This window comes from Ischnura elegans, chromosome 10 (assembly GCF_921293095.1).
Source record: "Ischnura elegans chromosome 10, ioIscEleg1.1, whole genome shotgun sequence".
NCBI classification, from domain to species: domain Eukaryota; kingdom Metazoa; phylum Arthropoda; class Insecta; order Odonata; family Coenagrionidae; genus Ischnura; species Ischnura elegans.
In genome coordinates, this window is record NC_060255.1 from 80,860,542 (window position 1) to 80,932,630 (window position 72,089).

A 72,089-nucleotide genomic window follows, 5' to 3' on the forward strand; every position below is an offset into this window, starting at 1 on the left:
TTCACTTTGGCTGTAATGAGTCCATAAAGGCGTATGAACGCATTCATCTCGCAAATATATTCCACCTATCGTACCATCGATCTATCCCCAAATATGTAAGTCATCGCGAAGATCCTTGAGGGACCGCATTACATATTGAGAAGCCGTCGGAGTCACGCACACGGAAAGGGAAACATGCACTTCATTTGTATGGAAAACAGTGCACTTCAGTGACCTCTTTTCCGCCTTAATTTGTATAACGGCTAAGAGAGGCGTTCTTCCGCCCGTTGGGGCCATAAAGTATGGGGAGACCCTCTGGGCGGGATTAACTCTTCCCTCCTTGTACGACTCTAATCAAAACATCCATCTTAATTCTTTGCCGTTTCTTAATGCCCAATTTTTGGAGTCCCGTCACTCATGAAATGACTCCCATTTTCGCTGCCATTGATTTACCTTTCGCGATTAGAGGGGTTTGTGCCTTAATGAAGCCGTCTCCTGGCAACCGTGGAGCGAGACGAGATAAATTTCCATTCCTTCGTGGATTCTGCGAGCGCCTCCTTATTGGACATTAAGGAGTTTATCCCTTCGATCAAAAGAGCCTCTTCCCTCTCTTCCTTCCCAATCGTTGGCCTCTCACCGCGCCATCTGGAATTTTGAGTTCCCATTCGGCTACGATGAAAGATTGGTTTCAAGGCTTTTTCAAATACCTACGCAAGAACATTAAGGGACTTACCTTCGAACCGAATAAGTATCAAAATATTTTTATCTTTTGCTTAATTTTGCCGTAATGATTTTCGTAGTCCCTAATTTTGGCTCCTAAATAACTCTACTCCTAATATGATTCCTGATCCGGATCAGCTGCGACTACGTACTTGTATAATTTCCAAGAAACATTTCCACAATAAAATTTTCCTCTTAGCAATATTCATTGCATTATGAAATAAGAAGCTCAAAGTTAATTTAAAAATCATGATTATCATCTTAAAAACTGGCTTCTCCTGTCTGTCACCTCATATGGAGTTTTAAATTCCCGTTCGGCTACGATGAAATATTGGTTTCAGGGTGTTACCGAATGTTTCATGCAAAATAATAAAAAGTCTGAATGAAGCACTCAAATGGAACATATATCGAATTTTTTAATCTTTTGTTTAAATTGGCATGACTATTTTCGTAGCTACTAACAACAACTCAATATTTTCGGATAAATTACTTTTCTCGGGGTTATATTTTTTTACCTCAATTTCCCGCTTGAAAATACATTCCAGCACGAAATGAGGCATTGCAAATGATTTAAAGCTCACAAGTGTTACTCTTAAAAATACTACTCCTGCAATTCTCGATGTAAGGGATGTAAAAATTGTGGTTTTTTGTCGTAAGACTTTAGCAAGTCCTTCTTCGTTAATGGTTCGGATATGGTTTAATCCATTCCTTTATTTCTCAGAAAGGAAATAGAGTAAAAACGTGATGTATGAAATGAATCATCTCCTCCTCATTTTTGCATGATTAATTTAATAAGTAATTTAGAAATGGATATGTTTACCATAAACATCACATTGAAACTTGAAAAAAGTTACTTACGGCAGTTGACTCTCATTTTATTTTATTGCGGGGGATACTTTTTCACTTGTCGTCCGAGTGGAACATCTGATATTACGCAAATTCTACGGGTAATAGTGCATAATAGGTTAGATTTAGGCATTTTTAGAGTTTTGATTAAAGATTTTGCTGCTTTTAGTAAATATAAACGCTCGAATTAACATTTTACTATCATTTTATTTTACGTATTGCGGCGGATACGTTTTCACTTGTCGTCCGAGTGGAGCGTCAGATATTGCGCAATTTTACGGGAAACAGTGCATGATATATAAGAGTTAGGTAGAGCTTTTTTTAAGCTAAAGGTAAAGATTTTGCTGCCAATAGCAAACATAAATGCTCTAACCAACATTTTCATTTTATTTTTATCCATTACTTACACCTAGAGATAAATTACGGCTACTTAAAACCTAAAGGGCAACCCATTGGTGTTTGCGACAATTTTTGTGTCTGCAAATCTTTTCACAGTTCTGGATATTCGGGTACATTATCGTCATCTTTAGAATATAATGGTGGGTACAGTTTTAAAGCAACGACACCTTTTTACATTTGGAAACTCGAGATATTTTTAAAATCAGTACTTTCATGAGAAAGCTAAGAATCTAAATGTCAGTATTTATTCTGCATTTCGGATTATATTTTTCTGTTCTTAAAAAGCTTTTAAACTTGGTAAATACAGCCTGATATTGTGAAAAAATGGTTCGAAAGTTCTTTCCAATGCCAAATGTCAACGTTGTCTTTCTCTGAAAACGGTGCCAGCGAGTCCATATCAGCCTTTCGTTTCCTAATGCAAGCATATGCTCATTTCCTCATATTTTATTAGCATCTTTTCCTCATATTTTATTAGCGTTGTAAAGACAGCGATTTATTATGATTATATAAAGCCTTATGTTCAATCAAATCATTTTGTCTTTTTTCAAACTCCTGAGGAAAATACAGAGAACCCGAAATAATATGTTCATTAATTTCAAATTTCTGTTCACAAATCGTTGCATTTGTTTTCCCATCATGTAATTGAGACTTAATACGCCGTTCTAACAAAAAAATTCTACAAAAGTCTCGCTCTCTCCAGGAGACTTAGTTCAAAGATTTAACGTGATTCAAACATGGAAAATATATAAGCTAAACTTCAAAAAAAAGCAAAACTATTTCTTATGTGTAGCAACGACCTTCTTCGTAATAAAAATATTCTCTTAATTGATATCCATATTTTCATTACGTGAATGAGCAAAATCTTTGGTCCGTTATAGATAAAACAGCTAAGCTCTGATATTTATCGAGGGTAATGATAGAAAAAAAAACTGTAACTCATATAAGATCTCTTTCATTGAAACGAAAGTCACTTCGATAATTATTTTTGGTCAAATTTGCAACCTTAGCATAGCATTTATATTATTTTTTATGCTTTAAAATTTTCACTGTCAGATGTCCCAAATAAAATTCCAGCAAAATTTCCAAACGGCCACTAATTAACTTCTCATCCTCGCAGTAGTAAGTTTCTAAAATTCTTTAATCATATTAGTTACCTGTACTGATGCCACTCGTGTTCTTTCCCATTTCATACCTTCCTCATTCTTCTATTTTTCGTTCACTTGATAAATTTCAGGCTTAAATTATTTTATCCAAAAGTTACCGGAATCTCCGTTCTTAGTGATGTGATGCATCTCCAATAAAACGGTCGGTCTGGAGAACTTCGGGCAACTTTCTAACGAGTGACCATGTTAAAGAAGAAGGAAGTCTACTACCGATTTCCTCTTTAACTTTTCTTGCATCGTCGATGAGTCTTACGTAAAATGCAATGAGGCATCCCGCGGCAATTCTTCTACATCAACCTTATTCTCTACTTCTTGAAGTTCTTAGAAGTGCTATCAATGACTTTAAAAGCAGCCAAAAATTTTTTATAGAAGTACCAAGCTTGAATCGAGAAGCGCCAACTTATAAGTTTTTTCATTGCTATAATTGCTCAGAAGGATTTATTTTTTTATACTTTCGGTCTACGTTTTTTTGTACGGGATCTCAGAAACTTTGTGCAGTTTGAATACGCTAAAATATTTTGAACTATGGTTATTGAACTTATATTGAACTGTTTGAGTGGCTTCTAGTTTTTCTACTCCTAATTATATCAAGCAAATCTGGTAATATTTTTTAGAAAATTTTACATTTATTTAATTTCTAATTAATTAATTTAGAATAAAATCATTTTTTGCCATTTAAAAAAGTCTTCTATTTGAACGTATTTTGATGTATTAATTTTTTTTATCTATATAACTTTAAAGTAGGTAAATTAAGTACCTTGTAACAGTAGGTATATATGGGATTTTTTGTATTCCGTTTTGACAATGGTGATTCATTTGTAATTAAATGAAATCAATTTTAATTTTTCTTCGCTTACCTAATCATAAAAGTGTGCTTCTTCCCTGAAATGTATGAAAAATATTATTGATGCTCTTAAAATGTTTCATAACTTGTCAAACTTGGGTAAATGCTTACAATTTATTCAAAGCTGCAAATAATAATAAAAAGGAAACTAACAGGAACAATGGAGAATACGGGGAAGGACTTTATTTAATTTTTGTTTAAGAACTTCAATTCGTGGGCGTTATCGTTATTTATATTCATAATTTCATATTCGTGCTTTTCCACTTAATTTTAAAATTTATGCAACATGTTTCGTCGCTTGATGATTAGCATTAAAGTTTAAAAAATTTCTTAAGCACCTTAAATTGAAATTTACAGGATTCTGGGAGGAATTATCAATGAGGAAATGTTTTATGGCAAGAATTTATGAGGAAGTAGGAAGAAGGTGTGTGTGCGTAGATTCAGGTGGCGTTTAATTGAATATAGGTGGAGTATAATTGAGTATAGAGGAAATTCTTTAGCTTCGAAATGCTATGAGAAGTGTAACCTACGCTGGGTATTTTAATAAAACTGCGTATGATAAAAATTTCTTCATTACTCAAAATGAGTGGAAATGAGGAATTTTACACGCATAACAACAAGGTGGCAATATTTATTTTGCTGCTGGGTTTGTTTTTAGCGATATAATTTATTTTGGCAACAGATACGTTATTTTGCGTCTCTTGGGGAATAAAATAACAAAATGTAAACTAATTACGGCGTGTAATAACTAATAAAGACTGTAGCTTGAGTCTACACTAACTAAGCGTTTTTGACGGCTATTTAATACTTTTAAATCGACTTTTATCTTATAAAACCATGGATTTTGAGTGAAAACTGTCCAAGACACGGATGATTCCTGACCAGTAATGATTTTGGCCCTCAATTCTCTTTCGTCACTTGAGAAACTCTCCGTTAGCAGTAAACATTTTAGAGATTTGATGGGTAACACATGTAAAAGGATAACCTCTCAATTTACCAACGGCACAAAATATTTTCGTAAAGAATAAATACACTAGCTTGCGACGATTCTGTTATTATTACCTTTTACGATTAACTCTCTTTCATATTGGTGCGCTGAACTTGAAAATGACTAAAGTTTAGTTCCATTACGTTATAATATAATGATAGTAATAATCTTATTTTGTAATTTTCAATGTGCCAAATGTGGTGCATCATGAAAAATATCACAAATGGGACCTAATATCGGATTGAAATTTATTTTTTATAAAACGTATTATTTTGCGGTTTATAATAACCAAACTAATACAATATAAAATTCATAATGTAAAATAAGTTGGAAAATGAATTTATGATAGAAATGTTACATGTATATAATATTTCTCATGCAACATAATACATAAATATATATTTTTTTTATATAATTTAACACGATTTTTATTTCATATATTCGTTTTAATTAATGAAAAAGGGTGCTTGAAAATTACCTCTATGGATCAAAACATGTCCTACCAAGAAAATAAATGAGTGGGAGTCAACGAAGTTGTCTTTTCATTTTTGAGAAAAAACTTACACCCCTTTAGTAGTTGTGTGGGCATCTCTTCGGACCAGCCATGATTTGTAGTAGACTTTTCCGTACATGTACTCTTCTGTGATAATCTCTACGCAACATCAAGCAGTATTCTCCCAAAGCAATTTCTTCTTCGTTAGTAACGCTTTTCCATTTCTTTGATGCCCTGATGAAATCTCACACCCATTTTTTCACTAACCGCAACAAGATTTTCAGGACAGAAGTCAAAATGTTTATGTAACAAGTGAACATTCAAACTTGGTCACTGTATTTTTAATGGTGAACCATCCTCCTTTCTCATCATTTCTAGAAGTCCTCATTCAGTGAGAGATTTTTGGAGCACATATGTTTAAATTCAGTTTCCAACGACAGTTGTTATGGCCATTCTCTCTTTTTTTCAATGGTTTTCCTTGTCTCTGCTTTTCCTTTCACTAAAAGAGAACATGGAAACTCAGTGAAGCCGCCTTGTTATCCGTTACTGAGAAGTACCTATGCAATAAAATCTTTTTTTCTGTATCTTTACCAGTAAAGCGAAGCACCAGTTGCAAGTGAATTATTTTCTTTAAGCCTTGAAATAAGCGACCCTGAAGCCTCTTTGGCAATATGTGAAACAGATCGTTCAGTTTACATTACGTGAATGATTGCGGTGCGGAATTTCCTTTTTAGTACCCCTCTTAGGTAATAGTAAAGCAAATTCGTGGAAAAGTGCTTCAAGCCATTTAATTCGATCAGATCTCAGAATCGCCTTCTAAGAATTTATAATTCCTTTTCAATATTTTTCTTAATAATATAGATTAATTTATTTATTCATTTAACTATGTACAAACAAGAAATAATGTTTATACAACAGTGTAAATTTACAAATGAAAACAAACATTCTGGTCCCGCTAAGCCGAAATTGGCTTGTCAGCAGGTGCCAACTTAAGCATTACAATTTGTGTCTTGTAAAAATTACTAAATTAACAATTTCACTAACAAACAAATTTTTACATGAAAAAACATTCTTAATAGCAATTAAGCATATCAATATATAAAATACTGTTACATTCCATTATCAACAACCAGACAATATCCATGTCTTAATTTTTCTTTTAACTTCACTCAAAGATTTTAACTCTTTAAATTCGCTCTTCAAATTATTGAACAGTTTAGGTACAACAACTTTCAATTGCCTACAACCCTTATGCGTATAACATCGCGGAATCTCATACATTCCTAAAGCCCTTAAATCGATATTACTATTAATATTTCTTTTCCTTTTGTATCTATTATTAAAATAATTATCAATTATTAATATGTACTGATACAATTTATCAAGTGGTAATGTACCAAGGTCTTTAAAATACGAGTCACCTGAATATCCACCATTTTCCTCAAAGTTAGTTTGATGAATCATTTTTAAAATCCTTTTTTGGTTGGACTTCAATCTTTTCATATTAGTCACACCACATGATCCCCACACAGTAAGGCCATATCTGAGAAGGCTCTCAAAAAGACCGTGATACATGATTTTGAGTACATTTTTCGTGACGCTGTCCTTCAGATAATAAAATTTGTACATAATGCATCTGAGCTTTTGGTTCAATTTTGATACATGAGAATTAAAAGTAAAATTACAATCAACAATCAAACCCAAATATTTATATTCGTTCACTTGTTCTAAAATATTACAGTTACAAGTTATCATGTTGGAATGTAGACATTCATGACCGTGAGATTTAATATTTATTGATTTAATATTAGAAGCAAGATAAGTGATGTGCATTGTTTTAGATTTTTTTTCATTTAAAATTAAATTATTGTCATGGGACCATTTTAACATATTATCGATATCATTCTGCATATTATTGACGGCATTTTTGAAGTTGACATGACTAGATATCAAGACTGTGTCGTCAGCATACAAAAGTAAATTACAATTTTTAATACATTCATGCATATCATTAACATAAATTAAATACAAAATTGGCCCCAGAATCGATCCTTGGGGCACTCCCATTTTTATGCTGGTAATATCACTAACAACATTTTGAACTTTCACTACCATCTTTCTATTAAATAAATAATCTTTAAACCAATCAAGCAACAACCCTCTCACTCCAATATTGTATAATTTTTTAAGCAACAAAGTGTGATCAACCATATCGAAAGCCTTTTTATAATCAATGTAAGTTATTACAACATTCTTTCCTCTATCTAAATTATTTCGAATATTCTCTGAAAAGTATTCTAAGGCATCCTTTGTACCTTTATTTTTTTGAAAACCATATTGATGCTCAAAAATTGCTCTATTTTTGTCCAAAACATTTAACAGCATGTCTGCCACATATTTTTCTAATATTTTACTCATACAAGGTAAGATAGATATGGGCCTATAGTTCTGTGTTTGAAGGTGATTTCCACTTTTATAAACCGGACGAACAATAGCTGTTTTCAATTCAACAGGAACAATGGAATTTTCTAAACTAGTGTTAATAAATTTTTTTTAAACCGGTATAAAGATGCTGTTAGATTTTAAGTCTTTAATTTTCATCCCATCAATTCCAGGTCCTTTATTTTCAATATTCTTAAGAATATTTTTAACATCTTTTTCAGTTGCATAATTTACCACTATACTATTATTTATTGTAACAGGACTGTACTCGTATAAAGCTTCTGAACAATTTATTCTAAGCTCTTCGTTATCTTTTGAGTACTGCTTTACAAAGAGATTGACCACAGATTTTAAATTCATCTTACCAGAGAAATATTTAACAATAGTATGATCAGGCCCCTTATTTTTATCTGCTCCAGTGATTAACTTAACTAGTTCCCAAATCTTTTTTGCATCATTACCTGCACGAATTATACTATGATAGTAAAAACTCTTTTTTGCTCGGCAGATTTCTTTATTAACTTGATTTCTAAAAGTTTGATACTCCCTTCTATAACTCAAATTCGAGGGACTATTTTTCCATCTCTTATAGAGGCAGTCTCTAATTTTAATTTTTTCAATTATTTCTTTATTAATCCAAGTTTTTTTATTATCTTTATTATCCTTCCGAGAACGTTTTTTCATGGCTTTACTGTATATTCCTTGAAACAGACGTGATAATTCTAGATATATATCATTAGGAGATTGCGAATCTAACATTTGAAGATCGTTTAAATCAAGGCTTGAAATCAGCTGTTTCACCGTTCTTTCACAAACATACGTTTCAGAAATTGTACTATTTAAAGTAGTCAATTTCAATGAGGGAAAATTATCTTTTTTAACCATACCAACTGCTACAGCATAATGATCCGATATGCAAGTCTGAAATATCACCCCATCACAAAGAAAGGCATTCCCTCGGTAGAGTATATGGTCAATGCACGAGGAAACTAAATTTCCATCTACTATCACCTCTCTAGTATTTTCTTTAATTAATTGTATATATCCTCTTTGAGCTAATGCATCTTTGTAAACATTAATATCTGTGCCAAGATTGGACATGAAATTAATATTGAAATCTCCACATATAAGTACATCTCTAGTTTGTAAATTAATAATTTCATCAAAAAATTCCTCTAAAAAATCTTTAAATTTGAGGTTAGGTGGTCGATACAGTCCCATAACAGTTATATCTACTCCTAATATATTTACAACACAAGAGATCGCTTCATAAGAAATACTATTAACCGAAATACAATGATAAATTTTATCATTAGAGACATAGATTAACACGCCACCTCCTCTACCAAAATTTCTAAGTTTAAATATCATTTCATAGCCCGGTATTTGGAAGTTCTCAACTTCTTCTTCCTTTATATTAACTTCCGTTAAAACCACAACTCCAACTTTGTTATTCATATTAATTTGATGCAAAAGAATAAGTAAGTCATTGAAATTTTTTCGGAGACTTCGTATATTCAAGTGTAAACACATTTCATCATAAGTCTTAACTATTTTTGAACTTTCAGATAAATTATACGTATGACATTCTCTGTAATCATCATCTATGATAGAAAACAAATCCATTCTTATACTTAGTATTTTTTAAAAAAGTTATATTCACACAAGTTATTAGCAATTTCAAAATTTATTTAAGTCACCCCAGTGAAAATTTTGTATACAATTTCTATACAGGATGTATACAATGTACACATTTTGTATACAATTGTATACAGCTGTATAGAATGTATAAAATGTGTAAATTGTACACAATGTATACAATTTTATACAGAATGTGTACAATGTGCACATTTAGTATACAATTGTATACAGCTGTATAGAATGCATAAAATGTGTAAATTGTATACTATGTATACAATTTTATACAGAATGTGTACAATGTGCAAATTTTGTATGAATTTGTATAAAGCTGTATAAAATGTTTACTTTGTATAAATTTTATACATTTTATGAAAATTTATACAGTTGTGTAGGCTGTATAAAATTTGTACATTTTATACAATGTAAAGGTATGCGTACATCAATGTGTAAATATCTGGGTTTGGGAGTTAAAGCACCACAACTATGCTCATTTTCTATTCTTTACACCGTAACGCATTTTTACTTTAAAAAATGGTGTTAAAATTGTTGCTAATTATTTTTAAACTTAAGAAATTATTATAAACACCAAAGAGTTCCAATAAACCATTCCTTTATTGTTGGTTAACCGAATTAAATTAAAGAAATTGTAATATTTTGAAAATGTTTCTAAAATTGTTGCTAACTTGGTTTAAACATTAGTAATCGTTATAAACATAATAGAATAAGAGTATCACTCATTCCACGTTTCTCAACCGTATAAAATGTGGGAATTCTTAATTTTTGTAAAAGTTGCTAAATTTGTTTACATTTAAGTAATTGTTATAATCAACAAAAAGGCTCAGCCAACTCTTCTCAACCATACAACATGCGGAAATTGTTACATTTTTAAAAAATGCTAGCTTTATTTAAACTTTACATTTTCTTATGAACAATGTAGATTAATAAATTATTAATTTGCTGTTTTGTAACCCGTAAGGTATGAAGAAATCGTTAATGCTGGTAAATGTTATTAGCATTGTTGCTAACTTTGTTTAAACTTAGTTAATTGTTATAAACAATAGTTAACTTCAAAATAGCATTCATTTGTTGTTCTGAAACTATAGAAGGGGTGAAAATGTAAAAAAATAATTTCTCGCATAAAATCTCGCAAGTGAGCACGCTTCTTATTCCCGCCGATTATATTCAAATAATCGATTATGCAAAATAATCGGATGTCCATAATCGATTCAATAATCGCAATAATCGAAAGCAAATAATCGATTATTACGTACAATCGATTTCTTTGCCCATCTTTTGTTACCGTTATTTTGTGATGGCGAATTTAGCTGTGATGAAAATTATTGATTAGTAGCAAATATACGTTGAAGTATGCTGTGAAAGAAGAAAATAATCCGTGCTTCGTAGTGAATACTGACAAAAAGGGATTGAAAGAATACTGTTTCATGCACAATTGAATCAACGCCTGAATAAGTTTTTGAATTCCCGGAAACAGTGGCTTTTAGCATCACGAAGAGATTTAAGAAGTTGCCATTGTCAGCATCAACCCATCTCTGCTGTGCTGCATGTTAATGTAAGTAAATGGAACATTTTTTTTCCATTCGATACTTATGTATGATTAATGAACCGCCAATTACTATCCATTAATTATTTAAGATTACTCATTATTTTATTCTCAGGGTAATTACAATTTAGCATGGTCTTTACTTTCGCTGGCATAGTGAAAAGAATCCATTCAGACGGTTAAAGTTGAAATATCAGGGTTCTCGCAGTAGAATCCACTTTGTTAACAGTTCTTTATGACATTAGTCTCAACCTCAATTAACTCATTTATGAATGATTTATCTTGAAAATGAGTAACTATTTGGAATATGTCGAGGAATAATAGCAATTAATAAGCTGTTCTAAACATAGCCATCAGTTGAACTCTCTCCGATCGTTATAATTTAGGCATTGATTTGTGCTTTAGTACATTTTAACAGACAATACACTTGGCTTATTGTGTAGTTTTATGGGGAAACACAAGTGCTGCTGCTAGAGCATTCTCTATGCAAAAAAGAGCCTTGAAAGTTATGGCAAATGTGTCCATCAGGTCTCCTGGAAAGCCATTATTTCTAAAATATAATATAATGACACTACCAAGTATGTACATTTTTTACTGTGCATTATTTGTAAAAAAGAACCCTACCTTATTTTTACCAAACTCCTCGGTTCATGCCTATCTGACCCGTGGGAGTGAAAATATACATATTTTACAACAATTATGTGCCAAAAGAGGTCCACATCACTCTGCCTCGCTTATTTTTAACAAATTGCCTACGAGTATAAAACATATTTCAAATATTAATGTTTTTAAGACAGAATTTAAAAAATTTTTACAGCCTAAGGGTTATTATAATGTAAATGAATTCTTGTCTGATAGTGTATGACAACATGTATGTTTTGATGTTCTATGTCACATGTTCTATGTCTGTTCTATGTCTCCCTGACAATGTTCTATGTCACATGTTTGACCCATGGAACAATAAAGATATTTTTATTATTACATATTGCACTCAAGGGCATAAGTAACACGTTTCTAAGTTGTTTCTGTACAATAAGATTGCAATCCTTAAAATTTTTGTTATGTAATCAATTACTCGTGTTTGTTGATAGAAAAATTAGTGGTATATTAAAATCTATGGTTATCACCTGTTTGATAAGCATGTAGGCAGGATTTATGATGATTAAGTACCAAGTCTGCTAAGGAAGTATAATGTAAGCAAATCAATTGGTATTAGTGTATTTATAACAATTTTATATTTACAGGCTGCAGTAAATTAAAACAACATAATAGCCAGTGCCTCATGTGGATGGGAGGAATGGCACCTGGGTTTTCTCACTTGGAGAGGAAAGTAGGTGCTTTATTGGCTTGTGACCCAAAGCAAAAGGGTGCTGCTGTGGAGGAGATGAAATTCAGCCAATTGCCATTGACATCAGATGAGGATTTCATCAAACTCTGCCGTAGGATAAGTGAAGATCCCTCATTTGAGCCAAAGGTGGTAAGTGAATAATGATAATTTGTGTGCTGCCATCCTGATTCAAATAATGTATGATTTTTTAAATGAAAGAACAATTAAGTTTTTGTAAGAAAGTTTCATAAGAGTTTCATTTGTAAGAAAGTTTCAGAAGTATATCTTGAGCTCGCCAGACATTCGTAGGTGCTTGGAATTCCAACTGCTATAAAAATACTCAAGTACAACATAATTTTGAAGTGGGTATGGATTAATGTCCAATGAAATATTAAAAAATTATGGTATGATTGGATTTTTGTTATTTCATATGCACTTGTGCACACATACTACATGTGCATACTAACCATGACAACTGTGTTAATTTCATTGGTGAATTTTTCTTCTGGCTGAAAACATGATTTTTATTATTCTTGTATTAGCTGTTAACTCTTCATTGATTTGGTCTTTTTTATCTCTAGATGCAATGTTTGGTAGCAGTTGAATGAGCACTTCTACAAAATATGTTGCGTCGTCTTAGAATGACAATGTACCAGAGCTGTAAGCCCTTACAGGCAAACTTCAGAAGAATTCGGTTAAGAAATCATTTTATAGCACTCCAGTGTGTCCTGTTATTTTTTGTGAGTGCATCCAACAAGATATTCTAAGATTATTATAATAATTGATCATTGAAATGAACTTTTAACTTATTACATTAAGTGATATTAACAATGTTTTTTATAATTTTATAGGTGTATGCAGAAGGGTCGACCGTGATGCATCAGATGTGGAGCTGAAAGGGTGTCTGAGTAATTGGCTCAACCAGGCTAAAGTCGGGAAAATAAGATAGTAAGTAGTTGCTTCTCATTTCTCTGCCACACTAATTCGATCATCCCAGACATTTTCTTCATATTTTCCATTCCCTCTTACAATAGGTATACACTATAATGTTCCATGATATATCATTTCACATGGAGTAATTACTATTTTCTCTTCAGGGATTGGCAGGATAAACAGACTGAGGATCAGGCTGATGAAGACAATAATTTTGCTTAATAAGTTCATCAGTAACGATCTATAAGTATGTAACCATGTAAGTTCCATGCGCAACCTTGTACTCCCATAACTAAACAAGAATTCAAAAGAATGAAGTTTTAATTTTACATTCTCACAGCCAATCAGCATACTTGTGAATGTTTTGATGAAATTCGAGCAATATGTTTTTACCTTTTGAAGATTTCTGTATTTTAGTTATTACCATGTGTGGCCTAGGGGGTCATAAATTTTTTAAAGTGTTTCTGTCTTTGATGTTTCCTATTCAGTTTGTAAGTATTTCACTCACTTCATTAATAATGATTAACTATCGATGACTAGATATCTACTTTCGGTATGTCCACCGCTGCCTCAGCATGTACATAATTAATGAGAAAAATAAATTCTTCAGCATTTATTTGTTGCCCATTTTATTAAATAAATTTAGCTCCCAAATTCTGTGCATGTGAAATGACTAACAATTGATAGAGTGGAAAATTTTAAATTTTGTTGTTCTAAATTAATCATTATTTAGGAGAGCATTTTAAAAGCAGAAATTTTAAGTCAGTTTTTCCTCAGCAAGTGTCACTACAGAAATGGTAGGTGTGGAACTAGTTTTCCTAGTATGTAGCAATGTGACACTACACATTTTCAGCAGGTGTGATGTGACAAGTTTGATGCGACAAGTTTGCTACAAGTTTGATGCGACAAGTGTGCTGCATGTTTGAAAAAGCATAACAAGGCGGTTTGATTCAAGCTTGCAGGCTTGTCATGACAAGCTTTCTGCAAACTTACAACTATGTCGTGACAAGCTTGCAGCAAGTTTAGCATGCTATCTGGGATCAATGTTAACACACATAAAGAACTCAGAACAATATTTCAATTGCCAGCTCACTGAAGAGTCGATGAACTAATATTGTCCACCAACAAGAAGATAAAGGTATCACCAATTATCAACGGGAACACAAATTAAGAACTCAAAAGAGTAATCTAATTGCCAGCTCACTGAAGAGTCCATCAGCTAACATTGTTCATCACAGGAAGCTAAAGTTCTAAATACAAATGTATACAATTTTATACAGGATTTCCTGTATAAAACTGTACACAATTGTATACAAAATGTGTACATTGTATACAAATTTGGCTTCATACAATTGTATAGAGTGTATACAATTTACACATTTTCATACACTGTATACAATTGTATACATTTCATACAATTGTATACGTTTCATACATTTGTATACATTTCATACAATTGTATACATTTCATACAGTTGTATACATTTCATACAATTGTATACATTTCATACAATTGTATACATTTCATACAATTGTATACATTTCATACAATTGTATACATTTCATACAATTGTATACATTTCATACAATTGTATACAGTGTATGAAAATGTGTAAATTGTATACACTGTATACAATTGTATGAAGCCAAATTTGTATACAATGTACACATTTTGTATACAATTGTGTACAGGTTTATACAGGAAATCCTGTATGAAATTGTATACAATTGTATACAAAATTTTCACTGGGGCATCTTCTGACCTTATTCTGATGATTTGAGAATGTTCATCTTTTTTTACTAATATTTTTCCAAATTTGACCCAAACATACCTAAAACCTTTCTCTTTACTCTTTTCCTTAGTTTTCCACAGGAGATTTTTATAATAACCTGTGAGTGCTTCATTTATAAAAATTTTCCCACTAATTTTCCCTTCAGTAATATCTTTGTTATCCAACCCTTTTCTTTTATCTATCCATGCATCTTTAACCTTTTTATTTGTAAAGGAGATAACCAGCTTAGACTTTTTGTTTGGGGACTTATTATTTACGAAAAAGGCATCTCGAACATCATCATCTTTGTGATTATCTATTTTAATCGATTTCGCTATCTTATTAACTAATTCAATTGGAGAAGTATCTACATAATTTAAATCTATCCCAACTACTTCCACCTTATCCATCATTGCGTTTTGCTCCAGCTCATTCACTCTAATTTTTAAATCATCAATCACTTTATTTTTACAATTTAACTCATCTCTCAAATCAAAAATAATGTCTTTGAGTTCCTTGACCACCCTAATATTTTCACACAACTCATCATACCGTGCACTCATGAAATTAATGCTATGCGTGATTTCACACAAATTCTTATCAATATTGTCTAAGCGACCACTTACATCACTATTCCGACTGCCTGAAGATCTTCCTGATTCCATTCCACCTATGCTTACATCCATTACACGTTCCTTTTCAGCAATTTTCACAGCAGAAAAGGAGGCCTCCTGTGACTCGTCGTTGATGAAAACAGTTGAACGTCTGCAGTCACCGCATCTCCACTCAAGCTTCTTTTTCGCTGATTTGGCTCTCCAGGTGCTCTCAGATATTTTTGAGCATTTATAATGGAAGGATCCATTGCATCCATCACAACATACAAAAAGACCATCCTTTGGCAGAGGGTCATTGCATTTGGCACAAGACATGATGCTCTATTGTTGTTACTTGGATACGTAAACAAGAGTCGCTAATAACAGTCACTCCAATGAATTGCAAATAAAATTTTAAGTTTGCACAAATAAAATGTTCCAGCTCATTTAAGAAATCCACGAACAGACACACAGAATCTATCAGTAAAGATTCACCCGATAGCACAAATAAACCAAACTAGAGCACATATAACAAGGTCTAAAACCACAAAATCCGCAGAGGCTATGAAGACTTCCAGCACACGCATTTAAGACACAACAATCCGAGTAATCCTAGTAATTTTTTGACAAAGATGTGTAAAGTATCAAGAATTATCTAATAGTAACTTACCTTATCTTAAATGTTGTGCACTCACGTAAATTTCCTTTCACGAAAAAATATATAATCAAGTTTTAATTAAAAGTCATGTCCAGGTTTTCTTTTCAGCTTCAAATAGGTTCTGTAGTTAAAAAGAATGAATACTTTTTCTGAATTCACTGAGTTAGCTAGGGAGCGAATAATGCGAGTCGGGATTAGTGCAAGTACAAGGGTAAAAAATATTATTTTTGTGATTGCTAGAAAATCATTAGCACGAATAGGACTTGTTTCACATTTATTACACACTCTTTGGGAGATTTTCCCGATTTAGGTACCATGGGTGAGAGAGTGGGTTTGTTTACAATGACTAAGTGACCATTTTCACTGTGATCCTTTACCTACATGGCAACAAGAAGTAGAAGACAAGCAGAAGAAGATTTTTAATGCAAGTGAAGGGCGAGGTAAATCAACGTAGAGTATTTCTTCTTCACATTACAACGCAAGGCCCCATGTAGTTATCAGCTCATGAATCAGAATCCATGTAGAATACTTAAGGAATTTTTATTTCAAACCCTAAGGAGAAAATTTTAATTTCTTCTTACATGCATTAAAGGCAAGTACGAGAAACAATAGTATTTTTACAGTCGGCATAAGGCATAAAGAGATTTCTGAATACTTTTTAATTAAATAACAAAGAAGTGTGTAATATACAAAAATGATAATTTCTTCATGATCATGTACCACAAAGTTAAGTGTGATGAAAATCCTTTCAGAGTAAATAAACACCATCAAATGAGCTCAATCTAGCTGCTTATTAGTCAAAATCTAAGGTCAGCATTTCTTTCTACTTTCTTCTTTAATAGGTCACTACTCAGGTCAATCTTTCTACTTTAATATTACCATGGGAAATAGAAAAAAGTGTAAAAGAGGACTATTATCAATATATTTTAATGGGTTATTTATACTTATCCTTTTCGCGAATAATAACTGAATTGGAAATAAAATTTGATATGGAATTAACAACATTTGAGCACACGTTATCTTCGGAATCATACCAATCAGAAATCATGTAATATGGGATTTTTAATTTTTATTTTGGTCACATGCGCGGAGATCGAAAATGATTATTGTCAATATATACTATGAGGTGCGTGATATCACTTTATCATATATTTCAGAGAATTTTTTTAGTAAAAGCCTTTTACAAGAGTAGGCCGATAAAAAAGAAACCTAAGAGTGCCTTACAAAGGAGCTAGTGGTGTGTCTTAAAGAAGACTTTATAAGAATAGGCCCATTTCTTTTTATGGAGTTTGTTCAAGTGAATAGCAATTGCGCCGATAAATTATTCTAAAATGTACGACGCACTTGTGCAGAAATAACCTAAAATGAATTTTAATGAAGGTTGCCTTGCTTGAGTGATAACTTAAAGATTTATTTCATGCCGCTGACTTCATTTAATTCACGTCTTTGTTGACTGACTTACTTGATCTTTTGAAAGAGGTGATTGCCATTTTGTTCGGAAGCCCTCTTTGATCCCAATATTGACTTTCTTCTTCTTCAACGTAGGAATTTTTCCCTTATGGCTTCTCGCACGCGCTGGGTTTATAGCTTGAAGTGAATTCTTGATGGAAGGCTGATTCACATTCCAATCCGTGAATAATATGAAATTATTCATCTCGGCAGTCAATTGACAAATAGACGACTCACAATGCAATCCAGCGTCTCTGCGGAGGAATCTTGGAATTATATCTCAAAGTTTTAAGCCACAGATGTATTATGTTATCCAATCTTTGAAATCATTTAAAGCGTGATATACTACCAAAGACTTTGCTCCCGCTTCCACAACTACTTTGTTAGTGCATCACTCTTTAATGCTACCATTCATGGGACTGCTATCCCTAGGAATCCAAATATTGCTCATTAGCCAAACTCACACTGGCATTGTGCAGCCTTGGTCTTACTTTCATTAATTATAGCAATCGCCGTAGAAATATAGTTTATTTCAGTACCGCTGCTCGAAGTTTCAAATACGCTTCCAAATCACAACCTTTTCCATTTCAATTCTAATTGCGCGAGCGAAGAAAGTATTGTAAAGGCTTCTCAGAAATTGCAGACCCGATAGCATTACGCGCATATTTTTCAACTATTGTCATTCCCGTTATAATGTATTGCTCCCCCATTTGGACAATCTCAGCCCCATCCAATGTTTTGGCTCTTAAAAGTGTGACAAATTTTTTCACTAATATAGTTAAGTGCAGAGCCCCTCATCTTCGTAATATGTCCGCTGATTCTGTTTTGCACACTCTCTCTATATCTAATATTCTAAATTTAATCTTAAAATCTGATTTAAAACTAATACATAGCATTCTAAACTCTTCCATAGACTGTCCCGATCTCGTCTCCAATCTAAACTTTAAAGTTCCATGCAGACCCACTCGAACGCATTCGCTCCTCCATGTGCCCATTCCCAGATTGTCACTAACCAAACGTTCCATCCTCTCCCGCCTCTCTTCCCTCATAAATTCCCTTCCAGATCACATTGACCCGTTCTCCATTCCAAACCACTCCTTTACAAACCGCGCTCTTTCCTACCTTAATGTAAGCTATTAAGGTCAAAGAGCTTCTTACTTCAATGCATTGTTATTTATTTAAATTAATTATGTTTGATTGTGTTTGTGCTTTTATGTTTGTTATACTGTGCCACTATAAAATGGCAAACTATGCTGTATGTGGACAATTTGATAAATAAATAAATAAATAAATTAGCTGATGAATTAGAATCCATGGGGAATACTTGAGCAATTTTTATTTCAAACCCCAATCGGAAATATTTAACTTCTTCTTTCGTGCTTTAGAGGCAAGTTCGAGAAAAAAATAGTATTTTTAAGGTCAGCATAAGTTATTTTTGAGCTTTCTGTATACTTTTGAGATAAACGATATCGCAAAAATCCTTTTATAACTAGAAATCATAAACCATTTTAGATAATTAGAATGGTTATAAATAATATTTACATAATTTATCTAAATAAAGCTTATAATAATAAAATGACGCAATAAAATAGTAATCATTCATAATTATAATTAGAGTAAATCAAATCATAAAATGTACATTGTATATATGAAGTACACTGTTACATTTTAATGCTCTTAAATATTATAAAATCTCATATGTTGACTCCATTATATCTTAAAATTCATCCTTTCTCATTCATTCCTTCGATTGAAGCGCGAAAGGAGTAATGTCAGCGAAAGAATAAGAACTTGTTTACTGTACGTATTTTAATATTTTTCACGATAAAGTCATCAATTTCCATGATTACTTATTCATGTCCAATATAAAAATCAACAAATCCCTTTATTTTAAGTATTTAGCAAAAACATAGGAAAGGTAGCGAACATCTGAAAAAATCTTACGTTACGCTGAGATTCAAATATGAATATTCTGACCCCGAGTTGCCATTTTTGCCGAGTTGCCATTTCGCCAGTAAATGTAATCAATCCTGTTATTTTTACGATATAATTAACCATTAATGTTGAAAATATAGGCCTTCATTCCTAAAAATCTTGTTTTAATCGCGTTTACTTCAATTTCCATTATTACTCCTAATGAATTTCTTACGATTCATCAATCATACTTTTCAATCGCTTTCAAAGGTTGATCCTTTCATTTTTACGATACGATGAAAGGATTGCAATTATATGTTATATTAAGAGGTTGTCACGTGAAGGATAACGGGCAAGCGTTTTCCTGCGTGTTTTGCAAAAATAAAAAAGAACCATGGCCAATTTGTTCCGACTCTTATTTTCTTTCGGGAACAATTCAATATCTATCGCTTCACACCTGTAGCAAAAGTAATTGTCCCTTCGCGTCCGGATTGCGTCCCCGTTCTCAGCTCTCACGTAATCGATTTTGGATGAAGGCATTGGAACGGAGAGCGGTGAAAAGAGGAACAAGATTTATCTCGGACGACATGCCCGGCATCGGTGGCCCATTGTGGTCAAATGCGGGCCCATTGAGAGGGCCCCATTCGACCATGGCCGCCGCAATATACTCTCCATCACACGCGCTTTCTCTCGTGGAAGAAATGCCCGTCTTATTCGCCTTCCGCGAAATATCTCAATCGCGACACGTGTCTATTTATCACGTTCTTAAGCCTGTGCTGAAAAATAGCTTATTCTTTACTTTGCGCCATTGAACAATTCTATTTTATCCGCTATAAATCAAGCTATTCCTTTTAGAATATCACCCATTAAGCGCTATGATTGGATTTATAAGTATAACATTGTAATGTCATACCTTTGTTTTATTAAATCCTCTTTATTTTCTTCGAGTTAAAGTTGTCTTCTTTGCCCCCTTTACTTCTATTCACTCTCCCTTTACATTCCCCTCAATAATCCCCCTCTCCTTCCATTATCTCCCTAGCAACATTAAATATCAGCATTCATTAAGCATAAACGGTATTTAAATACCAAACGTAACAGCATCCATCATGTTGGAACACAAAATCGACACTCAACACGGCAGAGAGATTTCGTGGTAGGCACTTATACAGAAAATTCCCTCTAATCCAAGCGCCATATCAACAGCATATCATTAGAATTAATAACTAAATACTTAAGAAAAATTGTAATATTATAATAAAATGATTTCCTATCTAGACAATTTTTTTAATGGTAAAATTCATGGTGGAAAAGTTGTTACACTTCGAACGCTTTTCCTCCTTCTGAAATTGATAGAAATGACTTAAGCTGAATGTCAATACTCTCAATAAGTATATGCTCTAATTGGACTGGTAGTTTACTAACATAATTAAACTCCATTTAACATTATAATATTTTTCTTGTTTTATTAAAAATGTTTTGACTTGAATCTATTGTACAGTGGAGCAATTAGTTCAAAGTTCTGTGCATATCTAATTTGTAAATCCATGTATAAACTGATTTTATGTGTGTTTCCTAATTGTGAGGAAGCTCATTGTGGTACAATTACACTTACGTTTAAAATCACTGTCAAGGTGTACTTCCAACAACGCCCGGACTTTCTTGTGATAGGTGTTTGCAATGCAAACAATTTCAATCTCGTGTTTCGATTGTTTTAGTTATAACATCCTGAAATAAACATTTGCAATTTTCCACAGGTATTTATTTTAATATGGAAAAATTCCACCCCATCACGCTTAGGTCTTTGGATTTTATTAGCGATAGCATTGTTGAATCAATGCATCATTTCGTCGTTTTTGAGGTAAAATTAAGCATGGCTGCATGACTCCTTGATATCCGTTGTTACAACGTGCATTGTGCGGATAGAAGTATCAACTGATTCTTTAAAATTGATGTATCTGTGTTGTTTTTAAATGTAACTACGGCTAATTCTGGTGAAGAATGAACCACATAAGTAGAACCAAACTCTTCTGACGCGAAAAGACAAAGTAATAAGCGACCGAGCCTTTTCATCTGACAATAAGCTGACACTTTCATCTTACGATCGTCTGCCTGCGTATGGTTCGAAATCTCGCCGTATGGAAGCGATCACACGTCTGGCCGTCATGGTGCCGAATCGTTAAGACGCGGAGGAATGGGCTCGTTTACTCAGACCCAAAATGGCAATTTATTTCGGAAATATGGTAGAAGTAAGGTAAAAATAAGTTACAACGAAAATAAATCTTTCCGATTCGGCCGTTATATCGTATTCCTAAGCACTGCATGTAACAAGTGACTCTTTATGGTGTCTTGTGCACGGATACAAAGTTATTTATAGAAAGGGTGAAAACCTCACGCATGATTAAAATAAGGAAATGCGAAAGTTACCATTATAATGTGCCACTAGAGTTCTAATGAATACTCTCATTCTAGGAAAGCTTTCAATTTAATTTAATTTATATTGGGACACTTAAATTTTAGATGCATAACAGAATATGTATAATTGGAATGGTTTCAAATATAAGTTGCACGTATATGCATTGATTTTTTTTATTTTAAATGTTTTTGGTTTTTAATTTTTTCCAATTATTTTTTCTTTCTTTTGGTGGTAGGCATAACCGCATCGACAAACGTATAATTTATGAAATTCCCCATTAATTTTCTCGTTGGACTAACCATTTGGATTACACTTTAATTATTTTTTAAGTCTTTAGGGCAAAAAATATTCCCCATTTGACTATTATTATGAATGCGTCAGGTAAAGTCGTAACATATTTACTTTAAACATATTTTATAATATTTAATAGTAACAAAGCTTGAAACTTAGAATGGTGAATTAAAGAATAAAGGATATAAGAGCAAAACTTGTTTACTTATAATAAGAATAGTAATATAATGTTGTGCTGAATACTTATTTTATTCATGCTAAATATGTATATGACTTTTTTTAATCATTTAAATTAGTTGAAACATTTCAATTTTTTGCCCGCTCATTTTTTAATTAGAGATAATGTCTGTATAGCAATTCTGTTTGCTTGACACTCTCAATTTATTGCACGAGTGATGTCGTTTTAGTTAAACTAACCTGAAGTAATTTAATAACAGTTCATTACTCATGCAAATGGAAAATAAATTGTTTACTTTCCATTATCGAGGAGAAAGGTGACTAATGTTTCGTGACAGTCGCACTCTTAAAAGAACCGTTGAACTGATCATGGAATAATATGAATACCTACATGCACCGGCAAGCTTGCCCTAAAGACTTGAAAAATAATGAAAGTATATTCCAAATGGATAGACCAACGAGAAAATTCAAAGGGAATTTCATAAATTATACGTTTATCGATGCTGTTATGCCACCAAAAGAAAAAAAACAATTGGAAAAAAATTTGCATTAAAAGCCAAAACATTTAAAACAAAAAAATCAATGCATAAATGTGCAACTTCTATTTGTAACCAATGGTCTATTTAAAAAAAAAATGGACCATTTTTTGTCAAAACAAATTGTTCAAAGTTTCTTTTCCCCACATAAAAACATGCGCCAACACATGCGCCAATTTAAATTAAATACATATTTCTCTAAACTGACTGGTAAGAGTGAGTAAGGGACTCACCGGAAAGGCAAAATTGAATACGCCTTCGGCCTGGCCATGAGTCGTAATACTGCAGTAATACCAACAATACTAAAATCATATCTTTCCTCTACTTTTAACTTTCAACGATGAATTATTCATTATTAATCATGGGGCTCTTAGGCCCCTCGCGCACGCGCCAATTTTGGACGGCCGGTAAAATATCTCCCGTCCTCATTCCAAAAGTGAACAATGGGAAGGCATGGGAGCTTGCACACTGACCGACCACGCGCCGACACCGGCAAAAAGCCGGTTAGCAGCCGGTGCAGACACGGCAACTAAGGAAGTGATCGTTTGACCGGTTAAAATCCGGCGTATGTGCAAAGCAGCACTCCATCGGTAAAATATCGGCCCGTAAAATACCGTAACTTTCGGAGTCGCGCGCGTGTTTTTAATTTTCACCAGCTATGCTATCACAGCAGTTGAATAAATCATCAAGAGCAATTGTTTGGAGTGCATATGTTTTAATTTATAAGAAAGAGGAATTTTCCAGAGGTTTAGAATAACTGTCCCGGTGGGATTGAACCAAGTGCTGATATATACATGGGAAGAGTACTTTTAAAACGCTTTTGGGGGTGGAGGGGGAGCCTGATCCCCCCACTTCCATGGTAATTTGTCCGAAAAAAATACAAAACCTGTGCATTAAATTACTACGAAAACAAAAGCATAAAAAGTTTATATAAATTTTAGTCTTAGAGTAGTACTTAAAATGCTGTTTGCAGAGGCTAATTTAAACATATTTTCCAGGAGCATAGAGGCACTATGGAATACCCCCTGATTCACTAGGGGCTGTTCCATGGACCAAAAACCCCTGGCAGGATTGCTGGTTTACCTGGCTGGATTGCTGGTTACCCAACATTAAAGTTTAAACTTTGCTCATGCTGGTATACCATATGATATTTTAGTCCAGGTCCCTTTCCGAGAGCTTTTTCCAGTTCCCTTTCCTTTGTGGTCCAGGGTAAGAGGTATTTTATCGTGCCTTTAATCCAAAGGGGTTGCGTCTTCATTCTAATAAGCATTTTTTTTTGCTGCCAGTGGCATTGATTTCATTGTTCCCAATATCAGTGCAAATAATATTTCTTCATAAGAACAAAATGTTCAAGCAATAATGAATGCCCCCAAGTCATGTGATGTGGACACCCAAAGAGTGTATTTAGGCTTTGTGAATTATTACGACAGATTATTTCCTAATAAGGTGGCTAGATTACATCTTCCCTTTGACCTCTTTCAGCAAGGTATTGATTGGAAGTAGACTATGGCTCATGAGGATGCAATTAACTACGTGAAATAGGTGGTGAAAGACGATGTGTTAGTTCATTTCAACCCAACTTTACGTGTGTTTCCTGCATGTGATCCATCCCCTCATGGGGTTGGTGCAGTGCTCTTTCATGCATTGCCAGATGCTTCAGAGCATCCACATACTTTTGATTTGCATATTCCAAAATGGAAAGGAATTATTCCCATGCTGACAAAGAAGCCCTACATGTTATCTTTGGGGTGGAAAATGATACATGGATCTCTGGGGACAGTCTATTATTGTTTTCACAGACTGTAAACCATTAGTGAGCACTTTAAATTGTCACTGGAAGCAACTTCCTGATGCATTGTCAAATCAAGCTCTTTTTAAGTGTCTCTACCTTGCAAATTTTGACTATAATATTCAAAATAAAAAAGGATCTGATCAATGCAATGCTGATTTTTTTAGAAAATTACTGTTGATGCTGACATTGACGACTCTTTCCCCGTACCAGTGGAAGTCCTTCCATGGGAAGAAGCTCTTTCTTTGTCGTTATTGATCTCTGCCTCCATTAAAGAACATACAAAGAGGGAGTCTAACCTCTCCCCAGTCCTCCAGTGTGTGCTACAAGGTCCTCTGCAGGTCCTGAAGTGCAGAAGTTCCTGAAAGGGCCCAGGGATTCACTGTCAGTCATAGGTGGATGTGTTCAACGTGGTTGCAGGGTTTTTATACCTGACCACTTGCGGCATCATGTCCTCCAGCTCCTCCAAAAGGCACAACAATGAATTGTGCAAACTTAGATGATCGCTCAGAGCTATGCATGATGGCCAAGTATCAATCAGGATTAGGGCAGATTCAGCATCAAATTTGGGTGGTCATGATCTAGGCCTGGGGAGTATGGAATACCCCTCCAGAAGAGAGGGGCATTCTTGCATGTAAATTTTTTTAATACCAATTTTTTATGTATTTTGTCCCCTAAAATTACATTTCTATTCTTAACAATAGATGAAATTGAACAATTTTGGATATTTAAGAAGTTAAGCAATTGAGAATGAATAAACATTCAACCTGAAGTTTAAAATCCCTCCCAAATCCCCCACTGATCAGGATATTGAATCAATCGTTAAGCATGTGAAAATTGTGCTATTTTGCTTGTAATGGGAAATACTTTGTAAAAACTCTTTTGCTTGTCCTTCTGATGCTAAGGCACAGAATATTCCAAGGATTATCCCAACTAAACCAAGCACTCCATTGCATTTTGCTGGCCCCTTTCATAGTCACAAACTGTTAATTCTGGTTGATGCAACATTAAAATGGGTAGAAGCAGCTTTTACTGAGGGGTCATTATCTTCCAAAACCTGCATTGTTCTATTACATAGATGGCTTGAAGCCCATAGTTTTCCCTATTCTGTCATAAGTGATAATGGGCCAGCCTTTCATCCACAAGAGTTTCAATACTTTTTGCATAAGAATGGAATTTAATGTAATTTCACTTCACCTCATCACCCTGCTTCTATTGGACAAGCAAAATGCACAACACAAACATTTAAGAAAGATTTCCCATATGGAATGGTTAGCTTAGCTTCCTAACATTCTTCTGATGTTAAAGACATCAGCTAATGCTGCCACAGCACTGCCTCCCAGTGAAATTTTAATGGGAAGGAGGCTTACTCGATTGTTTGCTTGATAATAATAAAATAATAATAATATCTTTTGGAAATAATAATAATAAAATCTTTTGGAAACCAGGATTAGTTGTGGGTATTGAAGGCCCTACGGTTTTTAAGGTCGACCTGGGTGATGGGAATTCCCAATGCCTCCCGATATTAATATTGGGAGGCATCATCTCAGCCAACTGAGGAGGAGGTATCCTAATACAAGTTTACCGTTGCCTTGACAGGTGCAATGTGATCAGGAGAGAGAGCAGAAATAAGCTGAGTAACCACATTAAAATTGAAGTCTTTCTCTGTACGTAATTGACCAGCCACTTCTGAGCCTGGACCATCCAAAACCTCAAACGCAGCTACAATTGATGGAGACACAGTCGAATCTGACCCTGGCAGGGAAGAAGCCAGTGGTGGATTTAGAGAGGGATTTACAGAGATGGTGACCCCCCCCCCCAAATCTTTTCAATTTTTTTTATTTCTTCAATTAATAATTTTTATTCTCTCAAACGTCTAAAATTGTTCAATTTCATCTGCTGTTAAGAATAAAAATTAAAGTTAGGCTCCAAAATACGTAAATAAATGGGTTCTACAAGAAACTTTACACAGGAGATACTCACAGGGGATACTCACTTATTTCCCAGGGGATACTTACTTACTTTCCATACTCCCCTGACCTAGGTCATGACTCCCTCAAATTTCAAGAGTCCAGAGGGACAAATTCATACTGCACCTATTTTTTCTTCTATTTCAAAAAATCTGAAACATTAACATGTCATAATTAGATATCACATTTCAGAAAACCAAAAGGAATACAAAATAAATTTTAGAAACACATAAGCTTACCCATGAAAGCCAAAAAATAAACGAAAAACACCACAAGTAGAATAAATCTTCAACATGGTTTGCTTTGAGTTTTTCCTAGTGAAGTCTTAGTTCTACCTTACCTCACTTGGAGTTAACACATATTACTGTTGGCAGATATGAATGTGCCAAAAACATCACAATGGGCAATAGTTGAATAACTTACTAAACTACTGAGGCAAAATGATTCTGGAGGTATGTGCCCCATTCAGCACACCTAACTTAAAAGGTTTAATCATAAGCAAATTCCTCAAGGTCAGCTCTCACGCAATTAAAGATTTTTTAAAATCGATTTTAGTCCAAAAAAATTGAATACAATCTCCATGTTGGTGTCAACATTTAGAGCCATCCACTAGGTGGCAATATGTGAAGTGGCAGATATTTATATGGTTAAAAAGAGGATTCAATTAAGTTGAAGGCCGTTTTGAGGTTAAGATTATGTCAGATTTTATTCAGGTGCAAACACCATTAACTTTTTTCACACGTTAAACATGATTAAGTTGTTCCTTAGGAAGACATGAACTTATCGCAACCATTTCTTTTGCTGAAAATTCTTCTTAAATATTATTATTACCACTCATGAATTTAATCATAAAAAAATAGAATAAGTAATGAAAATAAAGGTTCAAATCCATCTTGAACCCCTTAGGCACACCAAAAAAGTATTCCAAATGCAAGGTGACTGGCTAGGCATCATTAAGAACTTGCTTTGATGTCAGTTTTACTATTTGTGGCCAAACCTGAGTGTTCTTCTGATGAACATTCATGCAATAATTTTTATTAAGATTATCATTTTGGGATATATCAATCAACTCAGACATGTATTTATAGGCATAAAATCTTGTAAATATTTTTATTCAGTAAAATCAAGTGAATTAAATTTTTTGTGCACCAAGACATAAAAGAATTTATGACTCACTGCATCCATGATACAAACACAATTATTCATCAATTGTGAATACCTTTGTTTCACATCGAAACAATAAAAGGTATTGTACCTTGCTTCAAAATTGAATTTGCTAAGAAATTGTGCCAAAAAATGAATAAAAGGTCAATAAGTTTATCACCAATTTTTGCACCACCAACTCAACGCAAACTATTTACATACATCAAAATAAAAATTTCAATCAGCGAATTCCAATGTAATTAACAACTGATTATTTTTCCTCACACAATGGATGAACAACAAAACAACTGTAAAAATCACAGCATTTTTAACTATCACACAACCTCGGACTTTCTTTGACGAGGGGGATGACACAAATAACATTAGTGTCCATTTTTTATTAAGAGATCCAATTATAGATAAGATTAGTAAGAGATCATGTGTGATAGGTATCAGGGAGCATCTCCTTAAGGCCGTATCACACTAGCGACTGCGGCCGGCGCTGCGGCTGCGACTGGCCCGTCGACCAATCAGAGTGAGGATGTCGACGCTGCAACTGCGATTGCAAAGAATAGCCGACCGGCTGTTCTTCTGAGTCGCAGTCGCAGCCAATCAGAGAGCTCTATTTCAATCTCGCGTGCTTGCGGCAGACGTGTTTGTTTTGGTTACCGTAGCGAGGGAAGTTCAAGAAGGTTGTGAGATAACGGTGAGATAATTTCGGATTTTTGAGTGAATATGGAAGCCCAGCATATTAGATATTGGACCCGAGTTCACAGGTGAGTAATAATGAAGTACGTTTTAACATATTTTAGGAACAATTTCAACAATTGCTGCTCTCTATCAATTCTTTGGGCTTTCGTAAACAAACAAGCCACAAGCAGAAACGTTCATACGTGCGCATGTGCGACTATGGCATCGGCCACAATGTGTGATGGGGTGCAGTCGCAGCCGCAGCCGAAATCATGGTCGCAGCGGCGGTCGCAGTTGCTAGTGCGATACGGCCTTTAGAGTCTTGAGGTTCGGCAAGTTCTGACTCTTTTTGCTCAATCAGAAGAGGCACACCACCTGTCATGACCTCTGATGCTCATCTGCTGATGCTCTTTATCCCTGAAATCACAGTCTTTTCAGGACTGTTCAGTTAGTTTGGCCACCATTGAGGAGGGTCGTCATTTATAGAAAAGGCACTTTTGGAAAATAGCAAAGTTAGCCAAAAGCTTACATACTGGCTGGTACATTTTCATCCTATATCGCAGATGGGGTATACCTATCTGTTGACTTGAACGTCTCCCATCTATCATGAAAAGAGATGGCTCTCATAGCTGATTTAATGACTTCCATACTCAATTTTGTGCGATGAATACAATGGGGAAGACCTGACATCTGAGGAAAAAATTATTACATATATTGGTGATTCACAGCATCAGTGACAGACTGCAGATGTTAAAGAGATAACAATTAAATATGTACTAATTCGACCAAAAAAAATTGAAGAGAAAATTTCAGCCTAAAATTTCAATCAAAATTTAAAAAATCTATAGATGTGTAGGGTGAGGCTGTTTTCCTAACAATTTCTTAGCTGGTACCTTTCCTTTATCTCAGAAATAAATTTGTATAACTCCCATGAATAAGCCCACACGGAAAATAGATATCTATATATATCTATATATTGTCTATTTTCATCTATGAATAGATGTACATATATCTAATAGATGTCTATTGGATATCTATTAGATGTGCAGGCGACAAGGGGCGATTTTGGATACATCTCCGAAAGTGTGTTTTAAAACGCGATTCATGAGCAATGGAAGCGATATAACATTTGATTTAGGGACAATTTTTTCAGTTCCTTACTGGGACGGATGGCGGCAAAATTTTGCGACGCGTAGAACGATGCGTGGCGACTATGCCAACTGTATCTATATATTGTCTATTTTCATCTATGAATAGATGTATGATTCCATTGAATGGGCCTTAGTTTGGCTGTAATTAACTAATTTCCGAGTGGTATTTTTAACAATCGTTATATAATTTCAAAAAAGCTCTAATTCTACAACAGGATCAGTTGGTATAGTGGTGAGCGCATTTGGCTATTGAATGAGGAACACAAGTTCAATGCCATGTCGCGGTATTTTTTTGTAGTTTTCATTTTGATCATACGGCGACAATTTTTTCACTAATGTTAATTGCATCAAGCATAGGCATGAGAAATTTTTTTATAGATATAGATAAGTATAAAACAGATAATTAAATATCTAATAGACATCTACAGTAGACCTCTGATAGACATCTGCAGTAGATGTCTAATAGACATCTACCGTAGATATCTATTAGAACTGCTGCTATTTTGACAATAATATATCTAATAGATATCTATCATAGATGTCTATTAGATAACTATTTATCTATCTGTAGATATCTAATATACAGTAGACTCCCGATTATCCGGGCTAATGATGGGGAGGGACGGCACAAATAATCGGAAAACACGGATAACCCAAACATCAAATCCAATGTCTTGTAATGATCATAATTTACGTAAAACAAACAATATATTATTATTTATGCCATAATTCTGCTTTATTAGCGTGCTTCCCGGACTCAATGAGAGCTTTCTTCGCCAGTTCGCGATCTTTTTAGCGGCAATAACATGGTTGTACTCGTATTATTAATGCTCCATGTAAGGCCTGGTTTCGAAAACCACACTATCGTAGCTGTGTGATCGCGGATACAGAAAAGTGATTTGCACAAACGCTTCAAAACAACTGCTCGACGTCGGAAACTACATCGTCAGGCACCACGCCACACAGTCGCGTCTCGCACAAGTTGCCCGGGTTGCAACTGCTGCCGGACGTGTATCCGTGATCACGGAGTGCGTTCGCGCACTGCTAGGCTTGGAAAACACAAACTCGGTGATCCCTTGAATGCAGCTAGCGCGCGATCGCTTCCGTTTTACGAACAGGATTCTGACGGAAATGATAAGCCTGGTGTATCCTAGCATTAATGCAGTAATTCCGATAATTTTGGGTCCAATTTTATTTTTTTATAAGATCGCGGGAAAAATTGAGCGAGAGTTAAAATCATGCACGGATAATCCGCAACCCGGATAAACCGCAGCCGGATAATCGGGAGTCTGCTGTATGTTTATTTTCTGTGTGGGAGGTATGCAGCAGCTAAAACAGCCTCTTTCCCAAAAGGCTTGAATGATGAGTCAAATAACATCTACATTCTTTTATCTAAACGGGTGTACTTCAGTGGCGTAGCCATGGGGGAGGTCCAGGGGGTCCGGACCTTCTCAAAATATAAAGACACAATTATTTTCCTTCATAAAAGAAAACGAAAAATTGAAAAATCATGACTTTAAAAAATATTTCTTCAACAAATGAAGTTTTTTGATTATTAAAAGTGTTAAAATTAGTTTAAAAACCATTACTTTGTACCCTGTTTTTCAAACATTTTCCCCCGTGGTTTGACCCTCCCCTTCAAACGAAATTCCTGGCTACGCCACTGGATTACTTTATCCTAGGATAGTTTTCTTCAACACATTCCGGGCTCACTGTTTTTTCAGAGATGCTCGGTGACTGACATTTTGGCAAAAACTTCTATTTTTTATTATTATTTAACGAAGTGATTATGTAATTTGTGATGCTGGGTACATGTTTGCACTCTTTTTTCCAAAAATAACCATTTGTTAAAAAATATGAAATTAAAATTTTTTAAGTAGGTATCCTGTCAAACTTGTATTACTTTCCCGCAACACATGTAAATGTTTCCAATATTTCTTCGCTCTTTGTATGTACTGCAGTGAAAACCCGTTCAGACCAAATCATTTTCTGGTAAACTCTAACGAAAGTAGTAACGTAGCTAATTATTTTTTAAATCTGGAAATGATGTATTAAAATACAATTTTAAATGTTTTATTGCAATAAAGTATATATTACAAGTAATACCAATATTTCCTGCAGACGAGTTGTTCCTTATCTTGGAAAATGCAAGTGAGCGATATGATATACTCTTGAAATGATTTTATGATGACATATAAAAGGAAAATTTGTATACACAAAAAATTATCTTAATAAAACATATTGTTTCACAAATCAGAAATTGACAAGCGTATGAAGAGCATATTTTCATTTACTAATTACTATACATCAATTAATATCATTTTTTCAAATAAACAAATTTATATAGAAAATATAAACAATGTGCATTTTTAAAAAAAACAATTTTTCCAGCTGTGTAAATAATTTTCAGCATAACATTTTCTTATGATACCTGGAAAAACTCAAGACACAATCAAGGCTCAGCCAGGCAGGCGTGGTATTAATATGAGGTGTGCTGGTGGACATTCTTCTTGAAGCACTACATACATCCCTTCTGTTTTCGTCTTTTCTGTCTTTCGATTTTGTCATATAATCAGGGAAATGTCCTGATGAGCCGTTGGCCTTGGGTGAGGCGGGTTAGGATGACTGACTCTTCAAAGGAGTTGAAGGTATAGATATTGTTATAATAGATCCTACAATTTCAATTTGAAAGTCGATGAGAGGATTTTCAAAAATTTTCTGTGAATAAAAAATAACCATTCAGTAACACTAAGTCCAGTAGGTGGATTCCCAATTTTTTGTACCATTTGATGGATTTCCTTTCAATGGGAAAGTAAGATGTCATTTGATCCCAATGATCGATGCCACTGATGTAATTGTTGTATTCAACCACCGCCTGTGGCTTTCTTGGAGTGCATCCTCATCTTTTTGTAGATTCAATCATTTTTTGTCCTGAATTCAGTGGTGTCCAGTCACACAAGTTTTCCATTTAGATGGAATCTTGAACGGGCTACACTGTTATAAAAGTTGTCCATATAAAAGTACATATAAATTGCAATCAAAATGATTCTCCATCAACTTTTTACTATCTTCTCCAAATGCTCTTTTCCAGACACTTCTTAGTTTAAAGATGTTACGTAATCGAGGACCTGCAGTGCCAAACCCTTGGCTTCCATCAACTTATACAACTTTATTGCGTAACTTCAGCGCTTTTCCCTCATATATTCACTATATCCCACCCTAGCTCTCCATAGAACCATAGACTCTACCAAATTCAAGTGATCCAAAATGGTACATACCACTAAATAAATCCCGATATGGTTCCATAGCCAAATTGTACCATTCTGGAAGCTGTCAAGTTGGTTTGTGATGAAGTGTGAGAGAGGTAGCCAGAGTAAAAAATTATTCAAAATCTTCATTATCAAGACATGCAATGAACGCTTCTTCTTGCTTCTAAGGGTCAGTGAGATTTTTCAAGTAATCTGATATGTGTAATGGTTTTTCCTCTTTTGTACCACATAGGAAAAGGTTGTAATAATGACTATGATGACAGATATAATGTAAAATTCATGTGTAAAAGGGCAGCCAATTTAGCAGTTTTTCTTCCCTCAACAAGAATACAGAAATTTCATAGAGAAAAAATATATTTTTCTGAAACTGAAGGCACCTTAATCCATTTCGAAGGCACCTTACGTCAGCCCTCCATTAATTGACATCCTCCAGGTGCAATGATAGACTCTTTACAGAATTGTATACGTATAAATATATCTCCTGGATATAGACAGTTACTTATACCACTTATTTTATAAGAGCGCGACCCGGGTTTCAATGAGTAATCATCATCATCAGGCGCTAATTATAATATAATTATTAATTATAATATTATTATTATTATAATTAGCGCCTGATGATGATGATTACTCATTGAAACCTGGGTCGCGCTCTTATAAAATAAGTGGTATAAGTAACTGTCTATATCCAGGAAATAATGGAATACCACATAGTTAACCAAGAGTTAGTGAATTTTATAAATATATCCTTCGTCTTGGTCAAAGAAAACAGGAAAATGGAGGGTCATGGATAATTTTACACCTTAAATCTCTCGTGCGAGTGACTCCGGTTGTGTAGTAGCACCTTGATTGAGTGCTCCACTACATGCTACATGGAAAACGGCACTTTGAGGGAGTTAAGTGTTGGGGGAGACGAGATCTTCCTTCCCCCCGAAATAGATATTAACCCATTTATGCCGAAGGTTTGAAAAATGCGAATTTTACCCTGATTTTTACATATTGTCGATAAAAACACGTTTGAAAACAATATCCGAAAGAATAAAAAATGTATCTCTTGCCAATTCTTAATTACGAGGTGTTCTAAAAATGGAACACTAGGAAAATCCACTACTATGACGCACTCATTGATAGCATGCAAAAATTTTGATTCAGACTTTTATTAACTCACTATTAAGAATGATATCCAGGTGAACACTTAACATGCAAGGATATATTGCAGTTTTTACATTGAAAAGAGGTATTTGGTTCAGCAGAATTACCGTATGTCTCTGTATAGTGACAGGTCACACGGCGACGAAATTCAAGAGGATTCATTGGCTTTACATCGTTTATATTATGCAATTGCCAAGCATTTTGTAAAGCCAGCTCAAAGTAGAATAACCGGAGGGCTTGAGTACCATTTCTTTCCTCGGTTTGATGCTTGGTACTTGTCAATATTTTCATCAGCTCGGTCCACTCCTCCCATACACTGATTATAGACCTTGATTGAATGTGGCAGAGGAACTTGTATCTTTTTTTCTGCTTTTGAGAATAACGACTGACCGTTGCAAAGGATTGACACAGGCACCAGTAGATGCAACAGTTACAACACTTTTATCATTTCATTTACGAACAGTATTGCCTTTTCCATCAATTCGGTAATCGAATGTGCCCCAATCTTTTTTATTCAGGGTAGCATCAGATAGTAAAGGAGGTTTGTTTACGCGATCTTTTCTCGTTATGCCAGTTGCTTGGTGGCCCATTGAATGAAGTTTATCAAGGAGTGCAATGCTTGTAAACAAGTTGTCGAACACAAAATGGTATTTACCGGGATTCTGCGTTGTGAGTGCCTCAATGAATTGCAAAACAATTGAAGCACCTACACCATATTATTGGTATTGAGTGTTCAGGTTTTTTCCTTGATAAGGCTGAAACCAGCAAATGTAGCCTAGACGCACCAGAATTTATACCCAAACCAAATAGGCTTACCCCGAATGAACTGTTTGCACCCGTCAAGAGCGAAATAGGGAATCATGGCCTCATCAAAGCTGAAGTATATTGCATTTGGCACAAATTTCATACATCTGTCATTCAGACGCTCAGTTAGAAGTCGCAGCTTGGAAAATTTGTCCGTGTTATTCAAGTTAGAATTGTCAGCAAAATGCAAATTTGAAAATATTGTCTCAAATCAGTCACGTCCCTTTGCACCACTAACTAGAGCACTATGCGAATCTGGTCTTTACTCCCAAAGCATACGTCGTCTCAGAACAGAGACGTAACTACTCAGGAAAATTATTCCCAAAAACAACCGACTCTCAGTTCAAGGTTCACTTCAATATCCAGAAAGAATTCTAAATATTCTGTAGGGGTTTTCATTTTCGTGATTTGTTCTTCTGAAACCCAACCTTTTATGGGCTGGGCAGTCAGATCGGCTTTCTTCCATTTGCGCACAACTTTGGTTACCTTTTTTCTTTGAGCAAGAAGAGGTTTAGGCGAAGCAGAAGCCAATGCACCACCACTTTCAGTAGTATCAGCATCCGGTGTTAAATAAAGGTAAAAGTTCTCGTCGGAAGAACCATGAATGAGATGAGCAGAAGTGCACAGCAACGAACCGGGAAGATTATTAACTGTTCCACACCTAATTGCTGACTTGATTTAAAATTAAAGTGAACATTTCAGTGCGCCTGAATGCACGCATAATAGTAGTGGATTTGCCTAGTGTTCCAAAAATGGAACACTGTTAAGTAAAAGCTTATAACTAAAACAAAATACGTTGTTTCAAAAAGTTCTTCATCAAGCACTGTAAGTTAACTATTAATGAATATGCCGGGAAAAAATTTACAACATTTGGGCGAAATGGCAAATAGTTATAAATATAGCATTAGAGATGGTCACAGAAAAACTGCCTTGAAAAAAAGACCGATATTTCTCAACACACTGGCTGCGATAGGTTGGCAAAACAGACTAAATCTTTGTACCCCATAATACAATGTATCTTTATAAAGAGGTACAGAAAGAAAAACGGTGGCATATTTGTGTATAATGAGTCGTAGTCATTAAATTAGAAAGTCACATCAGGTGTTCCAAAAATGGAACACTAGGCATAAATGGGTTAAATCAAGTATCATATTCTGAATTAGTGCCTATGATTGGCGAGGGCATTGCCGCTGAATGCAGTCGTCATCGCCTGTGAGGGTTCGAAGCGGAAATTTTGTCACTATTGGGGCGACTGCATTGGCGGATAATAATGGGAGGGCCCTTCTTTCCAACCTTAGGGGCAGGGGGGGGAGGCGGAGCCCACATTGCCAAATATTGAAGAACCACAATTGTAACTTTTTTATATCGTAAGAAGACATTGCCTTGTATAAGTGTATGATTAGTTTAAATGAAACTTTCTTAAACTTTTCATGTGACTTGATTACTTTTTCATTATGATAAAAATAAAGGCAACACAAGATATGTTTTGCGCTCCCACCCTTCCCACTGGAGTTTTTTCTGTTACCGCTACTGGGCAACTATCCGTGATGCTTCTGCTGAGGAGGGAGACCATTAGCCTACGAGCATATGTCCTATGCCAGTGGCGTAACTATGAATATGCTTTAGGGGAGTCGGACGGGAAAATCTTTGAAAACTTAAATGCCTGGATGTACATTTTACATCATTTCTCACTAAAAATTTAAATTTAAGCAGATGCAGCTTATATAATTCAAAACTAGGTAATATTTTTAAAAAACTTTTTTAATTCTCTGATTTTTTGGGGGGGATCTATCCCCTCCCCAATATTTACGCCACTGTACTATGCCACTCCAATTTTCGATAGGTATAGTTTGACTTCATAATTTCTCAAAATTACGAACGGTGAATTTTATATCCATAATTATAAAAAGGAAATGTGCAGCTGACTTATCGCTCAGTACAGATAAATCACCTGGTCCAAACAAAATCCCTTCTCGCGTAAGAGCACTGGTGTAGCCAGGAATTTCGTTCAAGTGGGGGGGGGGGGTGTCCAAAAGCAGGGGGGAAAATTTTCAAAAAACAGGTTAGGTACCAAGTAGACGGTTTTAAACTAATTTTAACTCTTTTCATAATCCAAAAAACTTAATTTGTTAAAGAAAGATTTGGTATATTCATGATTTTTCAATATTTTGTTTTCTTTTAATGAAGGAAGTTTTATGGCTATCTGAGGGGTATTTTATTAATCCTTACACTATATTATAGATAGCATTAATGTAATTAAGTAAAATGGATTACATTTAAAAATTTCAATGAGCTCTAGAAGGGCTTTTTTTACACTGTTCCCCAGTATTTTTATTATTTATTGGTTTCAATTCCATTGCAGAAGGCCACTTTTACCCTTTTTAACCAGAGTCATATTTTACACGCATTTATTTATTCATTTACTTATTAATTAGTAAGTTTTTTCTTAATTCCAAAAATCTATTACATGCACAGCAACCGTGTGATTGCCTGATGATACCGATGCAATTGGCAGGGGGAGGAATTTATTCAATAGTTCGACCTCATGGCTCGACTCCATCCAAGGGCGCAGCTGGGAATTAAGACTAGGGTGGGTTTTAGGCACAAAATACTGGGGGTGTGGAATACCTGCCGGGGTAAGCGGGAGGCCCGGTGGCACTCCTTAAGAAAATTTTCAAATGGTTCAAAATAGTGAGTTTTACGGCTTTCTGAGGGATATTTTATCAATCCTTACACTACTCTGTTAGTAATATTAATCCAATTAAGTGAAATGGATTAAAATGAAAAATTTCTCTGAGCTCTGGGGGGGGAGGGGGGTTTATCCCCCAAACCCTCCCCCTCGTTGCCCCACTGACTCCATTAGCTACAGCGTGAACTGAAATTAGCCTGCGTGCTAATTACTGCAGCTGATGTGTGATACCCGATTCAAGTGACTAATGCTCTGTAAAAGATCCGTGGTCGAGGGGAAGAGGGATTGAGGCCTCACCTGGGACAGGTACAATAAAAACCCAAAGTCAAGTAAAGTGTGTAGATTTTTTGCAACTTTTATGATGGTGGACTAGTTTCATATCACCTGCATCATAGGACGATTTCCAATACTGTGAGCAATAACCTTAGTTTTTTTCCAATACTGTGAGCAATAACCTTAGTTTTTTTCGCTTACCTCCATACTTCTGTCCATTTGTACATATGCTCCAGACCATAGTACTTACAATCATTGATAACAAGGACTACTCCCTCGATCACACTAAAGTACATGCCAACATTCACACATAAATATTCACCTACTCACGAAAAATCATTCACACTTAATTACAGCGTCTAATTCATTCTAAACAACACTCATGGCACTAAATCAAATACCCTCATTCAGCCTTAGTTATGTACTCTCAGGCACAAAAAACATAATTTACTCTTACCAATAAAATTCTAAATACCCTCAACCACACTGAACTACATGCTCACAGTACACTCATTCTAAATGATAAATATATATGTAATGCCATCTCACTAACTTGCATTCACTCATTCACACTTTAATATACTCTCTCATTCATACTAAACAACATTCTCATCGCACTAAATTACATGCACGCATTCACACTAAAAAAAATATACTGATACCGGTAACATAGGTACACTCATTCGCACTTAATGTAATCCAATTCACACTAATTATAACACACATTGCACTAAAAATACATATTATCATCTAATGATTTACATGCAGTGATTCACAATTAATCAAACACACTAATTTCTACTGAAAAACACCCTCATTGCCATAAATTAAATGCTCTAATTCGTACTAACAAATATACTGTCATCTTCCTAACTTTCATGCACTCATATTCACACTGCATTATTAATATTCATTGCAAACCCTTGAGAAAAAATTTCCATTGGTCAAGGATAACGTAGAGAGGAAATAAAAATACGAACCTTTGAGATTTTATTTCTCACAGAAATGCATAAAATTAGTTAACATTAAAAGTAAAATACAATGAAATTGACAAATACCCATTTAAATAACGTTTCCAGAAATTATGAAATATATGTAATTTACAATTCATAATTCTCGCTTTTGAAAGTTACCCATGGAAGTATATATTTTATTGAAAATAACAAGGCCAAAAAAAAAACAGAAAAACTCAAAGTACAATGTTTCCGCAAAGATGTTATAAAAAAAAGGAATTTGAAATTATTATCTCCGTCATTAGACATGCACAAATACAAATTTCGAAATTAGCTAATGGCGCATCATTGAATTATATTGATGAAAATAAGGAAAACACTGACATTGAATAAAACAAAGTGCATTGGTTTTTGTCAGCGAAGATAATCAGTTAAAAGTAGGAATTTAAAATTATTTATTCCTCCAATAAACACACGAATAAAGTAGATAATTACTACAGTAAATTATGGCTCTTTGATTATTTAATAATGTGATTATGTTATAAATATAATTAATATATATGCAATGTATTCTGTAAGGCTTACATGGTATAAATGGGCAGTTTTGATTTTTTCCGCAGAAAGAATGAAGTAAAGAAACATTCTGAGTGAAATGTTGGTAAATCATAGAATTATATTGAAAATAAAAAGGTTTACACTCTCAAAAAAATTTAATGCACATTGAATTGAAATACATTATATTACGGGCTAATTCAACCAAAGGTATCAGAAATTATTAATGAAATGGAATTCAATTGATATTTTAAAAAACCAATCACTTACAATTGCGAAAAATATAAATGAATTCGCACACACTCCGATACAAAAGTCACCAACTGCATTAGCCAGCGGAAAGTCATGCGTAGAAACTAGTTCACCAGTTTTACATATTGAAATCATCAAAGCAGTTTGCATAAACTCATAACACTCGACAAATGCTAAAAATGAAAAACCAGCAGGTAAACTGCCGAGCAAAATATGAAAGTTTGTTTTAAATCGCCAAGGTAACTTCATTGAAACATGACTGTCCACTGTTACACCCCCTCTCCACGTTGAGGTCGCAGTTGGATTTGAGGGGGACATGCACTACACTACCATCTACTCTACGCTACCCAAGTTCTACGATAGAAACAAGCACTACTTCAGCCATCCCATAAAATGGCTTCCTCCAATGAAAACTAAATGGTACTTTGATTCACACCAATTATATTAACCTTTTCCCTACCGTACACGTATATATACGTGTGGACGTTTCCTGACCCGGGAGACCACAGGCGTATATGTACGTGTGAGATTTTCCTGGTCACGAAAACGAAACCCGTACATATACGTTTTCTAGCTCTGCCCCTTTCAGGACGGTCGTGGGTTTAGGTCGCCTTTGTCTCGGGACCCAACGCTTCGGGGTTTAGGATTAACCCTCCGAATCCGGGAGCAGGTACCCGGACTCTTCGTCTTTTATAACCCCTTTCAGCGGTAAGGGACAGCGGTCATACAATTGTTTATAGAGTCAATTTTCGAAATAAATATTTCATTTCTCAAGAAATATAAACTAAGAATTGAATTGTTTGTCTTTTGAGCAGCGTTTACAATTTTTAAATGAAATTCTACGATAAATATTAACGGAGATAAAAAATAGGGAGAAGTGTAGCTCCCGCGATATCCTGGATGTCGAGGGCAGCGATATAGATGTCAATTCACCAGCAACCTCCGTTCCCAGATCATCGTCCTCGGAATCGAAGCACAGGTCTCCATCCTCACTACCACTGCGGGTCAAAATCTCCAATATCTGTTCATCCGTTTTCAATCTCTTCGCCATGATTCCAACAGCAGCAAACAGAGATTAAAAAACACTGGCGGTACACTGCCAATTTCTCACGACGAATACAGTAAAGTTATCACTCGCAGAATGAGAACCACAAGCGTCTGAACCCAAGAACGACTGAGACGGAAGTGAAGGGAAACTTTATAATCAAAAAGAATTGTGGGTATGTGAACGAGAATGAACTTTACCCATTCTGAGAAATACGTTTCTATACTGATGGGTGGAATTCCAGAGAAGGTCTTCATGAGTTATTTCAGCCCGTGGTGGAGCGTATTTTCCAAACAAAATGAGGGATTTAAAAAATTCCGAGAAAAAACATAATTATACTGATGGATGCAATTCCAGAGAAGCTCCACAGGTGTTCTGAATGCCCGAGTGGAGCGTACTTTCCAAGGGATACCAAGGTTGCCCTGTGACAGACAAAGAGCTTTTCTTGCAAGGATTTTTTTTACCTCGAGTAATGCATTTCGGAGAAATAGCTAATGAGATTTTTGGAAGGGTTTGAATTCGATAAGAAAAATTTTAGGAGCATATATTTGGCATTGAAAGGATTGATGCATTAAATCCGTTAAAATTGACCGTAGAACTTCGTTTAAAATTTGACAATGCTCAGAAAAAAATGAGGTATTCAATTCAAAGTCTGCAATTTACGTGGAAGCAACAATTATCCATTTGAAAAATCCATATAAGCAATCCATAAGTTGACCGCGAACCAATGCCGCAGGTATGGTCTTAAACCCGGAAAGGAGGGAGCACATCAACCCTCGCTGCCCGAGATAATGCGGAGTCCCCGCTGCGAGGGGGCGAAAAAGGTTGGAGCTCGGAGGGTGTAATAATCCGCTAGACCCTTCTTAACGAATGCCCTCAAAAATGCTCCGTACCACGAGAAAGAAGAGTTTCTTGGGGCTCGGTACAGCAGTCATGCTAAGACGAAAACTCAGCGGTCTCGAAAGGGTTAAACCTTCATTCACACTCAGTAACTCAAGGCCATTCGCAATAAACAAAATACCATCATTCACACATACAACACACGTCAATCATACTAAATAATATACCCTCATTCATAGCAAATAAAATACCTCATTCACACGAAATAGCATAATTCTACCAATCTAAATATTATACTTAATTCACAACATAAAACATTCCACATTCACATGAAATAACCTACCTCATTCACATCATATAAGGCACCACATTCAGACTATATAATATAACCTCATACACACGAATATTATACCACATTCACACGAACAATATACCTCATTCATAGGAAATAGCATACATCATTCAGACTAACTAATATACCCTCATTCATTCGAATAATATACCACATTCACACGAAATAGCATACAGCATTCAGACTAAATAATATACCCTCATTCATTCGAATAATACACCACATTCACATAAATAATATACCACATTCACACGAACAATATACCTCATTCACAGGAAATAGCATACATCATTCAGACTAATTAATATACCTTCATTCACACGAATAATATACCTCATTCACACAATATAACAATTCACATTCAGAGGAAAAAACACACATCATTCGCATAAAAAACTACCTCATTCACACGAATACCATACTCATTTTTACTATATTACACCCTCATTCAAACGAAGAAAACATACCTCATTCACATCATACAACATTCCACATTCACACGAAATAATATACCCCATTGACATCATAAAGCATACCTCATTCACACGAAATAGCATACTTAATTCGCACGAAATAGCATACCTCAGTCAGACTTATTAAAATACTATCATTCACACCAAGTAACAACGTCATTCACAATAAATAACACACACTCATTCACAGTAAAGCACGTCATATAACCCACACGTACTCAATTACTCTTATACATATACATATATACTAATTACCATTCTCACATTCACACATAATCCCATTCTCACATACAATCTAAATTTCATTCACTCATTGACACAAATTGAATCAAATTAACCAAAAAATATAAAAAGGCGAATACAATTGAAATAGACAAAAACTATTAAAGAAATTATAATCTAAGTCTTCAGTCTTCGGATCGCCGCCATTCTTCATCTCTCGAGTCTTCAAATGGGTCATATGTCCCCACTGTGTCTTCGGCTGTTTTCCAATGCACATAGTAGCACTGCCAAATGGCCAATTGGGACACGGCTTAAGTGCTGTGTTCCTGCGCGCTTCGTATCCTTTCGAATGCGCTTCGTAGCGGACATTCACATGCTACGTACGCACTTTGTCGACAGGCCGGGAATTAATATTATCCATTACCGAAAAGTGACGGAGCGGCCTAGTATCCCCGTAGTCAATGGGTACTACCTACATACGAATTAGATACAACTGGTTCTACTCCATACTGGGGGGTTCTGTGCCGTCTGGGATGGCTTGTTTTATTAGGTACTTGATTAATTATGTTCATTGATTCTGTTTCAGTATTATGGAAAAAAGTGAGTTATGTATACATGCATGGTGAATTACAAAGGCAAAAAATATTTGCTGTGGTTACATCGATTTTATTTGACAGGTAGATATCATACCAATTATCTGGTAGTTTTGCATTATCTCTCATATGTTACAGGATCTCACAATTGAAAACCATATTATAATGCCAGAATTGCTTCCAGCCATTTCTAATTTGGTCTGAAAGAATAAACTTGCGGAAATTGTTGAAGGGAATGACAAACTTAAAGTAAATTTGAAATTAATCAACAGGAAACTGAACAAACACAAACCCAGGATGAAAGTTACTGAAGAAAGGCTTACATGATTGGGGCTTAATTGAAAGTTTATTCTGTATGTGATGAGTCTGCACTCTGTTTATAAGCCTTGAGAAGTAATTCTAACGAAATTGAATGATCAAACTACCTATGTGATCTTGCAACTTATTGTTTTATGGAGTTCCTGTAATCAGCAACAGTAAACCATGACAGCGCTTTCGGCTCGTTATCCTGTTTAATGTGGGGATTCCCCTTCTGGTCCCCTTCCGTTCCCGTCAGGCCTATACCACGCACCCCCGAGGTAAGAGTAGGGCCGTGACCCTTCTCTGGCCCCGTTCATTCTCACTCACTCCACAGCTTGCTGACTGAGGTACCCATGGCCTCATTTAATGCTAGTATTAAAGAAGGTCATGCAGGAACCACTCGTGGAAGATGTCATCCATTGAGAAGTCACCTCCAGCCATCAGGCTGCGCTCGAAAGACCCATGGCCCCTCTCAACCAGCGGCTGAAAGTGGTGATAGGACCCCGAGCCCTCACCGCTGCCATCGTGGGGGACAGGTAGAAGCTCCTCCTCTCCTTCATCTTCTATGTCCCCCAGATAGCTTCCCTCCGAGATTTCGCTGGATGCGTCCAGCGAAATCTCGGAGGAATCATCTCCCTCCACAACTCCCTCCATCACTGCTTCAGCCAGGACCGTCACCTCCTCCTCCGTCTCCTCCTCCTCCTGGCGTCGGCAGCAGCAAAGAACGCAGCCCATTTTATCTCTTAGTAATGGCTTAAAGGAAACAAGTCCACTGCTAAGCAGCTAAAAAGGCCAAATGAGGAACCCGAGAAGTGGTCTCCATGGAACTCCCATTGTTGCTCAGCACCAGAGCCTTGAATATCTCATCCATGGTAACGAATGAAGGGTACTTGAAATCAATTGTTGCCTCCGACGTGATTGAGATTTTAGGGAAATCATAAGATAAACAAAGTTTAAAAGAGACATGGTATAAAACAATAATTAATCCTTTCAATCAAAAATTATGTCGATTTCAAATTGAAACCCCTTGTTTTTATTGATTTTTTAAATTTATTCTCATGTGAGAAATAAGAAGCTGGTTCAATTTAACTTTGAATAAAGTTATATCAATTATTATTGCTAGCAGAGGAAATTAACCATAAAAAAGTGGTTTGATTACTCAAATATTATATTTTTAAATATAGCGAGGTGGAAATTGCCATTACCTCGCAAAAGAAAAAGTTGTAATACCTACTACGACATTGAAGTGCAGTAGTCCATACGTCCTTCCCCAACCTGATTATTTCATATTGGAACAAGTAGAGCTGCTTCCGCATAGATATTGGATTTCCCCCAGTGATGCACCAACATCATTGTAGGCTTGGGACACTGCTCAATATAGGGCCTACCCACCATCTGAAATTTTTCCCATTCACTTTTTGAATACAGAGAAAACTGGAAAAAAATTAGGAAGCATAAACTGGAGGTGCGACCTGGGAAAGTTCCACTTTCCTATAAGTTCTATTATCATTATATTTGAATTTAGAGCATTAAATATATAGGTAATTTAAGACAGTTCAAGGACCGGATAATAATTAAAGGTGAATTTTTTAGAAAAATAGAAAATAATAATGGTCACTTGGAGGGTAGAATCGGTAGAAGGTAGGTTTCGACAATTTCTGCTGAACTTATTTGGAGCTTACAGTTGCAAAAAATATGTCCTCTAGTCGAGGGGGAGGAGCTTCATGTGTTTTTGGAAATCTCATTTTTGCAAAAATTGGTCATCGTCTGATTCTTGCACTCCGGCTTTCAGATCGTGGTTAATTCCTATGCATGCTTTGCGCATTAACCCATTTATGCTGAAGGTTTGAAAAATGCGAATTTCACCCTGATTTTTACATATTGTAGATAAAAATACGTATGAAAACAATATCTGAAAGAAAAAACAATGTATCTCTTGCCAATTATTAATTACGAGGTGTTCCAAAAATGGAACACTAGGTAAATCCACTACCATAAGGAACTCAATGGTAACTAGGAAAACATTAGTTTCAGACAGTTATTAACTCACTATTAAGAGTGATATCCAGGTGAACACTTAACATGCAATGATAAATTGCATTTTTTACATTGAAAAGTGTTATTTTTGTGACATTGGACACATCGAGTTTGCATTCCTTGCTTTACAATAGTATGATTTATGCCGTCATGATGTGAGTCAAGTTTACGATTCTCACAAGATGGTCTTGCTTGGAAGGCTTGAGTATCATTTCTTTCCACGGATTGATGCTTGATATTTGTCAATATTTTCATCAGCTCGGTCCACTACTCCATATACTGATTATAGACCTTGATTTAATTTGGCCGATTAACTTTTATCTTTTTTTTTCTGCTTTTGAGAATAACGACTGACGACTGTTGCAAAGGATTGACACCGGCACCAATAGATGTAACAGTCACAACACTGTTATCTTTCCATCTACAAACAATATTGTCTTTTCCATCAATTCGGTAATCAAATGTGACATTTTTTTAGGGTAGTATCAGATAGAAAAGGAGGTTTGTCTATGCGATCTTTTCTCGCTGTGCCTGTTGCTTGGTGGCCCATTGAATGAAGTTCATCAAGGAGTGCAATGCTTGCGAAAGAGTAGCCGAACACAAAATGGTATTTATCAGGATGCTGCGTTGTGAGTGCCTCAGTAAATTGCAAAACAACTGAAGCACTTACACCGTATTATTGGTATTGAGTGTTCGGGTTTTTTCCTTGATAAGGCTGAAACCAACAAATGTAGCCTAGACGCGTTGGTCCACACCAGAATATATACCCAAATAGGCTTGCCCCGAATGAACTGTTTGCATCCGTGACGACGAAAATAGGGAATCATGGCCTAATCAAAGCTGTAGTATATTTCATTAGGTACAAATTTCATACATCTATCATTCTGTTGCTCAATAAGAGATCGCAGCTTGGAAAACTTGTCCATGCGGTTCAAGCTAGAATTGTCAGCAAAATGCAAATTTGAAAATATTGTTTCAAATCGATCACGTCTCATTGAACCACTAACTAGAGATTTATGCAAATCTGGTCTTCACTCCCAAAGCATATGCTCGGAACAGACACTCCACCACACCAGAATTTATACCCACTCAGGAAAATTATTCCTAAAAAAACGACACTCACCGACAGTCAGTTCACGGTTTACGCCCTTACTTGCAGCATATAAATTGGAATATTTGACAATCATATGAATCACTTCAATACCCAGAAAGAGTTCTAAGTATTCGGAAGGGGTTTTCATTTTCGTGATTTGTTCTTCTGAAACTCTACCTCCTACTGGCTGGGCAGTCAGATCGGCTTTCTTCCATTTGAGCACCATTGGCGCAGTGAGGGGGGGATTTTGGGGGATAAAACCCCCCCAGAACTCAGAGAAATTTTTAAATTCAATCCATTTTACTTAATTGGATAAATATTACTTATAAAATAGTGCAAGGACTAATAAAATATCCCTCAAAAGCTGTAAAACTCACAAATGTGAACAATTTATCATAAACATTTTCTCGTGGAGGGCACCCAAACTGCCCGTATTCCATACCCCGCAGAATTAGTTGCACCTAAACCCCCCCTCGCCTTTATTCCTAGCTGCGTGCCTGTTGCGCACAACTTTGGTTACCTTTTTTCTTTGAGCAAGAAGAGGCTGAGGCGAATCAAAATTTGATACACCGTCATTTTCAGTAGTATCACCATCCGGTGTCAGCAAAAGGTCGGCATGGTCAAAGTTCTCATCATAAGAACCATGAATGAGATGAGCAGGAGCACACAGCAATGAACCTTAAAGATAATTTATTGTTCCAAATCTAATTGCTTACTTGATTCAAAATTAAAGTGAATATTTCAGAGCGCCTGAATGCATGCATAATAGTAGTGGATTTGCCTAGTGTTCCAAAAATGGAACACTGTTAAATAAACGCTTGTAACTAAAACAAAATACAATTTTTCAAAATTATCTTCTTAAAGCACAACATGTTAACTATTACTGATCATGCAGGGAAAAATTTACAACATTCGGGCGTAATGGTTAATAGTTATTAATGTAACATTTGAGGTGGTCTCAGAAAAACTGCCTTGAAAAAAAAGACCGATATTTCTCAACACACTGGCTGCGATGGGTTGGCAAAACTGACTAATTCTTTGCGCCCCGTAGTACAATATACCTTTGTAAAGAGGTACAGAAAGAAAAACCATGGCATATTGGTGTGTAATGAGTCGTAGTTATTAAATTAGAAAGTCGCGTCAGGTGTTCCAAAAATGGAACACTAGGCATAAATGGGTTAATTGAACTGCCTGCCTACCAGTCTTGCTACTTGCCAACCAATTCGATGTTTGCCCCACCAAAGCGCGTAGTCTAATTATTATTAACATCAGCACTGCAAAATTAACATTAGAACATTGGGAAACTTTATTTTGCTATTTATCCTTCAATACTTGACTAGTTTCACTGCCAAATAACATTTTGCTGGTTTTAGCTACTTTGTGGCAACAAGCGTATCGCGACTCCGCTCCCACCAGAGCCATTCTATCTCAATGGTAGCTGCTCCTCACATGCACCATGTTTAGAAAGGAATTCAAATGACTACTGAAAAACCTCACCGTTCACCATCGCAAATATCAACCTGTTTCTCTTCCCTTGTTTAACTTGGGAACGATGTTCTAATGTTCTAATGTTCCTCGCTCACGCAAGTGTCCATTTCAGCGGCCAAACAAAAAATATTATAAATAAAGCAAATCATTAATGGAATTATGTGGCAATTAGGACATGGAAAAAACGTTGAAATATGTGATAATAATAATATTTATTATACGGACAAATGTCCTTTTACAAAAAATTACCATAGAAATTGTTACATTGAAATAAAATACAAATGAAAGTAAAGTTACACATTTTGGCGAACAAATTTTTTGAATGCATTTTGGGATAAATGAAAAATATCTGATGAGTTACAATGTTTGTTAAAATCCCTCATTATCTGAAAAAACTGGTAGGTGAAACATGTAATTGGTTCTCAAATGTGGAATATGAAAAAGGAAGTGACATCTGGAGTGAACTGATGGAACCCTTAGGTTAATTAATGATAAAAGATAAGAACACTTAATGTGATTATTAAGCAATGAGTGTAAAAATATTAGTCCTATTTGTTTTCTACGTGCAGAAAGGGTGTGGATATTGAGTACTTTCAAAATATTGTCATATTCACCACTTTCCCTTACCATTCCGGCCTTAAAGGCCACAAATCTAAGAAATTTATTTTGAACCTTCTCTAGGCCTAACTCATATTTATGATAGAATGGAAACCAAATCATAGAGCAATATTCCAGAATCGGTCTAACTAGGGTGATGTATAGGAGTCTAATACAAGCCATATTATTAAAGTCTCTGGAATTGCGAAAAATGAAGCCGATAGTTTTGTAAGCTTTTGTAATTGTAACTTCAATGTGGCTGTTAAAAGTTAAATCAGAGTCAAATATTACTCCCAGGTCAAGTTTCTGGTTCACTCTAACAAGGTCTTGTCCAGACATAGAGTAATCGACAAGAACCGGAATCTTAGATTTACAAAAGGTTAGTACATTACATTTACTAATATTTAAATGCAAGGCATTCATTTTACACCATTCGGAAATATTTGTCAGACATCTTTGAAGTACAAGAGCATCTGCATAAGAGACTATAGTGTGAAACAACTTTATGTCATCAGCATACATAAGATAATTAACAGGTTTAATTACAGTTCCAATATAATTAATAAAAATTAGAAATAGAATTGGTCCTAAATGTGACCCCTGGGGGACACCAGATACAGCTTTGAAGGAAAAAGAAGTGACGCCATTGATTTTTACCATTAGTTTTCTGTTTGCCATGTAACTGCTAAACCAGGATAGTAAGTTTCCACTTATGCCATAAGCATTTAGCTTTGCTAGGAGTATTGTGTGGCATACCTTGTCAAAAGCTTTGGTAAAATCACAATAAATAGTGTCTACTTGATGGTGTTCATACGCTGAGGCAGTGACAAAGTGCTGAAAAGTTAGTAGGTTGGTGACGGTAGATAAACCACTCCTAAACCCATGTTGCTCTTCGACAAGAATATTTTCAGTAAGTGGGGTGAGTCTATTTGTCACTAAACTTTCAAGCACCTTTGCAAAAACAGATTGGATAACAATAGGTCTGTAGTTATTCACTTCGTTTTTATTGCCACTCTTGTGAACAGGAATTATGTAAGAGGTTTTTAGGAAATCAGGAAAAATGCCATTCTGTAAGGATTTGTTGAAAATTATGTAAAGGGGGAACACTAAGGCTTCACAACAGTTTTTGATAAGCAGTGGAGGTAAGTTGTCAGGACCAGAACTCTTTGATACATCTAGTTTTCTCAATATGTATAGAATTTCATCGACAGTGACATTCACAGTTGAAATATTAATATTATGACTAAAATTAAACTCGGGAGGGGAATTACTCTCGATAGGTGAGTAGACCTCAGAAAAGTACTTTGCGAATAGATTTGCGATATCACCATGATTATCACACTTAATGCTATTGTAGGACATTGTTGATGGGATGTTTTTTGTATTTCGGCGATTATTTACATGCGACCAGAAATGTTTAGTATTCACTAATATATTATCCTGCACAGTGTTTAAATAGGAAACATAATTGGATTTTGAAAGAATTTTACATTTTTTACGAATATCTGAGAACTTTTGGTAATCTACAAGGTTCCCAGAGGCTTTATAAATTCTGTGAAGGATTTTCTTTTGATAGATTAATTGTTTTAGGGTCGGTGTAAACCATTTGGGATAACTACTGTTACAACATAATATGACAGGAGTAAATAATTCTATAGCTTGATACATTATTGAATAAAAGGAGTTCACTGCCTCATTACAATCTGATTTACATAATACCATAGGCCAGTTTACTACATTGAGGTAGTTATTTAAGCCAAGGAAGTCACAGTTTTTATAGTCAAGAATAAGCTCATTTTTTTTTACTATGTCTACTTTCTTTGGTACAATCATCACAAGTTCAATGGGCGGAAGATGAGAATCACATCTTGTTAACGGGTCATCAACCATAACACATGAAACATTAGCCGAATTAGAAAATACAAGGTCAAGTAATCTGTCGTATTTATTTTTTATAGTATTAATTTGTGCTAGACCCAGGAAAGAATAGTTGTCAACAATGATTTTTAATTTTGGTGGAAATTCACAATTAACCCCTCAAGCGTGACTTTAAATGCCCGTGGACGTTCTCTCAGCGTGTGCGACACAGCGTTTGTGTCGTCCGATTGCCATGCCTCAAGCGTGTGCGACGCACCCTATGCGTCTGAATGTTTCATTAGGTATTCCTATCTCTTAAGCTTCCATATATGTACTTTTAGTGAGTATATATGTGAGACACATCTGCCTGCTATCGTTCTGTGCCCCTGTGTGGTCTGTGTTTGCGTTCTCGTATTTTTTAGAATATTTTTTTCTAGCTGATGTCAGGAAAGAAACGCTTCCTCTGGGGTCAGCGTCTGGTGAATGCTAATGAAAGATATCCTTCCACTCAAGCTCTGGTTATGTGCTTTCTTAGCGATTGTGTGTGACGTGTCGGGATGCTGAATGCTTTCTTCTCTGGTTCATTATCATCTGCTTCTCTGCCTCATCGTTTCCTTTCTCTTTCATCGAGGCAATGATAGTGAAGGCATGGTCCGTCCAGGCATTGTCACTCAACGCCTCACGGAGCCTCGAAGACCGGCCAGCATCCCCGCATCTTGGTATCTTATTTACGACGTTTGAGGCTAAGGGTTGGGGTGTTTTCATCCCTACGCTTGCTTTGGTGATTTTTTTATTTTTTTTTCGGCCTTGAATCCACTCCATATCTGTGCCCCTCTTTAGTTGACCATGTCTTCTAGCTCGCGTGAGTTGTGCGAGGAGCAAGTGCTTGACGCTTTGGAAAAAGAGAGCGCAGGATGCTCAGATACTACTTCGGAAATTTCAATTGGATACTCTCTGGATTCCAGTTCCGAAGAGAGCGATGGACCTTCTCATTTTTCTGTGAATCTTCAAGAAAATAATTGGCAAGAGATCGACAGTGCTGACCCTCCTCAACCTTTTGCGTGTGAATTAGTGGGAAAACAAATATTGCCTGTTTCGTATATAGATGATCCCTTGGCATATTTTGAGCTATTTTTTGATGATGAAATAATTTCAATTATAGTGACTGAGACAAACCGCTACGCAGCACAGTTTCTTGCCCGTGAAAAAGAGAAAATTTGGAAGCAAAAAAAATCACGCTTCCAAAAGTGGGTCCCCACAACTCTGGGGGAAATAAGGGTGTATTTAGGTTTACTGATGTTGATGGGAATAATTCAGAAACCAAGCCTCAGAATGTATTTTAGCAGAAAGCATTTATTAGAGACTCCATTTTTTCCCAATGTAATGAGTGAGCAAAGATTTTTATTGCTCACCAAATTTCTCCATTTTGTAGATAATACCGATGAGGAATTTGTAAAAAAGGATCCAAAACTGTATAAAAATGTACCAATTACTGAATATTTGAAAAATAAGTTCCAAAAAGTGTATATACCCGGTAAGGAAATCAGTGTAGATGAGTATTTGTTGTTGTGGAAAGGTAGACTGTCGTGGAAACAGTATATTCCCATGAAAGCTTCACGGTTTGGGATAAAATTGTTTGAACTTAGTGACTCCGCAGGGTATTTATGGAATTTTATTATTTACTGTGGCTCAGGGACAAAATTGGGCTGTGAAATCACAAAGGACACAGATCTTTTTTCAACTACAGTTGTTCTAAGTTTGTGTGAGAAACTATTAGACTCTGGTAGATGTGTTTATATGGACAATTTTTACAGTAGTCCCGATCTTTTCCATAGGTTAGTTCAGAGGACAACAGTTGCTGTTGGAACCGTGAAAATCACGCGTAAAGGTATGCCAGTAAACCTCAAAAAGAAACTAAAGAAAGGAGAAGTTGTTAGTGCAAAGTGTGGGGAATTGGTTGCTTTGAAGTGGAAGGATAAACGCGATGTTGCATTGCTGACTAAAAAGCATTCAGACCAAATGCAACCCGTAAGTCGAAAGGGCGGGCTAGAATGTGTAAACAAACCTATGTGTGTAACAGAATATAATAAATATATGGGCGGTGTAGATTTAAAAGATCAACTTTTAGAATCGTTCCTGCTGGAAAGAAAAAGGACAAAAGTGTGGTACAAGAAATTATTCAATCACTTAGTTAATACGGCTGTGTTAAACGCGTACATTTTATACCGTAAGGCTGGTAATAACAAAGATCACCTAGCATTCAGAATGAGCTTAGTGAACAAAATAATTGCTAAGTATCACGGACAAAATTTAGAACAGCGCAAAGGACGGCCCACTGTTATTGAAACGGAATGTACGCGATTGACCGGGCAGCATTTTGTTCAACAAAACCCGAAAACTGAGACATTTAAGGTTGGAAGATGAAAGTGTGTTGTGTGCACAAAAAACGGAAAGAGAAAAGAGACAAGATATAGATGCAAAAACTGCCCAGGAACACCCTCACTCTGCTTAGAACCCTGTTTTGAGCAGTACCACACACAGGTCAACTGTTAGCCATCGGATCAGAGGAGCAGGAAAAAGTTAATGGGTCTGAGAATTGTAAGTACGTATTCATAATTATAAAATTTAAACAATTGTTTATATAATATATTTTTTTGGATTTTTTTTTGCATAGTGATAAGATTCAAAAAAATATTTTACTTCATGTCTGCACAAAATCTGAAGTGCCTCTAAATTAAAGCACCCTGGGTGGTTTAAATGCCTACGATTAAAGCACCGTATAGGGACGGAATAGCGAGGACGCATATGCTGTGTCGCACACGCTTGAGGGGTTAATGGGAACTACCTCGTTTTCAAATGGAATATTACAATCTATAAAAGGTAAATTGTAGTCTCCCAATATTAAAATTTCATCAAATTCTTTAGTTAGAATGTTTCCCACAACAATGCAATGACTATCATAAAATTCAACTGGAGAATTAGGTGGAAAATATACAGATCCAAATAAAAATTTTAAACCAGCAGAAGAAATACTGACAAACACATGTTCTACATTATAGTCTGACAAAATTAGTTCATGACAATTAAGCGAAGATTTTACTGCAATTAAAACGCCGCCACCACGTCTTTTACTTGAATGTGTGGAGTCGCGATCTCTTCTAAATACGTTATAGTTTGGCCAATTGAGTTCAGATGTTAACACGTCACTCGTTAACCAGGTTTCGGTTAGCACTAAAACATCATAATTGGAAATACTTACGGCTAAGCTGAGTTCCGTAAGTTTTGTTTTGATACCCCTGACATTTTGGTAATAAATTGAGAGATGAGAGTTAAGCCGGGAATTATTTTGAACATTAATCTCACCTCTCACAGAACCCTGTTTTTTGGCACGATCTTAGGCATACCCTTGATATATTTAATCGTGAGATCTTGTTCGCCAGCTTCCGATCTAGTTCTCAGCTCACTTCTCAGGGTTTGGAGGTAGTTTCTTTCCAATAGAGTCCGATCTCGGGAGCAGGATAATGGACGGATGAAATCATTTCCAGCGGATTTGAGGGAGTTGAAATTCTTGAAGAATTCAAGGACTTCCTCCTCATACGATAGCGTGATCTTAAGCGGTCTCATTTTGTTTGACACATTTCTTCCGAGACGAGTGCTACGGAAATCAAGGTTTGACGAGATATTCGGCAGCACAGTATTTATCAGCTTTTTGTGATTTCCGAATCATGGGTCGCATTATCTCCAACCATTTTCTCCGGGACACCATAAACAATTATGTTTTTGCACCTTCGGTTTCGTTCATTTACCTCATGAATTACGGAATTCATTGCGTCACAGTCCAATGTATTGGATGATGCAGCCGAACCATTCTTCATTGATTCGATTTCTTTTTTTAGTTCCAGTATAATTTGTTTCAACTCACTGATTACTTGTCCATAGGAGCTGCAGTCACAGTTACCATGAAACACTTCATTGTTTACTTGTTTCGGATTGCACTGACTAATAATTTATTCTCCGCAGACTATACAAATGTAGGTATCAGATTCGTCAGTATATATAAAGTACAACATAATTATTTAAATACAAAGTACAAAAGCATCACAGTATACATGGGTCATAAAGAAAATGATTCAATTTAACATTGTTTGTGATCATCACTAAAGAATTCATTTACAGTATAATAACATTTCATGATCAGATACTCTTTTAAGAGTTTTTTAAATACTTTTGTCGATTTTGTACACTTCACATTGTCAGGTAGTAAGTTATAGATTTTGTTACCCATAACCATTGGATTATTTGAAGATATCTTCTTTTTGTGAAAAGTTACATGAATATTGTATGCATTTCTTGTGCCATAGGGGTGAATTTCTTCATTAGTATTAAATTTATGAATATTTTCTTTTGTTGGGGTTTCATGCTTGTGTCGGCTATCAGCCAGCAAGGTTGGCAGGCGTGAGAAGGCGCCGCTCATTTTTATCTGGTACCGGTTGGTACTGGTCGCGCAGTCGCGCGAGTGATGTAACATGTGACGGTTATAAAAGTTATTCGTTCCCACTTATGTGTATTTTTATTGCCCACATTAAGTTCCACTGCCAATCAGCCCACAGGTAATGGGCCCAGTGTATTTATCAACCTCAAACTGACAAGGAGTGACAAGTGTTAGTCGAGAGAATATAACGTTGAGAAGAAGAATTCGTGCTGCTGGCGTTAAGCGAGTGAAAATGGCGGACGAAGGGAAAGTGCGCGAAGATGATAATTACTTGAGGTTAAACCAACATAATTACTATGTGTGGGCTATTTGTACACAAGCGGGACTAGTGGAGAAGAACTGTTGGAATGCGGTTGACCCCGGATTTGACGACGTGGATGAGCTGAATGCAGAGCAAGCACAAACAAACAGGAGAGCCTTGGCACATATTTTCAGACATGTTAATGATGAATATCTGCAAGACATAGGTGATTGTGAACGAGCAAGAGAGGCTTGGAAGACCCTTGAGGAAATCCATGCAACATTTACCCTACTTCACATTGTCATGCTAATGAAAGAGATGGTGAACGTGGAGAAGACTGAAAATATAAGTATACAGGCGTATATGTCGAGAATTCAGGATATTTATAGAAAGGTGAGCAAAGGCGGAATAACTTTTACCAATAAGCAAATTGCTATGATCTTCCTAATGGGATTGCCTCTTAGTAAATACGAAGGGCTAATCCGTTCGATGGAGCAGGAGGGGAACCTTACAACTAGAGCTGTGAAAGCAAGATTACTTGTGAAAGAGAAGAGGGTTCAGAGAGAAAATGATCGGAAAGAGAGAGAGAGGAAGGACCGACAGCATTGACATCGAGGAAAGGCCATCCATTCAGCAGAAATCAGCCTAATAACAGGGGCGAGAAGAAAAACCATTACGGAGGAAACAGTGAGATGCGAGGAAGTGGCATAATCGGAAATATGACGATAAACGCAAGTGAGTCTAAGTGCTTTGAATGCGGAAAATGGGGCACGTTGCCAGAAACTGTGACAATCCTAGATGCTATGCTTGTGGCAACCGTGGTCATGTAGCGAGAGAGTGCGATCAAAAGAGGGCTGAAATCAACAGGAACCGAGGAGAAAATGAAAACAAGAGTGAAGTGGCCACAGACCGATTCAGAGCATGTATTCTAAGGACTCCTACTTCTAACTACGGCAAATCTTCGTGGGTCGTGGACTCGGGAGCTTCAGATTATATGACGCCGCATCGTGGATTTTTCAACACCTTCAAGGAACGGAGTGGGTCTGTAGCTTTGGGCAAGGGGAGAGCGGACGTTAAAGGAGTTGGAACTGTTAACGTCAATTTGACAGAAGCATGTGGAGGTTGGACATTGGGATTGACCAGAGTGCTCTATGTACCCGAACTGGAGTGCCACCTGATCTCTGTGAAGCGCCTTGCTGACAATGGAATTAGAGTTAGGTTTGATAAGAACAGCGCTATCGGCTCCGACGATGGCGTACCTCTATTTAATGCTCGTGAGTCAGGTGGACTGTATTTACTAGACTGCAAAGAGGAATCAAGAGGGTAAGAGGCGGTGGCGGTAAGTGAGAGCGAGACCACATCACAAGATCCTGATGAAGATGTGGAAGCTATTGCATTGAGGACTGCGAAAATGTGGCACCAACGTCTTGGGCACCTTCATGAGGCAGCAATTAATAAGATACCTGGTTTGAAGGAGGTGAAGGAAGACGAATAGGAGAAGTGCACTGTATGCATACGAGGAAAGATGACTAGAAAAGGATTCCCAAAACAAAGTGATAGAAAGTTGGAATATCCATTCGACATGGTACATAGTGACCTTATGAGTAAAATCTGTCCTACATCAAATGGCGGTGCGCAGTACATATTGACTTTCACAGATGATTTTTCAAGATATTTGAGAGTGTATTTTCTTGCCAAGAAGAGTGAAACCTTTGATAAATTTTTACAGTTTAAGGCTGAAGCTGAGAATTTTTAAGGGACCAAGCTGAAGTCCATTCAGACAGACAGTGGAGGAGAATATTGCAGTGACAAATTTGAGAGTTTCTTGAAACAGAATGGTATCGTGCACAGAAAAACTGTTCCTTATTGTCCTCAGCAGAATGGAGTATCCGAAAGACAGAATAGGACACTGGCAGACATGATTCGTTGTTTGATTATTCAATCAGGAGTACCGGCAAACTTCTGGGCAGAAGCCGCGAATACTGCTTGTAACATCCGCAATCTGTGTCCATCTAGAGCAATAGGAGACCGAAGCCCCTTCGAGCTGTGGACTGGTGAAAGCCTGAAAGAGGATGATTTACAGCGATTGAAAGTTTTTGGTTGTAGAGCTTGGCTATAGCTGTAGAAAGCGAGGGAAAATTCGGATATAGAGCTAAAGAATGTGTTTTCTTAGGTTATGAGCAGCATGTGAAGGGATACAGGCTTTGGCACTTGAAAAGGAAAAAGGTGGTAATTGGACATAATGTGGTATTTGAGGAAAACAAGTTTCCATTTAAGGAAAATGTAAGGGACCAGATGAGAGAGGAAGCGAAGGGTTGAATCAGAGTAGATGGTCTGTATGATGAGGACTTTGAGTGGGAAGAAGAAGGTTTAGAAGAGAATGAGTCTAAGGAAGTGAATCTGGTGGGAGTAGAAAGGGAACATGGTGAGCTAATAGAATGGGAGAATGATGAGATAGAACAAGTCGACGTACAGCAACCTGAAGTGACTCTCAGGCGTAGCAGCAGAATCCCAAAACCAGTGCATTGTCCCTGTTGCAAAATGACAATATTCAGCCACACCCTGCCGTGCTGTGAGCCCAGCTGCATGGAGCCTAGCAGCGTGGAAGAGACATTGAGTGGAGGGGAAGCTGAACACTGGCGAGCTGCTATGATGGAAGAGCTAGAAAATCTCAAGAGGAAGCATACCTATGAAATTGTGAAGAAACCCGCAGTTAAGAATGTTCTGGGTTGTAAATGGGTTTTGAAGGTTAAGCAAAAGCCTGACGGTACTGTTGAACGATATAAAGCTCGATTAGTAGCTCAAGCTTTCTCCCAAATACCTGGTATAGATTTCGAAGAGACTTATTCCCCTGTGATTAAACGTAAAAGCATTAGGTTGTTAATGGCTTTAGCAGTGGAAAATGGGTGGGTTCAAGAGCATGTGGACGTTCTCTCAGCATATCTGAACAGTCCATTGCATGAGGAAGTATACATGAAACAACCGAAATACTTTGAGGAGGGTGGTCAAAATTGTGTGTGTAAACTAAATAAGAGTATCTATGGTCTTAAACAAAGTGGGAGAGAGTGGTATGAACATATTGATAAAGTACTTTGTGACCTAAAACTTAAGAGACTTACAAGTGATCCATGTGTGTATTGTGATGAGGAGAAGAAACTCATAATAGGAGTATATGTAGATGATTTGGCATTGTGGGGAAAGAAATGTAAAGTTGAGTGGGCCAAACAACAATTATCTAGTGTATTGGAAGTCAGAGCATTGGGTAATATGTACCAGATGTTATCCTTGCATGTTGTGAGACCTAATGATATAGAAATAATTATTGATCAACACCATTATGTAAAACAAGTTCTGTGTGAATATGGTATGTCAGATTGCAAAGGTTGTGTGTCACCCCTCGAAGTAAATGGAGAGTCAGAAGGAGACAGTGATAAGTGTGACCAATATCTGTATCGCAAGGCAGTTGGTAATTTGTTGTACCTATCCGGATCTAGCAGACCTGATTATGCTGTGTGTAAAATCAGTCAAAAGTGTAATGACCCAACAAAGAAGGACTGGAATGATGTTAAACATATATTGAGATAACTTAAGCATACCTGTGACTTAAAGTTGAACTATGAACGGAAAAATGCACCCATTGAGATTTATTGTGATTCTGATTGGGCAAATGACAAGGATTGTAGGAAATCTATCAGTGGATATGTAGTGTTGCTTGCTGGAGCTGCAATTTGTTGGCAGACTCGTAAACAAAGTGTGGTAGCATTATCTACTGTCGAAGCAGAGTATATTGCAATGTGTGATTATGATAATTGGATACCTTTTTTCTTATTTACAGTTAGGTATGCTCTCATTTGGAACCAAGCAGCCACAACTAATGAATAATATGAAAATTACCACACATTAAAGGTGTATAAGAAAAAAAATAAGGGTTAAACATTTATCGCTGAAAATGTCGTTCCATGTACGTAATCGCGGCTGCATTAATGGTCTATAATGTCTCGGTATGATTTGCGGAGGAAGTAAGGCCGTCTCGGGGGCATCTCCTTGGTATGATAAGTGGAGGTTTTACGATATAAAGAGGTTCACTACAAAGAGGTTTGCCTATAAATTTACATGTAAATTAGACAGGACTGTAGGGGTGCTATGATGTATGGAGGTTTATGATGTAGAGAGGTTCACTACATAGAGGTTTTACTGTATTTACGCTTATGGGATTTGAAATGCTTTGGTCAAAGTGGGCGTGGCTAATCCTACTTTTAGCACCCTTTTACTTTTGTACATATATTCACAACCTCAATCCTCTTTACTTATGTATCCCATCTTAAGAGAAGGGGCTGATGCAAACACCAAGGACAGGAAAACATTTTAGAATGCATACCCCCTAGGATACACAGCTGAACATATACAGTAATAGGGTGGTTTCCTATAAATTTTTGTATAACCTAAATCGAAAGATTATTACTCCTGGAGTAGATATTTCACGCTTTTAGAATTTTAAATGACGATTATCTATTTTTCGCGATTAAATGAAAAGTGAAAATATTCAAGCGCATGAAAACGCAATGGCTAAGTATGAATGCTGGGAAAAGCCCGTGTGACGTCATTCTGGTTCCGGCTGCCACAGTGTGAGGCCACCTTGGTGCGAGGCTATGACCGTCGCTACGAAGCAGGCTGCTAGCAGGTAGCAGAGTAACCAGCTAGCTGGTAGCGCTTGGCTTAAATGAGGGTTATTATTCCCCTATCAAACGAAGGAAACTTTCCGACCTTAGATATTTTTAATGTGTGATTATTAGGCGATGTTTCCCTGAGCTCTGTGCCTCATGCACGCATTGGTAACCTCAGACGATGTAAAACTCCTATCTACTCGTACAGAAACTAGGTCCCTGTGACGTCACGTGTAATGGCATCGCGTGGGCGCCAATCTGTCCTTTTTCAAATGAGGATAAAATTGACCATTGCCATTCGTCTAACGGGTATTTCTAAAACCAAATAATTTGCATTTATGAATGCACTGATGGTGGGTAACGAATCACAATCAATGCCTTTCGTTTTCTTTGATAAGGAAACTACCCTATTAGGGATCTGCTAGTACTAAAACATTTGAGTCGATTCGAGTACATAGTTGGTACTCGTCTCGAGTGTTTTCAGTAGCATTACGAGAGTATATTGAGTTGAGTAATTTCTGTTACAGAGCTGTTGAGGCCAGAAAGCCTGTGATTAACTAACGTATATATAATCTTCATTACTATTGTGCAAATGCCTTTACTCAGGGCTTTTACAAGCCTTTTGGATACACGTATTAATGTAATTTTCGACGTATTACTTGGAGGTTAATTCATTTAAATTGTTCTTTAACTGTTTAAGATACATTTATTTCCATTCATCTCCTAATGGAGACACAGTTATCATCATCAAATTTCCTCATTATTTTTTTCCTTTTCACATGATCCAGGATAAGCTTTCAGAATACATAGAATATTCACGAGGGGATGGGGAAAATTAGGATGCATAAAATTTTTTTTTGTTTTTGCTGTATTGCCTTGTCCTGAAATTGCCGTACTAGATTTGACTTAGTATTCATGAGTAGTTTTAAACTCGACTCGATATCAAAATGTACTATGTACGTACACATCCCTAATAATAAAAATAATAATAATACAGTAAAACCTCTTTGCAGTGAACCTCTTTACATCATAAACCTCCATACATCATACCACCCCTACGGTCCCGTCAGATTTACATGTTAATTTATAGGCAAACCTCTTTGTAGTGAACCTCCTTATATCGTAAAACCTCCACTTATCATACCAAGGAGACACCCCCTAGATAGCCAAACTGCCTCCGCAAATAGGGTGGTTTCCTATTCTTCTTTATTGCCTAAATCGAAACATTACTACTCCTGTAGTACGAATTTCACACTTTTAGATATTTAAATAATGATATCTATTTTTCATGCTTAAATGAAAAGTGAAAATTTTCAAGCGCGCGAAAACACGACGGCTAAGTATGAATGCTGGGAAAACGCCGCGTGACGTCATTCTGCCGCCCTGTGAGGTGGCCTTGAGGCGAGGCTATGAGCGCTGATACGACGGAGGATGCTAGCAGGTAGCAGAGTACCCTGCTAGCTGGTAGCGCTTGGCTTAAATGAGGGCTATTATTCCCCTATCAAACGAAGGAAACTTTCCGACCTTAGGTATTTTTAATGTGTGATTATTAAGAGATGTTTCCCTGAGCTCTGTGCCTCATGCATGCATTGGTAACCTCAGACGATGTAAAACTCCTATCTACTCGTATAGAAACTAGGTCTCTGTGACGTCACGTGGAATGGCATCGCGTGGGCGCCAATCTGTCCTTTTTCAAATGAGGATAAAATTGACCATTGCCATTCATCTAAACTGGTATTTCTAAAACCAAATAATTTGCATTTTATGAATACACTAATGGTGGGTAACGAATCACAATCAATGCCTTTCGTTTTCTTTGATAAGGAAACTACCCTATTGTACCGAGACAACTAGAGACCATTAATGCAGTTGTGATTACATGCATTGAATGAAATTATGTATTATCGGCAATAAATGCTTCACCTATATTTTTTTTCTTATTCCATATTCAATCAGATTTCGGTGACATTCGGGTGTACAAGGATAGACAAAAAAATTTTTCAATAATTAGTTAGCGAGAGGCGCCTAAATACCAACACCTATAATTTGTTAAACGATTTTGCGAAAATTGTCTAATTTATGGTAGTCAGGGTAAGTTATGACCCACACAAGTTTCGTCAGTTTTTGCGTATCTTTCACCAATTATACTTTGCAGCCCCCCTGCAGCCTGGCGTCAAGAGTGTCGCTAAGCGATGCGTCCCCCATTCCCTCCCTTCCTCTCCCACGGTTGCCCACCATGTTCACATGCTTCAGTGACTCTCTCCCTCTCTCTCAAATTCAGATTTTGAACTCATTTCGTAGACCAAATCATGTCGTCACGTATGGTGATCAATCTTAACTTTATTTTGGAAAATCTTTACAAATTAGTTAAACTACTGAGAAAATTATTCAACAAAGCCAGGTTTCAGTTGTACTAGCTCTTTCCTCGTACCCTCATTTATCACTTTTCGAAATTGGGAAACAATCTGCAGCAAATATTGCTTTTTTTCTTCGTCGTTTGTAAGACTACTATATTGTGAATTCCGAGATTAGCCGGGTCATTACGTAGGTACCCTGATTACCCTTATTTTAGTAGTTTTCGCGAAATCGTATGACAAATTAATGGTGTTGGTGTTTGGGTGCCTCTCACTAACTAATTATTAAAATTTTTTTGATTTTTTTTGTCTATTTTTTTAAACCCGAGGGTCACCGAAATCCGATTGACGATTTTGAAATTTTAAAAAAATGTTTTTTTTGGGACAGCCTAATTCCGGGGGTCGACGGAAAGATATCTTCCCCGCTCATGTCCTTCCGATGATAAACCGGCGATGATCTGTGCTGGAGGGGCCTCGAAGTGCACCGTCGTCAGCAGGCTCATCGTTACCTGGGTTCCTTCTGCCATACTTAAAATTATTGTGCATCACTTTTGAACTAGTTCCCGTTGTGCTTGAGTCAGGCCCCGATCCGATTTGCGATTAAATAAAAAGTGATCGTTTTCAAGCAGGTGAAAACGCAATGGCTAAGTATGAATGCTGGGAAAAGCCTGTGTGACGTCATTCTGATTCCTGCTGCCACAGTGTGAGGCCACCTTGGTGCGAGGCAATGAGCACCGCTACGATGCAGACTGCTATCAGGTAGCGCTTGGCTTATATAAGGATTATTATTACCCTATCAAACGAAGGAAAATTTCCGACCTTTGGCAGTTTTATTAGGTGATTATTAAGAGATGTTTCCCTGAGCTCTGTGCCTCATGCATGCATTGGTAATCTCAGACGATGTCAAACTTCTGACTACTCGTATAGTAACTAGATCCCTGTTACGTCACGTGGAGTGGCATCGCATGGGCGCCAATCTGGCCTTTTTCAAATGAGGATAAAATTGACCCTTGCCATTCGTCTAAACTGGGATTTCTAAAAACCAAATAATTTGTATATTGTGAGTACACTAATGTTGGGTAAGGATTCGCAATCAATGCATTTCGTTTTCTTTAATGAAGGTAACTACCCTAATAGGGATCTGCTAGTACTAAAAAATTTTCAGTCGATTCGAGTACATAGTTGGTTTTCGTCTCAAGTGTTTTGAGTAGCATTGCTAGAGTCAAATTGAGTTGAGTAATTTCTATTACAGAGCTGTTGAGGCCAGTAACCCAGTGGTTAACAAACATGTATATAATCTTCATTAGTATTCTGCAAATGCCTTTACTTAGGGCTTTTCCAAGCCTTTTGGATACACATATTAATTTAATTTTCGACATATTACTTGGAATTCATTTAAATTGTGCTTTAACTGTATAAGATAAATTTATTTCCATTCATCTCCTAATGCTGACACAATAGGGTAGTTTCCTTCATAATATCCTTTCATATAATATAATTTCAGCCTGCCAAGCTGAAGGTCGCGGGTTCGAGTCCCGCCTGGATAGATTACCCCCTGCCCAGGGCTTGGATGTCAGTTATCGTCTATCCTCGTTATGTTCTATCCCACCAATGTAAAGGCCAATCAGTGCTGTTTTCGGGGTTAAATAAATAAATAAATAAACAAATAAATGGATATCGTCACTCGTAAATCTAATAGCATGAAATGCGAATTCCAGGAATAGTTATCTTTCAATTTAGGTAATAAAAAAGTAATAGGAAACCGCCATATTATTTAAAAATTTTCGAATTTCTTTTTCCTACCCTTGTTTACCCGTCCTCTTTTTCTTTAATTGAATTGTCCATGTTTTCCCTGTGTAAAAATTCAAGCATAAACTGATGCTGTCAGCCATATGTCTGTTTATTCCTTTTTTCCGAACCTTACCTCATGTGGGTGGCTATGCCTTATCATAAAAATTGGGGGGAGCTCAAGTGAGGAGGGACACTCAATGGATATGTCCCTTTAGCGTAACTTTGGGTGAATCCATCCCTGGATGAGTGTGATTTCGTGTGTATTGTGAATATGGGCACCAAAAGTTGAGGTAAGATTTTACACTTTACCAGCAAATACAATGGAAAAAATTAAGATCAGTATGTTTGATGATATGGTTATCTAGACAGTGGCGCCGATTCCACGTGGCCTTTAGGGGGGCCGCCCCCCCTCTAAAATTCGTTATGGGTTTGAGGAAAAAATTGTGTCAGGCTTGTCGATTTTCCCCGGAGTGTCCATATATCGAGATTAGAGTAATCAGGGTTCTAATGTTGGTCATATGACTCTTCTAAAATGGTTGAAAAAACTTAAAACTCACTACTTATAAAATTTCCCGGGGCAAGATCCCCAGTTTGCCCCCCCCCCCCCCCCAATATTTTTTGGAAGTCGGCATCCCTGTATCAAGGTACCTATTCTGTGGTTCTACTGTGCTAAGATGCAATGGCATTAACTAGCAATATGCTTTGGAGGGGATTTTGGGGGCCATTGGCACAGCGAAGGGGGGGTTTTGTGGGATAACCCCCCCCCCCCCCAGAGCTCAGAGAAATTTTTAAGTTTAATCCATTTTACTTAATTAGATTGATGTTACTAATAGAATAGTGTAAGGATTAATAAAATATCCCTCAGAAAGCCGTAAAACTCACAATTTTGAACCATTTATATTATAATTCCACAATTTACTAATCTCGCACCTACCGCTTATCCTGGTGGGTATACCAAACCCCCACACACCCCGGTATTAGTTGCACCTAAACCCCCCCCCCCCAGCCTTAATTTCTAGCTGCGCCCCTGGTGGGGGCCACGGGTGGAACAAGGAATTAAGGCTGGGGGGGGGTGGGGTTAGGTGCAACTAATACCGGTGTGTGTGGGGTATGGAATACCCACGTAGGTAGGTGCGAGATTAATAAATTTTGGAAATTTTCTCAATTGAAACGCAATTGTGCAATGTTTTTATCATTTGATAGCACTTACTATCAACACACGAATCACCCGTTGCTATGCATAGTTGAGGAAAAACGAATTCCCATATCTATCCGTTCAGCTAAATATCTTTCTTATATTATCGTTTCTTTCGGACCTATAAATATCATACGGTTCTTTATATGTCGCTATGAAAGATATCCATTCTCAATTGTTCAGGCAATCCAAGCATTTAATTATATAGAAAGGAAATGCTCAAGCAGAATTAATTACGACCAGCATTCCTTAATGTCTTTTATGGTTCGGGGGAAGAGCGAATTCCCACATTTATCCTCTATGACGAAATCTGTCAAAAATCTTGTTACTGTAAGACCCGCGGTGATTAAATTGATGAGGGTTTTTATGGTTAACGAATCTACCGATTGATAAATAATCATTCTCCCTTGGGGACATGCAATCCCCTTTTAAAAAATATTTGGCAGTGCGCTCAATGGGAATAATTTCTATGGATTCCGTACACGAAGACATCGTGAATAATCGCTAGCATTCACACGAGCGGTTATAACACGATGCATCACTGCAGTTCAACTCGCTGCGTAATCGCAGGAAAATATTATCGCGTTGGATTTTCTCTGCGTGAAAGCGGCAGTATGCCTGGGATTTCGAATTTGTGTTTGTTTATGGGGAGCTTGTAAGAATGCAAATATGCAGGTGTGGTTCTAATGGGAGTGTCGAATGCTATTTATTCCATTATTCACTATTATATCGAAGTTTTAAGCATGGATATTTCGAATATTCACCCAACATGAGATAAATGTCAACCCTATATATTAGACTACAATCACTGAGGTGCATAGATTAGCATTACACATACCCAAAGAATCACTGTAGATCCCGTAAGAAGTCATCGTGAATGATTGCTAATATTTTCACTCGCGCGGTTAACATGATGAACAACTGCAGTTCGGCTGGCCGCATTTTCTTCAATGTTTGCGGGCTTAAAATTACAGTGAACTGTGGTACGTACTAACCGTAGGAAGAGATCGTGAGTCTTTAGGCCTTCGGCATGACGCAATTCAGAGTTGAGGGCGGAGAAAAAATATCGCATCGACTATGCGAAGCGACTCTGAATATCGTTCAGTTGCTGGCTAACCGTGTGACGAGAGTGTCGAATTTTATTCATGAGTGTGCCTTTTCTGTCTAGTGAAGAAATTATTCCCCTGTTCTGATAACGTGAAGGAAGTGATTTACACTTATCGAAGATGTTAATCTTTCGTGGTACAAAGTGAATGAGTGCATTGGAGAATGTGGATTGATATAATAATGCGAATTTGGAAATCGCTGGATTAGCGCATCGTGCATATAGTGTTAAGTGTGTTCGATTGTGTACGTGCGGAAGCACGTTGTGGTGATTGTGTTGTATTGTGTAGCTTGTTGGGTTAAGATTAAATAAATTAAGGAAGAAAAGTATCAAACGATTATCGGATCTTACGAGATGGCTTCTTTCTTGTGGAAAGCGTCTAATGGCTCCAAACATTAATAAAAAAGCAAGTAAGGGTAATTTTAATATTTTAAAACTAATTACATTATATTTATCTATACTCTTGCATGTGGGAATAAAATTTTATTAACCACAATGAGTGTATTTAGAATTCTTTATCGCCAAGGTGTAGCATAATTATACTGTAAAATCCACTTCTGACCACTGACTTACTGATTTATACTAATGTTTGGTGTGAACGGGACTAGATACGAAAACAAAATCCTGGAATCTACCCCTTCCGAAATTCTAGGAAAATTTTTAGGAACACTATATTTTCTATCTAATTTCAATCAAGCGAAAGTAAGGTATCACGTAAACAAATCTTTATTGTTATACCGATAGAAATCCTCTTCTTGCATCCCCTCCGTGGCGAAATCGGCTAGTGCGTTCAGCTCTCAACCGAAAGGTTGGTCGTTCGAGCCCAGCCGGGGCGTTATTTCATTTTGTTACATGCTTCGTTAATAGTTTTATTTTATTTCTGTTTGGTCAATGAAACGAAGTCGCAAATGCGCAATGTTAATTTTTTGATAGCACTTGTTGTCTACACGCGGATCACCTGTTGCTATGCCTTCATTGAGGAAAATTTCCTCTTGATATGTAATTTCTCGTTCTGAATTATTAGAGTTTATGACGTCTATTGACACACAGGTTTGCAACACTTTCCGCCGAAGATATTAATGATAAAATCAACTGATTTGGGCGTTACTTGATGGAGCGATGAAGTATTCATGGTGAAACAAAAACCAATTATTGTTCAATAAACTTTTTATCTTTTGCTGTCATTTAGTTTCGACGTCTATACCGTCTGCCCTTCTTGATAATGACGGTATAGACGTCGAAACTAGTTGACGGCAAGAAATAAAAAGATTGTGGGTCAGTAGGCACTTGGTTTTTGTTTCTCCATAAGCTATTAAAGTTAATTAGCCAGAAATTTTGTTCGGAGGGGGTCCAAAACTAGGTGGGTAAGTTTGAAAAAATAAAAAACAGGGTAATAAGTAGATGGTGTACAACTAATTTTAACACTTATCATAATCGAAAAAATCTTTCATAGAAAATTTTGTTAATTCATGATTTTCCAATATCTTGATATATTTTATTCAGCAAAGTAATTATCAATCAATATACAGCAAAACGCACTTCCGACCACTGACTGACTGATTCATAGAAATGTTTTGGAGTGAACGAGACAATATACAAAAAAAGTCGTCGAATCGATTCCCTCCGAAATGGTCTCAAACCCTGGGATAAATTATGAAAACACTACACTTTCTATCTATAACATTGTTGCCTACCCCTGCCTATAATTTTTGAGAGTCAACAAAATCGTTTTCTAACGTAATATTTCGATTCCAGACCACGTGATGCGTCGATAATCCGATTTTCAGTCCAATAGGAGCAATTCTGGCCAAATCGTGCAATTTCACTATTTCGTGAATTTTTATCTCAACAATGGAGGCAGGTAAGCTGTTGCGTCATAGGGTCTAACAATAATTATAAAATCTGGCGGAGTGACCGGAAAAGGCGAGAAGCCTTTTTCAGGGGGAAGAGGGTCTGGAGGGAGCAGACCCCCTACAACGAGAGAAAGCGATTACAGATAAACGAATGATTTAAAAAATAACGTATTTTTCTGACAAGGAGACTTTGCGTAAGTGATGTCGAGAAAGAAGACGAAAACTTTTTTATTTGAAAGTAGACGCTTAGATAGGAATACTGGTGAAGGGCTTTGTCCATGTAAGCCCGGGTTTGAGAGAGGAAAGCATTTAAAAATTTAATAATTAGGCTTTAATTGGATTTTGGCAGCAGCCCGGACGAACACTAATATCACATATGAGCAAATAGTAGGCCTATTGAAACACGAATTAAAAATTACGGAGGCGATTCGCATCTGTTTTGTTGTTGTGGCATTAGTCGTGAGGTTTGGGAGGGCGGTCAGTCGTCTTGGAGACAGGGAGGGGATGGAACCCGTACAAAGATTGCAGTTTCACTTGAAACTACACGGTAGCTACATTCTTTCACTCACGTAATCACGAATATTCCTGTTAATTTCAGCAAATAGTGAAATATGCGAATGAAAAGAATTAACATTGAAGTGAAATATACGAATTTCTGCTCCGCGGGAATTCACGTATACCAATAAGTACGCTTTTAATTTTAATAATATGCAAAGAATGCTGTTAGAAATAATAATAATATACAGAAGCATATATTAAAGAGTACAATAAGTTAGTAGTCTAAAATATAAGTTGACTAACCTATTTCTAAGTAAGTCCTAACGCTGCCTCTATAGTCTCGTCTTATCTATCGTGGAAAAACCGACATTCTGAATCAATGTGTCCTACAGTCTATATACCTCTGTTATTTTATTTTTATTATCTGATCTACCGTAGTATGCTGGCGTTCGTTATACATATATTTAACTCCCTCTATAAACATTCTCATTACTTCTTTACAAGGATACAAAAATTGTGGGACCAATAAAAATAAATTGTTTTAGATAAAATTTGGGGGATTGTGACCCCTATTACCCCCCCCCCCCCCCTACATACGTGGTTAGTCGCATCTGTTTTCGCAGGATTTGGTCGTCAGTGAGGGTGAGTTGTAGTACAGCTATGGGGTTGGGGGGGTTGGTACCCCTGTGTAGATTGCAATTTCAAATGAAAATTCCATTTTCTTCACTCACGTGTTTACAATTATTTCCCCTGAATTTCTGCTCCGATGCCATACTCGTACCAAATGTGGACACCGTATTTTCCCTTGCTTATTTCTCATATCCGTGACAGCAGCCCAGACCAACACCAGGATCATTGCCCAGGAAAAAGATTGGTACAGCATCACTGTAAAATTACACCAAAGAAAAAATACAGCATTAGGAAGGTTTTTGGAAGTAGATATAAGTATTAGACCTTGCATGAATCCGGTAGCTGGATTAAATTTTATAGAATTATCGTTATCTACATCAATTGCTAGAAATATATTCATAAGATGATTAAATAAAGTAATGGTAATCTAAGATGTCAATAAGTGACCACCTTTTTTACATGGAATAAATATTACTGAGATTCAGGAAGGTAATCCGAGAAATTGAATAAAGTACTTGTAATATATTATGGGACTGAATTGTGAAAAACAATATCGATAATCCATCCAATGCAACTCGATAAGTTTATGGAATATTAATGAGGGATGCGTAATGACACAGCAGCTTATAGTGCGGCATTGAATTGTTGCGTTGGGTCATAGAACTATATTTGAGGGGATTTACGAGAATATAATTATAATGTCATCGATCTCTCAAACACTGCCTCAAACGGGAGGTTGCTATGGATAGACGTAAACATGGAGAGGACATACCACTTGAACAGCTCATTCCGTACTCCCAATTCTCTGTAGGTAGTAAAGCAGATCAACCTTAGGATCATTTCCCGGAAAAACGGCGATGAAGAATTTACCTGTAAAAATGCACACAAGAGACCGACACGTACAATTCTGCTGGTTTTTCCGGGTATTCTTCCGCGTTTATCCATTTGTAGGTCCTACAAATGGATAAACGCGGAAGAATACCCGGAAAAACCAGCAGAATTCATCATAATCTCCGCGGAAGCCTACTTGGAAACCGACACGTACAGCCTGTTTTCACGGAACATCAACCATTACGACTTAACGTCTGAATGTATTTGAACGCGTGAATGAACACGAAAGTGCACCGGATAAACACCCAACTTAAACGAATGCATGTATTGAATAAAGAACCTGTTCTAATTTGGTTCATTCATTCGTGAATGTTCCGTACATATCGACCGAATTCGTTCATGCATTCACACATTACCTCGTTCGTGTTAACGTACCGTTGAAAGATGCCTTTAGAGAGAAATGCCAATGAAAGAGAAACCGATTTTCCCGCAGATAAAAAGCAGGGCGGCCAGATATTTGTGATGAGATGTCACGTCAAAAAGTGCAGCAAATTGAACCATATAATGCCAACAGTTGACCGTATTGATGTATTTAGATTGGCAATTTGCCAAACAACGACGAATCAAGCAATGGAATGCATATTATACGATGGCAACCATAATAATAATACACATTAATAATATTTTACTCACGTACCCAAAGTCTTTCAATCACGTTAATGTCGTCCCAGCAAGCCGCTGTTTGCACCAGGTTTTCTTCCAACTCTGACCTCGCATGCGCACGTTATTTCACCGTTTTTAAATTTCTCCAGCAAACTCTGCGTGTACGTAAAATGATCACGATTCTGCATCCGCGTATCCATTGGGTTGTCATACAGACGTCGATGGAGTTAGAAACAGTTGTCCGTTGATGTACACAATGTTACGCTATCGGTGAGCAAGCAGTTTGAAATGACACAACGAGTCATATGATGTGATGACGGTTAAGAAGACCGTTGAGTTGTGGGTGGGGGAGGAAAGTCAGGGAGGTGGGGAGGATTTGAAAATGGAATGAGGAGTTGAATAGAGCATTTAAAAAACGTCGGAGAGCCAAGAGGGTCCAGACACTGAGACAGCCGAAGTCCCGCATCACAAAGAAAGCAGACGTGACGTCAGGAAAACAAAAGCCAATCGGTGTTCGAAAGCGTTGATCAAAAAGTGGCGTAATAGTTTTTAAAATTATTTTAAACGATTATATTTAAAAATATTACATTTTAAAATTAATTTAAGTTGAATATCACTTATTAGCTGAACACTGATACTCTTTTTTTTATTTTTTAACGAAATAAATCAGACTCAAATTTTCGTGACGTCATAAACGTCCTTCACTCAGGTGACGAATCGCACCCGCGGAGCTCCTATCAGTTTCCTGCTAACCGCCGTGGAGTTAAGACGTAAGTAAGCAAGCCATTCATAAGTTTACGTTTTTAGCGTGTCATACATATGTCATTTCTATAACATTTTATTGTTTAATATATCAGTGAATCTGCTTTTATTAGTGCTTATAATAATTCATGAGTTTCTGTGCTTTATTATGATTTATCCCGCCTTTGATTATTTTTATTGCCCTGTGCAAAGAACCTCAAAGGTTTGAAGGTAGCGTAATTGTGATGTATTCGCCAGTGATTTCTGTGTTTCCATTGTTCCTGCCAAACGATAGGACTTTATTGGGG

At 36.4% G+C, this 72,089-nt stretch overlaps 1 long non-coding RNA gene and 1 pseudogene across 1 annotated transcript; one reads left to right on the forward strand and one right to left on the reverse strand.

Annotated features, from left to right (window-relative positions):
* Window positions 1-11,052: 11,052 nt before the first annotated feature.
* LOC124166720 lies at window positions 11,053-13,952 on the forward strand. The gene is made up of 5 exons (XR_006866486.1): window positions 11,053-11,085; window positions 12,321-12,553; window positions 12,985-13,143; window positions 13,255-13,351; window positions 13,501-13,952. It is a non-coding gene; the product is annotated as an uncharacterized LOC124166720 (long non-coding RNA).
* Window positions 13,953-34,321: 20,369 nt separating this feature from the next.
* Window positions 34,322-40,877, reverse strand: LOC124166467 (annotated as a pseudogene).
* Between the last annotated feature and the right edge of the window lie 31,212 nt (window positions 40,878-72,089).